This window comes from Amblyomma americanum, chromosome 1 (assembly GCF_052857255.1).
Source record: "Amblyomma americanum isolate KBUSLIRL-KWMA chromosome 1, ASM5285725v1, whole genome shotgun sequence".
In the NCBI taxonomy this organism is placed as follows: Eukaryota; Metazoa; Arthropoda; class Arachnida; order Ixodida; family Ixodidae; genus Amblyomma; species Amblyomma americanum.
In genome coordinates, this window is record NC_135497.1 from 314,545,395 (window position 1) to 314,617,483 (window position 72,089).

General features: G+C 48.2%; 1 protein-coding gene across 1 annotated transcript; it reads left to right on the forward strand.

The window, feature by feature from the left end:
• The first annotated feature begins 13,051 nt into the window (after positions 1–13,051).
• Positions 13,052–51,630, forward strand: LOC144120354 (uncharacterized). Its single transcript, XM_077652720.1, has 6 exons — positions 13,052–13,492; positions 36,034–36,257; positions 42,252–42,315; positions 43,265–43,368; positions 49,629–49,723; positions 51,554–51,630. The coding sequence occupies exons 1-6, from the start codon at positions 13,052–13,054 to the stop codon at positions 51,628–51,630; spliced, it is 1,005 nt and encodes a 334-aa protein (XP_077508846.1).
• The last annotated feature ends 20,459 nt before the right edge of the window (positions 51,631–72,089 follow it).

Consider the following 72,089-nt stretch of genomic DNA (forward strand, 5'->3'; position numbering starts at 1 on the left):
TGAGGGCCCGACCTTGCGAAGACGGGATCCGGGATCGCCTGATATGAAGACGACGCGGATCCTGCTGCCGCCGAACTACGCAAATGTTCAATAAAAGTTTTTCACTCACTCGGCATGTCCCGGAACTTGGTTTTTGACAGTGCACGAAATCGGACCTCAGCACGGGTTTTCAGCTTGAGTTTTCGTTTTCCACTTAGCATTTTCTCTTTTCGACGTTCTCGTCTTTTTTCATGACAATGCCTACCTGTTGCGCCGTCAATTCCATGAGGAGAGCAGCAAAGTCTTCGGGAGAGACGTTTGAAAAATAAGGGTTCATTGCATCGCAATTGGACGACACTAGCAGACGACTAGGACGTCGCTACACACAGCACGTACGGAGCCTCGTCTGCTCAGCTCTGTGTCGTCCCGTTGCGCTAGCTTCACCAGCTCTGCTCTTTGTTGTGATGCACATTGTCGCGCTCTAAGCCCAAGTTATACCATCAATGGGGGATAAACTTAAGAAAGAATAGGTGGAAACCTTCACCAGACAGCCGACTTCGCAGCGACCATCTTACGGAGCTATGTATAGACCAAAATCTGGTGAGGTGCCGACGGTGTTCTGCTGGTTTACATTAGCGCCTTCAAAAGGTATGGCACTGCAAGGTGTATCATGTACTATTTCCTAATGCATAAAATTATGCCTGAATGGGCTTTTATTCATGAAGCTTGGTGCAGTTGACTTCTATAACAGCGCTTGTCACGTGCGCTGCAGCACTCGTCTTTCTTGTCAGTCGTTTCTCTCGTGCTGTGCAGCGGAAACGTGGCTGTGCTATGGCGTTAGATTAAAAGCATGTCTGGAAGGTAAATGGCACCCTAAAGCGACAAACATCACCTGTCATCGATACACGAGAAGAGACATCGTCCGCCACCAACTAACCAAGCTGTATAACGAGTGGCTCTTCGAGTGTCAGGATTTCCGCGCCATCGTTCGCCTGTTCTTGCTACTCGAATATTCGGTTTTGATGTGGCGTAGACTAATCGTCCTTCCACTGCTTGTCCTAATTATGCTCTGAAGACAAGAACCAGATCAGAAAACAGTGTTTAATGCACGTACCCCTTTGCCGCGGCATGGTGCGTCCTGCATGCCTGTTTTCTTCGGTTTCTCTGAAATTACAGGGTTCCCCAAGCGATGCACACATTTCTCGCGTTGAGCTTGCTTATTCCTTTGGCATTACAGTAGACGTTACACGAAAACAACTCGAAAAACTGAGGACGGAAGGGCGAAAGACGCGACTTTTTGCATTGAAATACACAGCAGACACCGAACTTCCGGGACATGCCTCCGTACTTCCGGTGGCTTCACTTGCGCCCACTTTGGAAAGGGGGAATGCGGCATCCAGCCACCTAGAGGAGATCAGGGGGAGCGCTCCCTAGGCAATCTTGCCAGACGCCTCTTGAACGCGATCTGGAAGGATGCCGCCTAAACGCTCTTGTGTGTCTCCAGCAAGCAAGCGTACGTGCGCGCACTAATGAACAACAGTGAAAGTGTCCTGAAGCGAAAAATTGTGTAGTTTTTAATCAGCATCTTCACCACACATGAGCGACACAAACAGACACACGGCGCTAAAGGCTTTCGCCTCACCGCACTTTAGGTCAACAAAGTGCCCCCCTGAATCTTTTCCTTTCGTCCCCTTTCACTGCAGTCTGCAATATCAACCCCCCCCCTTCCCCCACTGTATTGTGATCTATGGCGCTGTGCGTAATATGATAAATAAATAAAAACCTGTTGCCTATCTTCTTCATGTTGTGAAATATTTGATGCAGATATGAAATGCCTTACGTACGCTTTTTTTATTGCAGAGATGAAACCTGTGTGTGGTTTTTTTTTTTATCTTCTGCAGGAGATTTCCAGTGGCCTGTATTCGCAAGGCGCTTCATCTGGTTTCGAAGGCTGTTTTTCATGAAGTGCGTGCGTAGCCGGCGGTGTTGCTGATTTGAGACAAGCACTTGTATTATTTTCCTTTTTGCTCTGTACTGTATTCACGTCGGCTTTTCGGCCTTTTTGTGATCTTTCTCGCCTTTATAAATTGCGCCCTAGCCAAAGCTGCATGCCAGCACGCTATATCAGCGGATGCGCAGCTAAGAGCCTGGGTGCGTCGACATATCTGCCTGACCCATCCCGATGATCTGATGCTGGCCTTACCGCCGGCATCAACGGAGCCGCGCCACTACCATCACCGTGCCATCAGGGCCCAGCAGGAAACGAAGCTCCAGACGCGGCGGCCCGAGCACTCATTCACCGGGCGTTCCCATTGGCTCCTGAGCACCTGGAACCTGAAGGTAGCTGCTTACTCTCCTTCAACACTATCACGTCCTATTATAAGGATAGGCATCGCCTCTACCCGGCCCCTGCAAAGGGACCGGGGAAAGCAAACGAACGCGTTCTACTCCGATTATTCTCGAACACAATGCTGTGCCCGGCAGTACTAAAACAATTCGATGCCGCGTTCACTGGCAGGTGCAAACACTGTGGCGAGGTGGCTGACACCTACCACATGGTTTGGGCTTGCCAGCGCAACTCAACTCTCTGCCCCCACCCCAACACTACCAGGGAGGCAATGGAGGCGGCCCTCCTTGGCTGTTCGGACCTTCAGGCCCAAAATGCTTTGGTCAGGAGGGCTAAGGTGGCGGTTTCGACAAATGGGGTCCCCGAATAAGGACTCCACCCATTGCGGGGCTTTTTAAAGAGCCTCACCTCTTTCATTCAATAAAGGCTTTTCACCACTACCCCCACCACTACCATCACTGCTCGCCAGGGGCGTTTTTAATGTTTCATGCGAGCATTTATTCACGAACCGCTCCATTCTAACACAGTGTGACCGCCGTAGTTCGCGCTTCACTGTGCAGCAAGTTTGTTGCGCTATGCAGTATAAACACTCGTGCATCGCTTTTTCAAGTACAGTCAAAATTTCGCTTTACTCCTGAAAACGCGCGGAAAAATAGCATGCAAATTTGTCGAATTTCAAGCGCCAGAAAGACAAGGACACAAAAAAACGATTTTATTGTGTCCTCGTTTTTTTGGTGCCAGATATTCGGGAAATATGTGCCAACTAGCCTGCAAGAATGTTACGCCGTCTATGTAGCCATTGGTCAATAAGTAAAGGAGAACCTCAAAAACAGTATTATTTACACCGACTCGCTAAGTTTACTTGCAGCTCACCACTCTAGAAATGCAGTCACTCCTATACTTGGTGATATCATACACAACATAGTAGCAGCCACAGCTGAAGGACATATCCTGAAACTCTGCTGGGTACCAAGCCATATTGGAACTGTAGGCAACGAGAGAGCAGACATAAGCGCTGCTCAAGCACGTGACAAGCAAATAAAGACAGTAAGTATTCCGTTAAAAGATTACATTAACTCAATACATCGTAACAAAAGACAGAAATGGCAGTCAGCGTGGAAAAATAAAGTAAAAAACAAACTACGCAATGTGAAACCAGTTATATGTGAATGGTAGTCCTTCACCCACCAGGAATGTTTTAAGGAAGTGATTATCTGCAGTATTCGTATCGAACACACGCACCTCACGCACAATTTTCTACTGACAAAACAAGACCAACCTGTTTGCGAAGAATGCTGAGGCGATGTTACGATTAACACCATTTTATTGTCTCATGCGAAACTAGAAAGACTAAGGAGAAAGTATTTTACTCAATTTTATTCCGAATGCATTCCTTTTCACCCTGCACTGTTTTTAGGAGATGATGCAGTCATCGGTGTATCATGTGTTTTAGCTTTCTCAAAGAAACCGGATTTCTCAAGAGTCTGAAAAATTTTTTACCCACTGGTCTGTTTGTATTTTAGTGCACCTCAACCACTTTCTCATTCCGGAGAAAAGGGCTGAGGTTGTTTTATTTGATTGACAAGGCGCCTCCAGTCCTTGCCCAGCCGAGGACGTGTGATGACGTTACCCGACCTCTTTTACAGCTTTTAATGTTATAAACTTATAAATCTTGTTTTCGCTCTGAATACTAGGTAGAATGAAATACCTTTTCAAGCTTTCTACACCGCCGTAATATTTTATCTTTGTGAAAATCTCCAGAAACAATTCCTTATACCTTGAGCCTGGCGCATGATAGGTTTAGTTCCTTATGCGCCATTAAGCCCGACACAACACAACACACTTCTCAAGCGCTGGCGTCACCAGCGACAGAATCGTAAATTGAGACACCACACAGCCGCTCTCACTACTAAGGCAGAAGAATACGCGAACACGCTAGCCCGCGCAAACTGGGCAACCTTTTGTAACGACCTCAAGGGTACATAAAGCCGTAAACACACATGGTCGCTCCTACGCGCTCTCTTAAATCCAAAAACAACTAAATCTCAGGCACAAGTAAACACACCACGTCTAATAAAACGAGAGCTCGAAAAGGGCGCAGACATAATTGGTCAACTACGGGACACTTATATACCCACACCCCTTCAGTCAGCTGATCCACCCAATCTACCTCAACCTAACCCGTAACTTGATGCCGACATCACCTTAGAAGAAGTCCGCCGGACAATCTTTAGTATTCACCGCTCTACGGCGCCGGGGCCGGATGGCATAACGTACAAGGCACTACTCAATCTGGACGAAGTCTCCCTCCAGGAACTCACGGAGGTCTTTCATAACCACTGGCACGCTGAGACGCGCCCATCAGCCTGGATCCATGCCAGCATGCGATTTATACACGAACCGGGCAAACCCATTACGCTTTGAAAATTTGCGCCCCATCTCCTTAACGAGCTGTGTCGGCAAGCTCTTCGAGCATGTCATTCTCAATCGCCTGCAACCGTTCCTAGAAACAACAGGCTTTGTCTCCAACGTTCAATTTGGCTAATAATAAAAATATTTGGTTTTGGGGGAAAGGAAATGGCGCAGTATCTCTCTCATATATCGTTCGACACCTGAACCGCGCCGTAAGGGAAGGGATAAGGAGGGAGTCAAAGAAGAAAGGAAGAATGAGGTGCCGTAATGGAGGGCTCCGGAATAATTTCGACCACCTGGGGATCATAAACGTGCACTGACATCGCACAGCATTTGGCTTCCGTCCAAACATCTCGGCGCAAGACGAACTTCTCGCCCTTAAAGTGTCTCTCTCTCACACTAAGCGCCGTACAGCCACTACGTGAGCCATACTGGGCCTGGGTATTCATAAGGCTTTCGACACAATAAGCCAGGACCATATCCTCACGACATTAGCCGCCACGGGCTGCGGCGCCCGCATATGGCAATATGTATGGCAGAACTCCACCTTGGTTGTTTCTATCTATCCATCTTGCGCACACTCATGAGCCATCCATTCGTAGTTAAAATGTATAACACTTGTGTCCTAAAAGGTGCAATGCAACTGAAACGGTCTATCATCATCATCATCATCATCATCATCATCAGCTTTACTACACCCACTGCAGGGCAAAGGCCTCTCCCATGTCTCTCCAATTAACCCTATCCTTTGCCAGCTGCATCCACCCTTTGCCTGCAAACTTCTTAATCTCATCCGCCCATCTAACCTTCTGCCGCCCCATGCTACGCTTACTTTCCCTTGGAACCCACTCCGTTACCCTTAAAGACCAGCGGTTATCTTGCCTTCGCATTACATGCCCTGCCCAAGCCCATTTCTTTCTCTTGATTTCGACTAGGATGTCATTAAACCGTGTTTGTTCCCTCACCCACTCTGCCCGCTTCCGATCTCTTAACGTTACACCTATCATTTTTCTTTCCATGGCTCGCTGCGTTGTCCTTAACTTAAGCTGAACTCTTTTCGTTAGCCTCCACGTTTCTGCCCCGTAGGTGAGTACCGGTAAGATTATGCTGTTGTACACTTTCTTCTTGAGGGAAATTGGTAAACTGCCACTCATGATCTGCGAGAATTTGCCATATGCGCTCCACCCCATTCTTATCCTTCTAGTTATCTCCCTCTCATGATCCGGATCAGCTGTCACTACCTGCCCTAAGTAGACGTATTCCGGCACCATTTCTAGGCTCTCGCTGCCAATTGTGAACTGTTGTTCCCTTGCTAGGCTGTTGAACATTACCTTGGTTTTCTGCATGTTAATTTTTAGACCCATCGATCTGCTCTGCCTGTCTAACTCGTTGATCATGATTTGCAGTTCACCTCCTGAGTGACTCAGCAAGGCAATGTCATCAGCAAATCTCAGATTATTTAGGTATTCTCCATTTATTCTTATTCCCAACTGTTCCCAATTCAGGCCTCGAAATACCTCCTGCAAACATGCGGTGAACAGCATTGGCGAGATCGTGCCTCCTTGCCTGACGCCCTTCCTTATTGGAATTTTATTGCTGACTTTATGGAGGACTATAGTAGCTGTGCAGTTGCTATATATATCTTCCAGTATTTTGACATAAGGCTCTTCTACCCCCTGATTACGCAATGCCTGTATGACTGCTGAGGTTTCCACTGAGTCGAATGCTTTCTCGTAATCAATAAAAGCTATATATAGAGGTTGGTTATATTCTGCGCATTTCTCTATCACCTGATTGATAGTGTGAATATGATCTATTGTGGAATATCCTTTACGAAAGCCTGCCTGATCAACGGTCTATATTGCATCGATATCCAGCGTTATGCTCCAACCGTTTCTACAGGCAGAGTCGCTCCTCTGTGGCCGCAACTACTCCTCAACTGCGCCATTTATTTGAATAGCACTTATAATCGCATACGCAAAATAGTCAGTTGATATTCTCAATGCCTTAGTTTGTAAATTTATCTGTAACGCAAAAACGCTGAAAACAAACCCGTAACACATGTTTATTTTCTTGAAAAAACAAAAACTAAAATTGGTTTTGAGGAGAAAAAAATGGCACAGCAACTGTCTCACATACCTCGGTGGTTCGGATGTCTACCGAGATATCTGAGACAGTTACTGCTTCATTTCCTTTCCTCAAAACCAATTTTCATTTTCATTTCTTCAGCAAAATAAATGTGTTATGTGTTTCCAGGTTTCTTAAAATGCGGCTTTGCTTGGTTTGCTTCACGCATTTCCTACCACCATCCACTGCGAGAGACCATAGTTTAATCAGGAAAACTGAATATTGGTTTTGATGGATTTTTTTCAGTTTTGATGGAACCCGCCATGGTGGCTCAGTGGTTAGCGCATTCGGCTACTGATCCGGAGAACCCGGGTTCTAACCCGACCGCGGCGGCCGCGTCTCGATGGAGACGAAATGCAAAGGCGCTTGTGTGCTGTGCGAGAGCAGTGCAGGTTAAAGATCCCCAGGCGGTCGAAAATATTCCAGAGCCCTCCACTACGGCACCACTTTCTCTCTTTCTTCTGGGCAGCAGAACGATATACCACCCCACATGGCGATGCATGCGGGACGCAAGAACGAATCGCGGGTCTTGCGTTGGAGGCAGGCCCCGCCCCGGTGGCTCAGTGGTTAGGGCGCTCGACTACTGATCCGGAGTTCCCGGGTTCGAACCCCACCGCGGCGGCTGCGTTTTTATGGAGGAAAAACGCTAAGGCGCCCGTGTGCTGTGCGATGTCAGTGCACGTTAAAGATCCCCAGGTGGTCGAAATTATTCCGGAGCCCTCCACTACGGCACCTCTTCTTCCTTTCTTCTTTCACTCCCTCCTTTATCCCTTCCCTTACGGCGCGGTTCAGGTGTCCAACGATATATGAGACAGATACTGCGCCATTTCCTTTCCCCCAGAACCAATTATTATTATTATTATTGGAGGCAGCCGCGTTTCGATGGAGGCGAAACTCAAAAGGCGCCCGTGTGCTGTACCCGCCGCGGTGGATCAGTGGTTAGAACTAGCGCTCGGCTACATATCTGAAGTACCCGGGTTCGAACCCGACCACGGTGGCAGCGTTTCGATGGAGGCGAAACGCAAAGGCGCCCGTGTGATTTGCGATGCCAGTGCACGACAAAGATCCCCAGGCGGTCAAAAATATTCCGGAGACCTCCACCACGGCACCTCTTCCTTCCTTTCTTCTTTCGCTCCCTCCTTTATCCCTTCCCTTAAGGCGACGTTCAAGTATCAGCCGAGGTCTGAGACAGATAATGCTCCATTTCTTTTCACCAAAAACCATTTACGTGTGCTGTACGATGCCAGTGCACGCTAAAGATCCGCAGGTGGTCGAATTTATTTCGGAGCCCTCCACTACAGCACGTCTTTCTGCATTTCTTCTTTCACTCCTCCCTTTATCCCTTTCCTTGCAGCGCGGTTCGTGTGTACTCCGATATGTGATAGAGACACTGCACCATTTCCTTACCCCGTGCTTCAGTATCGATGGCAGATGCCGGGGCTAGAAAAAATCTTTTCCTTCCTTTTTACTATTATTTTTAATAAAACCACTACCACCACCACCAAACCTCTTCAATGCGGAAATTCGTCCCCCACATGACCAAGAATAAAAAAAAAAGAAGCCGAGCGCGCAGGGGCGCGCGGACGCTTGAGCTTCGCGTGGTCCATCTTCACGTGACCTTTACGGCGGGTATATAAGGAGGCGACATACGGTCCTGCAGCCCGTAATTCGTGAAGAAGCGTGCAGGCTGCCCCTGCCACAGCCAGCACGCCAATATATATATAACAAAAAAAAGGTCCTAGCGGTTTGGCGGCTACACTGTCCGCCGCAGTCTCAAGACTTGGTCGATGTTTGTCCCAAGGCTGTCTTACAAGTGGTGCTCCAGGAGTGGCGTAGAAAGACCAATTGTGCATATTTTGATATGCTGATAAAACTGCTACGAACGCTTTATTTTCATCAGAACGCAAATTATAAACAGTTCGTTATAACGAATCGCGCTCTTGACAGGGCAACGCTGCGATTCATTGTTCATCATACACTGATACCACCGGGAAAGTGCGAGCGCCATTGTTTTTTAGGACTGGAGCGAAGGTGAAGGCAGCGACGGCGCTCGTGTCTTGCGGTTTCTTTCCTAGTGTCCTCGTCCTGTGTGCGCTGTTCGATCCTCCAAAGTAAGTTAATCTTCAGTACACACAGTACAGACTGCCAGAGCCGCTGTTTTGCAATCCATAGGCATACATAAATTACGAAACAAAAACCAAACATAAAAGCACTGTAAAAAATACAGTACATTAAAGCGTATGTAGCAGCACGGTAACGACTACCATTTCTCTCCAAATCGTTAATGCGTTCACTTCCTGGCACCATGCATGTCCAACATAGCACGCAAACTCTTACCGTTGTAAGACACCCATATGATGAACTTTGAGGCTAAATTTTACTTTTATTTGGCTCCGTCTTTTTTCCTTTGGCTCGCTTCTTTTGCTGTCCTAATTTGTGATTAGCAAAATTTCAAGTGACTAAATGGGCGAGGCACGTTTTCAAAGAATGCGCAAAGGATAATGAGGAATTAGGCTGCTCGATACTTTTTTCCAGCTTTCCTTCACTGCTTGCCTCTGTCATCGAAGTCGTTGTACATGCTGGCATAATTTAATTACAGATGCATTTAAAAATTTATTTGTGCTTCAACATTACAGACAGCGCCGCATAATCGCAAGGCCTGAGCATGTGCATGATTTGGCCGCAGAAATCGACAGTCACGAAAAGCAAGAGCTGAAGAACATTGAGGGTTCTATAATTGGTGGGCGTGCAGTTTTTCTCAAAAGTTTAGAGCCCGGGGGGGGGGGGGGGGGATAGAGGTGTTTTTAAGCTATCCGGTAGGTATTCAGCAGCATCCATGCAAGTCGTTGCCTTTACGGTCGTTACCAAACTGCCATTGCGAGTGTCGGACGCACTTTGCTCATTATGGCAACTACATTTCAATTGATTTATTTCTTCCTGATATGCTAGAAAAAAAAGTCAATAGTTACTGTCAGCGCACAATTCCCAGGCAGTGGAAGCAAAAAGTCGAACCGCTAAGCGCAGCTATATCGGCACTTTTTGTTGTACTGTTTTTTTTAAAACAAATACGAGGGTGAGTAAATGAAGTTAGCCAACCCACCTCGCGCAATAAAGGTTCGGTCCATTTTCTGTGGGGCATGCGGGTAGCACGCAGGCATCTCTCATTTTCGAAACTGACACTCAGATGTGAGGATCAATGCTCTTTAATGCTCACATACACAGGGTTGATCATGGTTGTGCGACATAATGGACGCTCCAAAAGTTGAACAGCATGGTGTCGTGAGGTTTTTGACAGCTGAAGGTGTTTCCCTACCAGTGATTAGTCGCCGTGGGGCTGCCGTGTACGGTGAACTTTGCATTTCATTGGCCACATTGAAGCGTTTGGTAAACGGTTCAAAATAGAACGTGAAAGTTGCAAAGACAATCAAAGACCGTGCAATCACCCCCGACACAATAATTGCAAAGGTAGATGAGCTGATAAGCCGTCGTTTCCGCGGAGAGGTTCTGTTCACTTTTTTATTTCGAGCGTCAGGGATCATTACTGCTCAAATTTTGTAAGCCTGCAGACTACCAATCTTTTCCGATATTGTGAAAAGCTGCACCGGCCGCTTATCGCATGTCTCATGTCGCATGTTGCATGTCGCAAAAACAAGCGTGTAGAAAATTGACGAATGGGGTCATCTTGCTCCACGACAATTCCCGTCCCCGCGTCGCTGATGTGGTTACCACAAAACTGGAAAACTCTAGTGGGAAACGCTGCCACATCCGCCATACGGCCCAGACCTGTCGCCTTGAGATTTCCACATTTTCGGGCGCTTGAAAAAACAGCTCAACGGAACCAGATTCATGTCGGACGATGACGTGAAAAAGTCAGTGACAGACTTTTTGAACAAGCAGCGAAATGAATTTTATGAGACGGTAATCACGTGACTCGTTAGTCTGTGGGACAAAAGTCTAAATGCTCGTCGAGACTAGTTTTAAATAATGTACCCCGTTTGACATATCTTCGCATTGCCTCAATTTATGACCCCCGTGCCCTCGTATTTTTAGCTCGTAAATAAATTATCAACCTGTACAAGCCATCGCGTTTTTTAAAACGAAAGCTTCACGGCGCTACCTCATAACGATTTCGTATTGCTTGTGGTTTTGACCTTCAAGCGAGCCAGAGGTAAAGCCTCTTATTGCGCGGTTCGGGTTGGTTGGTTGGTTGGTTTTTAGGGAAAGGAAATGGCGCAGTATCTGTCTGACATATCGGCTGACACCTGAACAGCGCCTTAAGGGAAGGGATAAAAGGAGGAACTGAAAGAAGAAAGGCAGAAAGAGGTGCCATTGTAGAGGCGTTCGGGTGTCCACCGAATCAATCTTCAATTTTTATCCAAAGCAAAGAAAAGGCGAATAGCTCGCCCCCTGGGACGGTTGACACCTCTGTCGCGCTTTAAGCTACGTGGCGGTAGTGACAGATGTTCGCTGCATACGTTGGCATTTACAACGTTGTATCAGAAACGCGACACTGAAGCTATAGATCGTCGGCCTTCTTTGTTCATTGGCGTTAGCGTTGACAACACTCTAGACTCCGATGATATTGAGGAAAGGAAGACGCATGCATAACTGTCACCCTGGGACAGTAGACGCCTCAATCGCGCTTTGAGGCACGTGGTGACGGGAAGAGAGAAATGTCGGCTTCATGAATTAGCGCTGAGAACGTTGCCGCGGTGGCTCAGCGATTAGGGCGCGCGGCTACTGATCCGGTGTAACCGGGTTCGAACCCGACCGCGGCGGCTGCGTGTTTATGGAGGAAAAACGCTAAGGCGCCCGTGTGCTGTGGGATGTCAGTGCACGTTAAAGATCCCCAGGTGGTAGAAATTATTCCGGAGCCCTCCACTACGGCACCTATTCCTTTCCTCTTTCGCTCCCTCCTTAATCGCTTCCCTTATGGCGCGGTTCGAGTATCCAACGATATACGAGACAGATACTGCTCCATTTCCTTTCCCCAAAAACCAATTATGATATAGACCTCTGATTCGGGTTGCGCTGCTCTGGTGTGTGCCTTGCGTCCATCCTCATCGCTTCTTGTTCACGCAGCCACCAGCCACTAAGCTAATGAAGTTCAGCGAGGACGGTCGTGTTCGCTTTCCGTCGGCTGAAAATCGCGTTGAAGAAACACAAGCGGCGTTCAGCACATGTCGCAGTGTGGGAGCAATACAAGCCGTGCTTACATATACTTATCCCGTAGCGTCTGAAGAAAATCGTAGACGACGAATTCGGCGGACGCCGATATCTCGGAGCGCTGCCGCTTCCATTCGGTGCCCAGTCTTGTGCGTCGGCGGTACCTGTGCGTTCGCCTATTGAACATGAGTTCGGCACAGAAAAGTGTCGCAACTAAGAGCCCGTCTTGTATTCGAATGAACGCTTGTGACGACGTCGAAGACGTCTTGCATAGCATCTGCCCGTCAACACCATCGGGAGATGACTACTTGGCCGAAAAGCGGCACCTAGAGGACCTTGCTCGCTATTTAGATGTTTCGACGGTTGCTGAACACTCAACGGCGGCGGCGGCGGTCCGTCTATGGCCTTTTATGAACGTCTATAAGCACCCATAGAGGTGCTTATTGCCAGCTATTGAAAAATCTATGCAACTAAAGCTATAGCTTTGGAACCATACAATTCTCTTAAGCTCTCTATAGAAAAATATATCAGCCTGTATAGACAGCTATAGACAGAAATAGACAGAAATAGGAAAGGTCTGTAGCTATTTGGGCCAAAATTCTAAAGCCGGCCATAGGACATTTTTGTATGGGGAAGAGGTGTCGTAGTGGAGGGCTCCGGAATATTTTTCGACCACCTGGGGATCTTTAACGTGCACTGACATCGCACAGCACACGGGCGCTTTAGCGTTTTTCCTCCAAAAAAACGCAGCCGCCGCGTTTGGGTTCGAACGCGGGAACTCCGGATCAGTAGTCGAGCGCCCTAACCACTGAGCCACCGCGGCGGGGCCCTCTTATTGCGCGGTTCGGGTTGGTTGGTTGGTTGGTTTTTAGGGAAAGGAAATGACGCAGTATTTCTCTGACATATCGGCTGACACCTGAACAGCGCCTTAAGGGAAGGGATAAAAGAAGGAACTGATATCGCTGCCGCTTTCATACGTTAGCCATTTTTGTGCGTCGTCGGTGCGTTCGCTTTTTGAACATGAGTTCGGCCGAAGACCGTGTCGCAGCTGAGAGCTCGGCCTGCAGTGGAGTGAATAGCGCTGAGAATCCTGCGCCAACATCGTGTCCTCCAAAGAAGAACGCCTGTGACGACGTCGAAGACGTCTTCCTGAGCATCGGCCCGTCAACACCATCGGGAGATGACTACTTGGCCGAAAAACGGCACCTACAGGACCTTGCTCGCTATTTAGATGCTTTTACGGTTGCCGAACACTCAACGGCGGCGGCGGCGGTCAGGCCGCACCAGACTCCTGGTGACGCGAGCACGGTTGAAGAATGGCTCGAGGGTTCTTCGCGCAAGGCTTTGTCGTGGCGCCCGACAGCTGTACCATGCACGCCGCAGGAGGCCGCTGCCAGAGACGACGCCGTAGCGACGCCCAGCACAGTGCGCGCCATCGACGACTCCGCTGTCAAAAGAGAGGTGAGGGCTCGACGCGAACCTTAGGCACTCAAAACTCATATTATTATTAACTGCTCGCAACAAATTGGCGACACCCCACGATGTTCTAAAGCGATAAGAGCGGCCTCGTGGAAGGGTTCTGAGGACAAATGGAAGATGGTCTATATCGATATATAGACCATCTCCCAACTGCGTTCCAACCACTAAGCAACCACGCTCATCGTAAACGGAGCTTGTATAAGCTAGAAAAGACTCAAATATGAAACGAGTTGCATGGGTCCATTGCGCCATTTTTGTTTTGTTTTGCGCTGGTCGCAGAAGCTACATCACACCCCCATTCACTGTGGCAAGCCGTCCACTTCGGTAAGGACGTTAAGAGTCTGAATAGACTGGCGGTAAGGTTTTTAGTTGCAATTTTTTCGGTAGTGAATTCGTGTTCTGCCGCCGGAAAACCGTCGACATGGCCAGAGAATAAATTTTTATTTGGAACAATAACAGGATGGAGCTAACCTCTTTGCCCCCACCAGCTCTTCCGATGCAATTTTTCGCACTTTCCGGGGAGAGTCGTGGATGCTGCCAGACGCGCTCTTTGATTTGTTTGCGGCGGGTTTCGCCCGCCTTTCTTATTGTGCCTCGGATACGCGTTCTGCCTTCGTCTCGCGACCGGGTACGTCGGCATAGCTTTGTAACTGCCGAGCGTTCGGGCGCTTCTCTCGCCTGGCTCCAAACCCGCGTCGCATTCGATATTCCGAAGACGCTCGCTGGCTCTCGAATCCTCCAGCTCCTCCCACAGATTGCAGCGCCACTGCCGCCGAGCACGAGGATGCAGTTCATCAATGCAAACAGAGGTGAACTGGTGTGACGCACCGTCCAGTGGTCTGAAGCGTCCGTCGAGCACGCTACTGGCGTGGGTTCAAATCCCGTTTCGCGGTTTTTACAGCAATAGCAGTAAGTGTCGTAACGCAACACGGGTTTTACACCGGAGCACAGAACCGCTCGGCTGATCGGCAACGTATGGCTGCCTGCGGTGATCTTTGTCCTACCGATCGTCGTCGTAACCAGCCGCAAGGGTTTTAGATATAATTGTCTTTGAGGAGGAAACTCAGAGGATGCATGTGTATTCTCATGGACAACACCCGGGGATTGGAAAGGGTAGAGACATGCATAGGCCAGATAATTGGTTATCAGGAAAGGCGCAGTAGCTGTAACTCGACTCCTAAGCCACGCCCCAAACAAAGGGAAGGGGCAATGACGTCGGATAGAGCACGGAAAATAAAAGTAAACATTTCGAAAGATTTGCCTGTCTGGTTGGGTTTGAAGACTTATAATAAACTGTACATCTCCAACAAAAATTTAACTTCAACCCAACGTTTCGAAGCAGACTCGGCTCCTTCATCAGGGGCGACTGAAGGCAGTAGCTAACGTCTTTTAAGTATGGGGGGAGAAGGGGGTCAAAGGAACGACAGCTGTGATTCGAAAGGCGTGGCGGAGGGTGTTTAGGCTGTTAGTCACGCTGGCGCACTGCAGGGAGGTGGTGAATGGCGACTTTTTTTCGTTGAGACGAAGATCGAAGTCCCTGGGCATATACCGGGGGCAGGTTTCCTTTTGTGCGGTTGATGTTGTTTGGGGTGGTTTGGATGTGCCAGGATTCCTGAAGGAGCCTTTTGTGGTAATTTGTTTCGGTTCCGAAGATGCGGGTTTCTTCAAAGTTGATTCTATGGTCGGAATCCTCGGAATGTTCGGCTACTGGATTGCGCTCTCTTGCGAATTTGCGAACGTCGTTTTTATGTTGCAGAATTATTTCTTTGAAATTTTTGGTTTCGCCGGTGTAGCTTCCGTCGCAGTCGGCACACTGAATTTTGTAGACAATGCCTTGGACTCTTTTTCTCCGCGGCCGGTCCTTGGGAACAAGTAGGCAAAGCGCAATAGTGTTTATGGGCTTGTGCACAACCTGGAGACCCGCTTTTTTTCAGGATTCGGGCGATGGTTTCGCTGACACCTCCGACATAAGGTAAAGTGAGGTATTTTGGTGGTGGCGTTGGTCTTTGTGCGTTGATTTCTTGGTGAATGTTGTGTTTTTGACGTCGAATGGCTTTTTGAATAAAGTCTTGGGTAGCCGTTCATGATGAGTTCTGTGAATGTCGTGCGTTGTTCTTTTTTCTGTCAGGTTCTGTGCTGCAGTGTGTCTCAACTCTTCTGAACAGCATCTTCACCACTGATGCTTTATAGGCTGTCGGGTGGTTCGAGGAGAAGTGGAGATACCGGCCTGAGTGGGTTGGGTTGCGGTATACGGAGAATTGAAGGGTATTGTTGTTTCGGGACGCGAGGACGTCCAAAAACGGCAGGAAGTTTTCTTGTTCCACCTCTAGCGTGAACTGAATGTCAGGTTCTACGGAGTTTAAATGACGAAGGAAATTTTGAGTCTCAGATTTTTTGATGATGGCGAAGCAGTTGTCGACATACCTGAGGAAAATATTTGGTTTCGGGTGGAATGAGTTCAGGGCTCGTTGTTCGATGTGTTCCATGGTTAAATTGGCCATGACGACCGAGATGAATGCTCCCATTGGTGTTCCTTTCACTTGTCGGTAAAATTCCCGGTGTGACGAGAAGTAGGTGTTTGATAGGCACAACACCAGGAGGCGGCACACATCATTTGCACTCATCGGGGTTCGTGCGCTGAGTGTGTCGTCGCGTTGTAGGGTGTCTCGGGTAGCGGTCACCGCAAGCTTCACGGGGATTTTTGTGAACAGGGACACCACGTCGAAGGATACAAGGCATTCGTCGGCCTCAAGGGTGGCTTGGGACATCATTTCGGTGAAGTGACTAAAATGATGGATATGGGTTGCTGTTTTTCCTGCGATTGCGGATATGAGTTTGTGAAGGTATTCTGACAACGAGCGAAGAGGGGAACGCCGGAAGTGCACAATCGGGCGCAATGGGATCCCCGTTTTGTGGACTTTGGGCAGGCCGTAGAATGCTGGAGCCGATCTGTTGGTGCTCAATAACTGAAGGTAGAGGTTTCGGAAGTTGGGGTAATTTTGGAATACTTCTTTCAATGTTTTGTTTTGCCTTGCTTGTGTAGTTGTGTTCGGGTCTTTCATCAGTTTTTCATATTCTTGAGTGCTGAGTGAGGTGGATATTTTCTCTTCGTAGTGCCACCTGTCCAGAACGACTGTTGTGTTGCCCTTGTCCGCTGGGAGGATCACTATGTTGGTGTCTGTCTTGAGGTCTTGAAACCCTGCAAGACCTCAAGACAGACGGCGGCGGTGTATTGTAGTCGTTATGGAGGGCGCGAGAGACTCAACAACGACAGAAGGAAGCGAGGAAGAGACAACGCGCTCAAGAGACGCCAGAAGAACGCACCGCACGACGCTGCTAGAAAAACTCGTGCCACGTCCCGGTCTGACTTTTCAACTGCGGAAGAGACCGGTTTCCCAAAAGCGTCGGAATGAGACGCTGCGTAGACAACGTGCCGAGGAAACGAGGCTTTCGCAGTTCAACTAGGGTTAGCCAGAGGCAAACCACAGCCATTTTTTTTTTGTAGCGGGAGCTACAAAAAATGTAGTCGAGCATTTCACGCCGCACGCAAAAGGCCAGTTGTGCGCATGCGCTGTTACCATAGCAACCGGGGAGGAGGAGTGGGTGCGCCGCGCACTTCTTCGCCGCCGTCGCCGCTCTTTTTTCCCCGAGTCCCTCCTTTATCCCTTCCCTTATGGCACGGTACACGTATCCGCCAATATGTGAGACAGATACTGCGCCATTTCCTTTCCCCAAAAACCAATTTAACCTTACGGCTGCGGTCCGTGGTGTCGGTCTCCACGGCAGGCGCCTTATGGATAACACCTACCGTTCCGCTGAACGCATCAAAGTGCACCGGCGTTTTTGAAAGTTTGGCTCTGGGGGGAAGGAAATGGTGCAGTATCTGTCTAATTTTATCGGCGGACACCTGAACCGCGCCTTAAGGAAAGGGATAAAGGAGGGACTGAGAGAAGAAAGAAAGAAGTGCCGTAGTGCAGGGCTCCGGAATAATTTCGACCACCTGGGGACCTTTACCGTGCACTGACATCGCACAGCACACGGGCGCCTTAGCGTTTCCCCTACATCGAAACCCAGCCGCCGCGGTCGGGTTCGAACCTGGGTACTCCGGATCCTGGACCGGAAGGATTGACTTTGTGTATCAGAGAGAAAGCAACAAGTCTAAATACTGTGTAGGCACCATTGGGACAACTGCGCGTTACTTTACCGATCATCGGGCAGTGTTTATCTCTGCCAAAACAATTGTGTAAATAAACAATGTGTCTCACCGAACACTTCTTCAATGCTTAACATTTTAGTCTCAACAACAAACTCGACAACATGCGTGACCAGCGTAAAACTAAAGCTCTCGCTACGTATATCCTGGCATAGCTGGGCTAAGCCACTGCCAATTATTTTTTCCTCTTGAGCATGTACCAATTCGCCCAGCAATTCACGCTTCTTTCTGGACACCGGGCTTCCTTCAGTTTTATTGAAATGAGCGGCAGCGCAGCAAGGACACGAACAAGAAAGCGACACCACATGCGCACACATGTTAGTGTCCTTGATGCGCCACCGTTCATTTCATCATGCTCCAATGCCCCTCAGGCCGTTATTTCCTTCAGTTTTGTTGTCACAGATAGGGCCCCATTTTTGCACTGTCTAGCGAAGAGAGCCTTCGGTAGGTAAAACTACGCGCTAGCACATCTCAATTTGTCTGAAAAAGTGAAGTATGCCGGGTTGCAAAAGTGAGGCCTAACAGAGTCCCGAACCTGTTCGGCACGGTTCCTTTGAATCGTTCCTGTTCGGGTTCAGTTCCAAGGGGGCGAAAAAAAATGAGTTCGGTTTAGTTCCGGTTCCGGGCAAAAAAAAGGTTTCGGTTCCGGTTCGACACCATGGAGCCTGTGGAGGAGGTAAACTTTTTTAAAGAGGAGGTCTTAGGCGCGGGTTGGGGGGACGTTCCCCTCCCCGCGGTGGGCTCCTCTTCTAGGCCGGACGCCAGGTGGCTGTGCGACGATGTCGTTCGGCGACCTCTTCGGCCCGTTCTGTGACTCGGTGTTGAACCTCCGGGCCGAAGCTGAGCAGTGCGGCCTCCCACAGCGATTGGGTAGAGAGCTGCATACTGTTCTCCGGCTTGTCTTGATTACATGAGTACAGGATGTGTGGTGTGTCTGCCTTATGGTGTTCACAGAGAAAACAGACGGGGCTAAACTCCTCTGGGAACCATATAGAGTACATGTACGGATTAAAGTGTCTGTTTGGAGCTGCCACCAGCTTACTTGTGTTATACATATACATAGAGTTCTACGTTGTTCTGGGAAGAATTGTCTTTCTTTGTAGGCAGTAATTTCTTTGTAGGTCGTCACTCGATCCTTTGCCGCCCGGAGCTTGGTGTAGCGCACCTCCCGGTTAACTACGAATCCTCGGGCAAATTGGTGTGCCGCCCCGTTTCCAGGATGGCACGAATGGGCGGGGAACCAGATCGATGTGATCTGGATGGTATTGGAGATTTGTTGTATTAATTTGATGGCTGCGGAGTGGTCCCTTCCTTTGGCAAATTTTTGAATTGCTGTTTTAGAGTCGCTGATCATGTATTTGGCAGTGGTGGAGGTAATGGCTAAAGCTATGGCAGTTTCTTCGGCCCCCTCCGGAAATTTTCGTTTATCGATTGTCGCCTATGCGAGCGGAGAACCTCGATGATCGACAACTGCCAGAGAAAAGGCGTCTCTGTCAGCATCTTCTGTCACGTCCAGATGCGCCGTGTCTTTCTGAACTGAAAATCTTTCGTGAAGTTTTTCTGCCCTAGCCTTTCTTCTGTCCGTATCATAGTGTGAATGCATGTTTTTGGGCAGAGGATAGACTATTAAGTGTTCCTGTATGTGTCTTGGAATTAGGAAGGTGTGTGAACGGATTCCTTCATGTTGTATTTCTGCCTTTTTTGAGATACAACGTCCCGTTTCAGTGCCTGATAGTCTATCGTATTGTGCGGTGAGGGTGCTTCCATCATTTCCGCTAAGGTGTTGTAATTTCCTAACTATAACAGTTTTTCATTAGGCGTATGACGGGGGAGGTTGAGCGGGAGGAGGTTGAGGGGGAGGTTGATTCACACAGATTCATCATATATTTTGCGCCGAGCCATGGCGGACTCCCTCGGCGCTGCGTGGAACTCGTTTTTTAACTGTGAGGGTGGGGCACATTGCCGGCGGGCTCGCGCATTACGAAAAGAGGCACACTGCTCAGACCACAAGCTCCAGGTGCAGGTTTTCAACCACGCAGCGCCGAGGAATGCCGCCACGGCTCAGCGCAAGATAGGGTGAATCTGTATTCGATGTCCGCCCGGCCTCTGCGGCGCTTGTCCACCGAGGCGCCCTAGCACGAGAGGTTGCATGGCACTCGCCGCCTGAGCGACGCTGAGGTAGAGTTGTGTTCGGCCGAGACGGGACCTTGTCTTGCAACGAGGTTTAGTCTCTAGAGTGTGCTACGCCGGTACTGCAAAGCATTTCGTGCTTACGTCTATTCTCGACCGCGAGTTTGGAGCACTGAATCTTAGTTTTTTTGCCGCCTACAGGTGAGGCCTGACATTGAGGGGTGCACTGTACGGACACGGCAAGGCAGCGCAGAGACTGCCAGGCACATACGCTTTTTCCTGCTTCCGTGTTTCGAAATCTTTTGTGGGCATAAGCACATAACTTGGCCGAGACCCATTCAAAGAGTGAGGCTAGCAGCACTTAAAGGGGCCCCGAAACACATAATCAGTGCATTTTTTAGCCTCTTGGTTCCATACAATGAGTTATAGTGATGATATTAGCATCGGTCGTGCTGCGTATACTCCGGTTTTTAATATTTTATTTAGCTCGCAAAAACATATTAGTGGCGCTGACGGTGTCACCATGCAGTGGCGGTTTTTAACAGCGGCTATGACATCACTTAGCGGGAGCTGGATGATTGGACAAAGAGTAAATGTACTGCAAATTGTGTTAATAACCAGAGATACGTTTTGTCGTTTTTGTGTTTTATATTGCATTAACAAAACCAACTTGTTCGCCCTAAATAAAGCACTGTAAAGCAAGTAAAACAAAAATACACCACCAGAGGCTCTGGCTACTTTTTGCGTCAGAGGACTTTGCGCCTCTCTGTAAACATCCTGCGACCTATCACCCAACACTTATGGCTATTCTCTATGTATCTGAGAGCGGCTTTGCGGACGATCCGATCGAGCCATTGCACTCTATAAGTGCTCGTTTAGGTCCCAAGGAAGGATGCGTTCATTTCACATTTAGCAGGCATTGCGCACTGTCAGCTTGTGGAGGATCACTGGGCGGCGGTGACAGATGGCGCGACGTTCCTGTCAACTGCGCGCGCTCCTTGCTCGCCGTGACCAACCAGCGCGCTAGGAGCGACGGGTGATGGTAGGCGGCAAGCAGTAGCGATACGCGCCATGTTAAATGTGTCTCATATCTTGAGCAGGCTGTCACACCGTCGCAGTATTTCGCGCTCGAGTTCGGATCCACAAGTAAGGGAACGTCACTTATCAGTGTTCCCTTCTGAGCCGTCAACGTGACCTACCTGGAGATCTTAAACGTGGACTGACATCGCACAACACACGGACGCCCTTAGTGTTTCGCCTCCATCGAAACGCGGCCGCTGTGGTCGGGTTCGAACCCGGGTACTCCGGATCAGTAGCCGAATGTCCTAACCACTGAGCCACCGCGGCGGGTCTCGTTGTTGTTCCGTTGTGCGGTTTTGCGCTGGTTTGCTCGCTTCTTGGGGTCATTTCATGTTTTTGTTCACGTATGAAGACATTTTTAATATTCCTTGACAATTGTGAGAGGCTTGTAAAAAGTGGTCGTGGTTTTCAGAGCGCCTCCACAGCCGCTATTCTTTGAATATTTTCAGAACACTTCAACTGTTGGCATACCTGACAGAAAAGCTGAAGTACAGATATCTGACTTCAAAGCTTAGCCAAGATCCTCTAGAGAATCTGTTCGGAATCGTAAGGCAGTTTCCAGGATGCAATGAACACGTACCGTACACTGAACCAATATTTAATCCTAGGCAATCGCCTTTCATTTGATGGGCTATAGCTCATAAAATCAGTATCGAAGGTAATCATCCTGAGACAGTGATATATTTTCTGCTAGACTTTGAAGACAGATGTGATGGAGCATGCCCAGATAAGCAGCCTTCAAATGCAGTGTCAAGACATTAATTCCACTGATGATCAGAATTCAGCTTGTATGCCAGCGCATGACCACAATGAGCACGCAGCTAAAAGTGACCGTAGACTTTTTTTCTACCGAGCAGGGTATGTTCCACGGAAGTGGGTATTGAAGACAAATTACCAAATGTGCATAACCTTGCTTACAAGGCAGTCTCCGGATGAAAACTTTTTCTCTGCGAGGCTGACAAAATACCGCGACCACGGAGGACTGCAATACCCATTGGCGCAACTTAATGGCTTTGTGTTGAAATTTTAAAACTTCTTCACAGAATGGTTTAGCTGGAAGAAATTGCATTCCGAAAGAATTATTGATGTGTTGGAAGTGGTTAGAAGTAGGCTGCAGCTGGAAGTTGGTTGCCCCGTTCACGCAGAAGACCTCCCTGAATAAGTCATAAGGTTTCATTTGGTAACTAGACTGCATTTATGTGGAAGGAGTTAATTATATATATATATATATATATATATATATATATATATATATATATATATATATATATATATATATATATATATATATAGTGACAAATCTGCAGTGGTGACAAATCTGCCTCATTTGTTTCAAACAGCAGTGGCTGCATGGCTGCCCAAATATATAAGAAGTCACTGTTGCTGTTGTGTTACTGGCTTGCGGATATGTCTACGTGCCGAATTCCTTCTACCTATCGTTTTCCTAGCTACCCCTGTGTTTTCTGTGCGTCTCGGCTCCTTGTGAAAGAAAATAATTATTGCCGCTGTCACTCTTTTAATTCCGCGTTTGTCCCTGGCATGAATCAAATGCCGCTACACCACATTCTACTACAATTGACGTTAAGTACTAATATAAAAAGCTGTACAACCCCTCTGTGTGCAGTGCTTTATAATCTCCCTCATGCAAAGTGCCTTGTGAACTTTTGAGGAATGAATATCTGCACAGGCCAGAAATAACGTTCAATTCAAGGTCCGCTTAGCCATTTTGCTGACACCCACGTGAATTTCACGATAATAATTCAATTCATCGGCGTGGCTGCTTTGCTTACTGCGACGCCAGCCGAATTTGCCACTCGTTGTTACCAGTGAAGACGCGTGCAGCGCCACCACACGTCGCCGCGCCCTGTCGACCCCAGTGGTGCCAACCCGAGCCGCAGCTGTGAGCACCACGGATCACCTCCGTGGTGACCACACTACCCAATATTCTATTTCACTGGGTGCGTTCCAATACCGCCGAGTACAAGGTAACTTAGACGTCTAGCCGGACAGCCGCCATCTTGGGACGCGTTCCATTTCTCACGACGCCGTATAAGATGACTGCTTCGCCGAAGTCTACATCGATGCAGGCTAACTTGCTGTCTAAAGATGGCGGAGCTTATGTACGTGGATAGGTGAGTCGTGCTCTTGCGGGCGTCGGACTGTACCCGGAGTATAGGAAAGGAAAAATGTGAGTCGTTCCATTTTTATTTGGTACGCAAACTAGTGGCTAATTAATCTTCGTGGACGTGCGATTCCTAGGAGTGAATCACGCATGAGAGAATCGTGCGGTTGAGAGCTTTGCTACAGTAGCGGACGCTGGAGGACTGTTTACGTGGTCTGTTTACGTGATCCGGCATCTGACGATGCAGGATCTTAATTAGCACTTTGATTTTAGGGATTAATACTCGTCGCTGTCGTTGGGTTCCTCGACGGGCGTTAAGACGGCTGGCGTGACGGTTAACAAATGTGTTTTTCTGTTGCTGTATTAGTTGCATCAAACCTTTCGCGTACATTCTTTTATCTCTACAGTCTGAGAACAAACACACCGACATGTTGCGAATTGATTTTAGTCTTTGCAGGATTAAAGCTCGCTGCTGTCTAGGTTTCTGGCATTCGCCGAGTACACATGTACGGAAGACAGCAGGTTTAATGGTACGCCTCTGTTTTCCTGCGTTTTCCCATTGCAGTGTATATTAGCCGTATCGCATTTCGCGCATATTGAGTTGTCTTTCGTGTTCTTTCGTATGGATACAGAACCGTCTGGAGGAGCACGTGCGAGGAACATGTACAGTTTAGCGTCAATAATAAAGGAATAATCGCCTGTCTTCAGCGTCGTCTTCGGAGAGCGGCCCCGTCTGCTACAAGCAGACTAACTGATAGGCGCAGCCACCAGTCTGATTTACGCGCAAAGTTATTGCAGAAAAATTGTGCAAAGTGTTGAAAACACGTTTTTAATGACCGTTATTTCTTAGTTTCAGAAAAATTATTGTATAAGTGTTCATAAGCTTTAGTTCGATTTATATGCCGCGAGGCGGCGTTAGCAGTAGACAAGTTTCAAAATATGAACATGTACACGGCTTAATAGACATTTCACTAGATGTCTTGTCGGACGTCTAGAGAATTGGAATGCACCGAGTGACTATAGCCGCGCAGAGGAAGGGTCGAGGAGCCATTTTCTGCGGCTTGCCGCGTGCCGCGGAGCGGGGAGACCAATCAGGAGCGCCCGGCTTGGTCACGTGAGGAGCGTCTGTGCTGCCCCCTCTTGGCTTCTACCAAAGTTGCGTTCCAGCGGCAGCAGCGGAGCCTCGCGCGCACCTTAAAGCAGAGACCTTGACCGGTTTGGCCTGAAAAGACGCTTTTCCCGCGCACTCTTGCCGCAGCATGGCCGTTCCTTTCGCGCCGCGAACGGTGCCGCTAGCCGCTTGACGCGCGTTTTTCAGCTTGTGTGTTCCTACCTTTACTTGTCCTGGAATGTGCTACTCTATCTCTGGAAAGCATATTACGTTTGCGCCTATACTCGGCGACGCCATGGACCAGGAATCGCTCTTTTTCTGCGTCTTTTTCGAGCGGTTCACAATGGGAAGGACAGGCGTTGTTAACTTACAAACTAAAGTTACTTGAGTGATCGTCCCACCGGCTTTATGTCAAAATGGGCTGATACTTGAGTAGCAGATAGCTGCTCGTTCTTCTTGTACCCTTCCATGCTGTTGGCCTGAAAGAAGCAAGCCGGGGTGCTGTAGAGAGGGTCAGGAAGGCTGCTTCAAGTCCCAAGGTGCAGCGCACCAAGGAGACGGACGAAGACCGCTCATGAAAATAAGGGGCACATAATCAATGAATGAGGTTGCAGTTATACGTATGCACATAATCTTAATAAATTTTGCGCCGACGGCAGAGATGTATCCCGTGCTTTAGCTTCACTGGAAATGTAGCGACGCCCTACCGTATTTATTCGAATCTAGGCCTATATTTTTTTATACACGAGATGAAACTCTTAGGTCGGCTTAAATTTAAGAATTTTGTTGTTGTATTCGAGATAAACTTTTTGCTTGCGCTGCAACGAGGAGGGCTTTCACGGGCCTTAAGAAAGGCCGCCATCCCGATGGGGAATCAGCACTGGCAGAGTTCATAAAATTTCGGAGGTTAGTGGCACTACCAGTGACCACAGAGGTGCTGCAGGCCAGAGCGGGCGAGCTGGTAAGATAGCGAGGCATTCCACGGGACCAGTAACTAACTCGCTAACTCCAACAGGCCTCATCAAGAGCTCGTCGCTAGGAGTTATAGCTATAAGCCGGATCGCTACAGCTTGGGATGACATCCCAGACAGCTTGGTTGCCCGCTTGTTCCGAAAGTGCAGCATTTCCAATGCGCTTGATGGCACAGAAGATTGTGCACTGTAAGAATAAGGTCTGGGATAAGGAGGTTCGCGATGGCCAGGGCGAGTGAGCGGGAGCAGGTTCCTATGCAATAAATGTCGCTCGCCTGCTGTCCCTGCTGTCCTTCTCAATTACTTTTTTCGGCCGACTTACATTCGAGGGAATTTTTTTTTTATTTGGCCTTCAACTTTCATGCGTCAGTTTAGAATCGAGGCCGAGCTAGATTGGAATAAATACGGTATTTACCTCACTAGGTTGACCGAATGGACTGCAAGTTGTTTATAAACGAAAGGACGCTGCCTATACAGGCAGAACCGCAAACATCGGCGTTTGGTTGGAACTCCACTGACAACTCGACCTTAGTTTGCACTCCTGAATATTGAGGCGCATATTTTCCCCACGTTTTTGGTGAAGTCAAATTACCAACCGTGCCTCAACCTCCCAAGTTTAAACCCAGTCGTCATTATTCAAGGATTTCAACATTTCTTTTCGTACTACTGCAGGATTCGGCGGCGACAGTACTTGTGACGCCCCTCTCTTCATTGCCTGGAACGTCTCAATCCTCACTCAACGAGGATACCGTGACATTCACCCCCGTGACTGCGCCTGCATTGGGGACTCATGGGATTGTGCCGCAGATACAGTTGAGTGTGTTTCTTTTCTCCTGCCTGAATTTCTTGCTCGAAAACAAGGCAACAAAGAACGTTAGACAATAGAGCCGGTCAAAGCGATGCAAATTAGCCAATGTTGCAGATGAAACAGCGGCGCTCATTCAAATTACTATGCGTGAGCGGCTACCACACCGGCGGCCCCGTCATGGCGTACATTTGAGGCTCGATTTTCGACGCGCGGTTTGTTACCAGCAAATAGCGTCGTTTTATCTGAGCATAGCCTCGCGTTGTTAGAAAAGTTCCTCTTCAGGGGGGTTGCCAGCCGTTACTATCAGTCTAATACCTCTGTAACATTGGCGCATTTAGTGTCACTTTCAACAAGTGGGATTCGCCTAAAGTGACATTCGCGCAGTGTCACACGATGAGCTTTAGTGACACTTGCTGCAGAACGCACTTTTCCCGTAGTGAGTTTGGCGAACTGGCACCTCTTGGTCTGGTATGGCGAGTGTGTATTTCCAACAGCAGTGCTCCGATGTTAAACAAATGCTTTGAGAATTTAAAAGGTCTTAAAATCTCCGTCTCATTTTCATGATTGTGGCTTTTAAACAAAACTTGTTTTAAATCATCAGCAACTAAAAAATAATGCGCACATGAGAACAACCACTCTCACTTTTCAAGTGACATGCATGCTCTGGGAGGAATGGCGCGGCAGGGAAAGTCGTGGACGAATGAAAGAAAGCACACGCACACAAGCGCCAACTTTCAACTTTAATGCCTGGCTGTCGATACACCGAATTTGTACATGGACGTGCAACACACCCCTCGAAAACTGCTAAACTGCAAATCTTCATTCGCCCATGAATTTCCTTGCCGCGCCATTCAAGTGACGACGACCTCCTTCCACGATAGGCTTAATGCGTCCGCAGGGTTCGTGTGGAATTTTGGCCATTGTGGACAGCGAATTCCCGCGTTTTATCAAACACAAATAAACAAAGAGTGTAGTTTAGAAAACGGTGACCTGAAATCGACTCGCTTACATTACAGGACACGCATACAATGAGCGGGAAGCGCCGGTGGGACCTATAGAGTGTCGCGCATTGATACATATATATAGGCAGCCAGCAGCAGTCGTCGGCATCGCTTGTGGGTAACAAATAAGGCGGCTTCAATGAATGAGAACTGTCAGCGAACATGCTTCTGGATAAACTGATTCAAAATGAAATATTCGTCTCATCAGAGGAAGCCTGGACGATTAGCGAGAATCGCCAGTCCTACACGATATCAGCAGCCCGGCTACCAAGTGTTTCCCAGGCGCGCGGTCGCATATCAGCTCTTCCCACAGAGTTGTCGCATTGTGTACAGGAGCAAAGGTGCAGCTCGACCAAAAATGCGATTGTTTAAGATAACGAATGCGCAGCATGCATTTTATGTCATGCACACTAGCCCTCGCAGTTTTAACCAGCGATGTGAAAAAGAGTACTGGAGTGGAGTCGTGCTCATCGGTGCATTCGTGGGCTAATTTCGCGCTTAAGCGGTAAATGTTCAGTGCCGTACTATGATCTTCAAGCACTCATTTAGTGAGTACACGAGATATTTGCTAAAAATGAAGCAGAAAAAAAATGAGCTGCGGTTCAACTACAGCTGAATCAAGTTAGAGAGCGAAAGCTGGGGTGTATATCGGGTAAGTAGACGCGGCTTGGCGTCTGTATACCGTTGAGTGCGTTCCGCACACTGGATAGGCAGTGCGCCTGCCCCGAGTGGTGGCGGTTATATAAATGGTTCATGGCGAGAGGGTGGTCACATAAATGAAAGCTGATGCATATTGGTGGAGTGTCGCGTGTCTGCCACTACGTTGTCAGCGCTAATGCGTGCAGCCCACATCTCTCTCTCCCCACCGCCACGTACAGAGACAGAGCCCCGATAGCGGGCCCAGAAAAAAATGAAATCGATCCCTTCCCTTCCAATCCTACCCAAAAGCACAAATATAGTTTTTATGGTTCAATCGAACTGCTGACGAATTACAGTCACTTAACACATATTCAAGGGCCAATGTTTCCTGTTGCTTTGACATTGGGAGACCAATCTTGGTTCGCCACATGTGAATATCTTAAAACACTATAATACTTTTCGGCACAATTGCGAGCAGGCAATTGACTCCCGGGAGGCGGAGCAATTGTCATTCAAAGCTGCGTCCCTGAGCAAGAAATCAACCTTAACTGAAAACTTCAGGTGGTTGCTGTAGGTGTCGTCAGCTACAAAGCAATAACAATATGTTCTGTATTTCTTCTCCCAGATATCAAATTAACAATCCAAGGCATAGAAGTCCTTATCGATGAACTGCCGGAACCATATCTGGTAGTTGGCGATTTTTTGGTTTTGTGGAAGCAAACGTTTTGGGGAAGCAAACTGTTTCTATGGGCCAGATAATCGAGGGTTTCATCGTCGCAAATAATGTATCTTTTAAATACGGGAAAAGCCACGTATTATTTCCCAAGCTCAGTAAAAATGAGCTTCCTCGATGTAGCTTTCGCATCACCATCTCTTTTTAACGATTTAAATGGGATGTTTTAAATGACCCGTAGGAAGTGATCATCTACCTACTGTCATCAGGCTCTCATCGTCTACTGCAATCATTCCGAGAAGACTACCGCGCTGGAAAATCCACCTCACCGATTGTTCAGTTTTTACAAATGCCTCGCTGGGAAAGGAATATTGTGAAGACCTCACCATAGACGGAATAATCAAAGGGTTGCTACATGCATAACATCGGCCGCAACATTATGCGAATCGTGTAGTTTGTGGGATGGCTATAGCCATCCCACAAACTACAGGATTCGCACAGCAGAAATACAAAGTATGATGACATAAGAATGCACATTGGCAAAAAAAACCGCAAAACCAAGCCTGGGGCGCTCTCCGTCGGTATCCCACTGCAGAGAACTCGCTTACCTTTAAGAGGGACAAGGCCAGAGCGTGGTGTGTTTGAAGAAATGCAGAGAAAAGTCCCTGCCAGAAACATGTGTCCTTTATCAGCAGTTCAATGCCCTTAAAGAAGCGGGAACACGTTCTTTCTTCCTTCTTTCGGTCCCTCCTTTATCCCTTCGCTTACGGCGCGGTTCAGGTGACGAACGATATATGAGAAAGATACTGCGCCATTTCTTTTCCCCGAAAACTAAGTATCAATTATTAACACGTTCGGAAATTTACAGGAGACCATGCCAATTTCACATTTCCGCTGTCGACAACACCCGCTACACAAACATCATTAGAAGAACAGGCCATTGTATTGGACGAACATATATTGCTGATATCTCGAGTTCGTCTAACTAAACAAACACATTGCAAAAGCACAAAGCAAAAGCAGAAAAACAAAAACTTCCCTCTGGAGCAGGCGTGAATGAGGACTACAGCGAGGTTATCAAAGTGCAGGAATTGAGTAGAATACTATCATCTTGCAAAAAGACTGCACCAGGCCCAGACAAGTGCATTACGCTCTCCTTGCCCAACTCACAGAGGCTGCCGTGGAGGCACTGTTGAAATTCTTTAACAAAATATGGGTAACTGGGAAAGTACCTGAGGCGTGGAAAAAAACGGTTATAGTAGCTTTTCTTAAGTCCGGAAAACCACCAGCAAGTCCTAGCAGTTACAGGCCGATAGCCCTCATCAGCTGTTTCGGGAAATCTTTCGAAAGTGTTATAAACTTTAGACTCACCTTCGTGCTTGATCCAGAATAAAACAAATAACAACATCCAGAAAACGTAAATAGTATAGAAACAATGTATACAATATAGTAGAAGGAGATATAACACACAATCAACTTTCTTCAGAATAAACAATATTAGCTACAGCGTCATGAAAGATTTTATTATCAGCAATGGCTGCAATATCGGGGTGAAGGCGGTTTCATTCCACAAATGTGCGGGGAAGATATGAATAGAAAGAAGATTTGGTGCGGCATGTTGGGATGCCAACCTTGTGGCGGTGATCAATGCGACGTGAAATGTATTCGGGGGGTGACATGAAATAGTTGTGAAGCACAACGTGATGATATAGCTTGTGAATTAGCGTTAGGCGACCAATTTTGCGGCGAGATTATAACGGTGGGAGTGAGACGTTACATTTCTTGGCTGTGATGCTTGCCGTACGGTTGTAATTTGAAAGAATGAAGCGAACGGAATTATTTTGAACTAATTCTAAGGAATATGTGAGGTTTTCATGCGTAGGGTCTCATATTGATGGTGCATATTCTAGTTTAGGACGTATGAGTGTTTTATAGAGTAGAAGTTTAAGGCATGAGGTAGCGGCAGAGAAATTGCGACGTAAGTATCCTAACATGCGGTTTGCTTTATTAATCACGTAGTCAATATGAATAGACCATGTTAAGTTTTGAGTGATATGAGTTCCTAAGTACTTATATGTTTTTACCCAATCAAGAGGACTGCCATCAAGATAATATGAAGTAAGAGCGTTAGATGTCCGGGAAACACGCAAAGCTATATATTTATTTGTGTTTAGTTTCATATTCCATGTAGTGCACCAGTTTGACACCAAATTAAGGTATGACTGGAGAGTGTCAGTATCGTTGACGTTATTTATTTCCCGAAATATTACACAATCGTCAGCAAAAAGCTGAAAGTTAGAAGATATGGCAGAAGGAAGGTCATTAATATAGATTAAGAATAGGAGTGGTCCAAAGACCGATCCCTGTGGAACACCAGATAGCACGTTAGCAATTGGTGAATTAGTGTTATCATCATGCAGAAATTGCCAATGGTTTTGAAGGAAAGATTTAATCCATTGCAGGACGCTAGGATCGAGATTAAGATGGCTCAGTTTATGTAGTAGCAATTTATGCCATACTTCATCAAACGCTTTGGAAAAGTCCAAAAAAATGCAGTCAGCGCAAGGTGAGTTGTCAAATATGCGGTATAGTTTATCAGTAAAGGCAAGTAATTGAGTTTCACCGGAGTATATTTGACGGAAACCATCTTGCGCACGCGTGAAAAATGAATTCTCATCGAGGAAGGTAACGACAATTTTGAAAATGATATCTTCTACTACTTTGCAGCATGTGCTGGTGAGCGAAATGGGACAAAAGATTTGAGGGCAGTGCTTACAACCGGACTTGTGAAGTGGAACCACCTTCACAATTTTCTAGTCGTTAGGAAGGCTTGCTGTGTCGAGTGACTGTTGAAAAAGTTTGGTTAGTATAACTGAACTATAAGCACAAGTATTTTTTAGGAATTTAGCGCTAATCGCATCGGAACTAGGTAAAGAATCATTTTTTAAAGATTTAATTAATTTGGCTACACCAGATGGATCGACAGTCATGGGTGGCATTGTCGAGAACCTGTGGTGCGGTATGATTGGATGGTTAACGCTTGAAATGGAGGAAAAGGTTTCAACGAATGTGTCATCCAGCACGGAAGCACAAAGATCATTGGAGATAAGTTTACCGGAGGAGTCTTGTAGTCTAATTAATGGGTCGTTATCAGGGTGTATAACTCGCCAAAATCTTTAACATTCGTTTTCAAAATATTTGGTAATGTGGCAGACAAAAAGTTATTCTTTGTAAGTTTAATCGCGTTGACGTAAGCGTTGGAAGCAGACTTGTACTTCACCCATCGCGCATTACATGGTGAAAGCTTCGCGCGGCGGTATAGACGTTTCTTTTTGTTAGATAATCGTCTGGGGTGAGAGTTGTGCCATGGTGCTTGTGGATTAGAGGTGACGATGCGCTTCGGGATATATTTATCAGTTGGTGCGTGAACCTTTGTTTTGAATGATATCCAGTTATCCTCGACAGAGCAGTAGTCGGAGTTTGCAATAAAGTTTGATTTATATGGTTTGGTTTATATAGGTTTAACGTCCCAAAGCGGCTCAGGCTATGAGAGACGCCGTAGTGAAGGTCTCCGGAAATTTCGACCACATGGGGTTCTTTAACGTGCACTGACATCGCACAGTACACGGGCCTCTAGAATTTCGCCTTCATCGAAATTGAACCGCCGTGGCCGGGATCGAACCCGCGTCTTTTGGGCCAGCAGCCGAGCGCCATAACCACTCTGCCACCGCGGCGGCGTAGAGTTTGCAATAAAGTAACCAACATATGTGCCCAGTTCATTGTTAATAGCGGTAAAGTTTGCGCGTTTGTAATCTAGAATGATTTTTTTTTATTTTATTCACTTTTGGACGTGGTATACTGATGCAAAAATTGAGCAGAACGTGATAGTTTATGCGTGGAATATATGTTATGTCAGTAGCTAACTCTGGATTAGTTGTTAGAATTAGATCGAGAGTGTTCGAAGCGTTATTTACCGTCCTAGTGGCTTTTGTAACTGAGTTAGCGAAAATGTGGCGCATAGTTCTAAGAATTCTTTAGCTTGATGCGAAGGGGGAGATGAAGAAGGCGGCTGAGCAGTTCATAAAATAGTTTGGAAATTAAAGTCCGTAGGTAGAAAAAGCGGTGACGAAGGAAATTGTGCGAGAACAAGATTTATAGCGCCGTGAAGTTCGTTAGTGAATGTAGACGAATAAGAAGGAGAACGGTAACACACGCCAATAACCAATTTGAGATGACCTCTGGCTATTGACGCAAAAATTAGTTCTAGTTCGCTGAAGACTTGAATAAATGAAGATGTCTTTGGAAATGGCAAGTAAAGCACCGCCGCCACGCTTAGCTGTTCTATCGCAACGATATACCGAATAGCAATGAGCGTTATGGAAGATTTCGGAATCTGACACATGCGTTGGGAGCCAGGTTTCCGTTAGCGCTATAATGTCAGCTGAGCATGTGTCTATGGCAGAAGATAAAGAAGTATGCTTGTTAAGTAGGCTCCTGAGGTTAGTATAAAGAACTGATATCGACGATGACAACTGTCCACTACTCCTCGCGATACACTACGGTGCAGCGGAAGATGCAGCTATGGAATCCAATGCAGACGATTCCAATGCAGAGGATTCGCCACGTGCCACGATTTCTTCAAACGTGTCCTTGGTAGGGTTATACATGAAGCATTTTTTATTGATGTGCAGCTTGTTATATCTTATATTAAAAGAGCGGGGGCCAGCGTGATTAGATCCGAATTCAAGAAGTTTTTTTTCGAGCCAGGCGCGTAGCAGGTGAGAAATCTTCACTGATAGTGATGTTATCTGTTTTAAATTCGTTACAAAGGGTTAATATCTTGTCTTTCGTTTTAGCGGCCGGAAATGTAGCTATGATTGGTCGACATTTCTTTTCTGAAAGAATGCCGAGGCGATGTGCACGTTGAATTGAACTCGAGGAGCATACTTCGACAACCTTAGTCAAGACTTCCAGGAGTTTAGATTCAGTATCTTCCCAAGTCTCTTCCCGCATCGGGTATACCCCTAAATATTAAATTTTCACGTCGCGATCTCTCTTCTGCTTCATCAAGGCGAGACTGCAGCAAATCATTTCGAATACGTTTGTCTTCTACAGATTTATTTAAAGATGACAGCTCTTGACACATGTCGTTGAATTTCTTTGCCTTTTCGTCGACTTCATCAAGCCTCTTGCACATGCCAGCTAATTTTGATTCAATGTTCTTCTGACTACTCCTAATGTTGTTTATATCGGCTGCTAATTCGACCTGATCTTTTGAGCTTTGCAACGTACGGGAATGCACATCCTTGAGCAGCTTATACAGAACTTTCATTTGTTCAGACGGATTGTCTGGCAGGTTGTCTATGTCAAGGGAGCGAGTCGTAGGACCCGGGTTAGATTCAATGTCGCCAGAGCGCAAAAGCAGGAAAATCATTGAAAAACATTCACAAGCCACATCAAAGCACACCCGTGGGCACGGGAACAGAAGTAAACAGCGATCGTTGCATTTCCTAGCGTGCAAAGAATTGTGCGCACAAACCTGCACATTGAATAAACGAAGCATTGGAGGCATGCCGATGTCACTGTTCCCGTGCCCACTCATGAGCCCACTCCAGAGGATCGAAGAGTCGCTCTTACATGCACAGATGTCCTAAATGTCCCTTCTCTCCCGAAACATCTCAGCCATCGCGTTGTCACCAAGTGTCCCTCCAAAAAACTATTCAACAACAAACCACAAGACAAATGCGAAGAATTAGCTGTACTAATGCTCAGCCTAACATTGCACCAAGACGTGACCATTTGCTGCCATGGTACAGCCTCCTTGCAGTACGTGACATCACATTTACACTAAAAAGCAAAAGCCAAAGGAGTACATGCTACAAGAATTCTTGTCACTGCAAGAAAAGTATGACAAAAAACAATATTATACGGATGGCTCAAAAACAAGAATGCATTTCGGAAGTGCAGTAGGTCAAGGCAAAAGTGAAAAAATGATGCGACTGGCACTGTGTGAATCTGTTTTTACTACCGAGTGTTATGCCATCTTTGTGGTTGTACAGCGAATAGAAAGAGAGGATCAAAAATAGCATAATCTAAACTGATTCCCTGGGTATGCTGAGAGCACTGCACTCTATAAATGGGGCCGAACCCTTAATAATAAACATTATACATAATATAGTTATCAACCGCTGTGGTTCAGTGGTTATGGCGCTCGGCTGCTGACCCGAAAGACGCGAGCTCGGCGGTTGAGTTTCAATGAAGGCGAAATTTTCGGAGCCCTTTACTATAGCGTTCCTCATAGCCTGAGTCGCTTTGACACGTTAAACCGCCATAAAGAAATATAGTTAGTAACAACACAAAAACATAAATTATGCCGCGTCCATAGCCATGTCGGAATTGTGGGTAACCAGAAAGCAGTTGCATGCTCTGTACAAACACGATTTGGCCAAATAAAACAAGATCTCGCACAGGGATTGTTCAAAGTTAATTCAGAGTAAACTGAGAAATAAGTGACAGGTTACATGGGAAGAGCAGGTAAAGAACTACATTCTGTGAAGCCCATTTTAGGAGAATGTAAATCATGCAGACATAAAGAACGCTTTACAAAAGTTTTTACGTCGTCTACGCATTGGACACACACTATAAACGCACCTTTTTGCTGAAAAAACAAGACAAACCTTCCTGCGAAATATGCTCTGCGAAACATGCAGTGCTCGACCGCGTACTGCGCGATGTTGATGCACGCTAAAATAGCGCCGATGGTCGACATTGATCGCAGGCCCCTAACGTGCACCTTCGAGACGTTGAAATCCACAAGCCAAAGGGCCCGCCAAACCATCGTATAGGTGTCCTTGTGAACTCTTGTAGCAAGACCGCTGAAGAAAATTGCTGCGGTTTAGCTCAGCTAGGCGTGGTTTAGCGAAGTCGTCCCGACGACATAGACGGCTCCGGCCGACTCACTCCGTCCATAGCGAGAACTGCAATGCGAATGCTACGAGAGCGGCGCCGGCTCCTTTTTCCAGCAAACGGCGAGTCACGTGGTTTGTCACGTGGCCAAACTGCCAAGGCGGCGGTCGGCACGGCAGCGGCGAGTGACACGTGGTATGTCACGTGGATGCCACACCTCCACCGTTCCTCCACTGCAAGGTCAAATTGCGGCGCCGATGACCTTTGCTTGAATAGGCCAGAAATGCTTTCGCTTTAAAAAACCAACGCTCTCGCTTGAATCCTTGAAGAGATTAAGTTGATATGCGGCACCACAACATCCAGGGGTATTCGTTGACCTACGAAAGGAAATGGAACCGGGTTCGATGAAGCCATCACCTCTAAGGTGTAGTAACGCAATCTGTTGTCACTTAGTGGCGGCGGCACTCAAAAAGGGCGCTGACAGTGTGAAAAACAAACTTATTTGTTCGAACTCGGCATGTGCCCCAAACGAGCGCTTAGCAAGCAAATAGATAAGGCCACGTGCCGCCGCCTATGAAAAATTTCGCTGCAACAGTACCCTTGGTTGTCCCGTTCAAAAACAAGCGGCGTGTCTCTCCCGAAATGCGGCCGAACACGTCCATACCAAAGGGTGCTCGCCAAGCCAGCTCATGAATGCTTCCGCCGTGTACCTTGCAACACTGAACGGCTAGGTTCGTGAAAATTTGTGGACTCAGGGGCTGGGTAGCCGTAGGACTAAAAGAAGCTAAACAGTCATTAATAGCAGGGAGGACCAAAACGAAGTCTACGCGTAGTGCAAAAATTTATGTGCGGTGCAACGTTCGTTACAGGCCGTCGGCGAGCTACAGCTGCTTCTTTTTGCCCACCGCAGGAATGTCGTGGCCACGGTGAACCTGTGCTGCCAGCTTGACCTTCGCGACATCGCTCTGCGCGCACACAACGCCGAGTACAACCCAGAGCACTGTATCGCAGCCGTCATCATGCGTATCCGAGAACCCCGAACCACGGCGCTGCTGTTCCGATCCGGGAAGATCGTCTGCACGGGGGCTCGCAGGTGCGCTCTATTCCACCGCCGTTCTCTCCTTTTTTTGTTTTTTGTTTTGCTGGGCGGAATACTTTTTATCCTCCTTCGTCGGTTCAGGTAAGGAAGTCAGAGGTAATCTTCCTGTGACTGCCGCGCTCTCCGGGCAAGTGGCTTCTGACACTCTTCGATGAAACGTGTATTGTGAGAAAAAGATGGAAGGTCGTACTCTCGTATTACGGACAATGACACTAACCGAAGTTGATCTGCATCGATTCTACGACATGGACACTACTTTAACTTGAAACGAAGCTTTCATAAGATAGAAATAGAGAGAAAATGAACTACAGGTGTCGCCATCATCGCCCAATTTCTCAAGAAAAGTGTGGTATGTCGCCGAGTGGTTTTGTGCAGATCCCAAAGGCTAGGCTACATCGCCATGCACTTCGAAATAAGTGCAGACCACGAGTTTGATAAGAGTGGCGGGTAAATTTTTGATTGGAATTTTCTCAGCAACAAATACGTCTTTTGCTGTAGGACAATCATTAACTTGACCCAGAAAGAGCCGTAGAGTCAATTTTTAATTAGAGCGCAGATTGGTTGGAGTTGTCCTCAGTCTCATGGAGTTTGCCTTGATAAGGAGTGCAAATATGAATATATTTTACTTATGCACATCTCCACTATCGCTTCGCTCGTAAAGCTTTAGAGCGGAATTTGTGCTCAGGGAAACGAATAGATTATAATGGGAACGAATTACCGCGAAGGGCACAGGAATGCGGCAGAGGACACAAAGGCCCTGCGGTGGTAGCAACCGAAATTTCTTGAAGCGATCAAGCGCGCGTGTGCACCAGAAAACATTCTCAAAGAAAGTGTGAAAAAAAGGTTAATGAATGGGGAAAAAAATCACCAGAAAACATGAATGACAACGACCTACACGAAGAGGGTATGAAAGGAAAAGAGAGACTATTTTTCACGAAGAACGAACAATTATATTTTGCAGTTTGCCAACGGAAGGAGTGGTGATACAGCTACCCGGTTGCGAACACAGAACGGCGACTGTCACGAGCATTTCATAATCAAGTTGTGCATTCCTTCTTCCAATAATTTCCTACGTTCGCAACCGGGAGAATGCAGTTAAACCGTTTATGTCATGTATTTCAGGCATTCCATTGTGGAAAGGCTGGAATGCCTTTTCGCTGCGCGCTGTCGGCATGCCGCCTCCCAACGAATGACGGGAAAAAGTTATTGCGCATCCCACGCGGGATGCACAAGCAGAGAACAATAATAAAAAGGTCACTGACGAACTTTCAGCCTTAAAAACGCGCACTACGATGCGAGACAACTACCGTGCATACATTTGAGGAAAGAGAAAGATATCACGTACGGCTGCCGATGGTATTTCACTCATGTGCCAAAGTGTTTCAGAGCGGTTCCGCTTGCATAACCAGCATGCAGCTTATTTATTTTGAGAAACTACCTATGTATTCGAGAATGTTTAGGACACCACAAAAGCACATCGAACCGCTCATAGGAATCTGCTGCTAATTGTGCGCATTCCCAGAAATTAGCCCGAAAAGCCCTGTCGTGTCCTCAGCCCGTTTCTCCCAGTCTTGCAAAGAAGTCGTAGAAATTTTTAGCAGTTACAGAAAAAAAATTTTTTTTTTCAGTGTACGACCAAGTACACTATGGGCGCCAGCCCTCGCTATGTCTGCGCTGGCACCACCCTTCCTAGTATTTTACTGAGGAAAAAATGGGCATTTTTTATGGGTTAATATTGTTTATGGTGGAAAATATGCGGCAGTTGCACTAACGAACAGCACATAAAAATGTAACATATGAATGCGCTCTTTTATAATATGCACCTAATATAGAAATATTTAGCAGAAATGTAGAATTTTTTCGTCTAATGCAGAAATTTCATGATGAATACTCAACATTATGTCTATAACACAAAAAAAATACTTTAAATGTTTGAGATACGCAAAACGTTGTTTGTTTTATAGCATAAAGCACCTAGAAGTCTCAGAGCTTTGACTTATCAGGACTTCGAGCTATACAAAACATTTGCTGCCCCAGAGAATGTATTTCTTGGATGTGTTACAAAAGGGGATTTTTTTTCTCGAAATTCATTTCTTGAAAGATGCTAAACAGTATAATTACATAAGCAAGCTTATTTATTTATTTCACATACTTTTCGAGCCCGAATGCATTACAGAACGGAGAGGTAAGTACAGAAAACAGCACATAATTATACAATAATTGGTTAATAAAAGCTAAAAAATGCCTTCTTCTCAATGACAGTATTTGAAGAGTTAATGTTGAATTTTAGCACAAGAAAAAATGTAACAAAAATTGAGTGACTGCTACTGCAAAATTTCAACATACATACGAATATCATGAAAGAAAAAAATGACATATACAGGGTGTCCAGGCTAACTTCAGCCAGGGGTTAAAAAAAATAAGATATTTGAGGTAGGCCAGGGAAACCACTTATATACAGCTACCAGCCGGCTCGTGCATCTAGGCAATTTTTCTCTTGCTATTAAGTAGTAATTAAGATAATTTTTCTAAATGCGTATATATTGACTTTAGACAGCAGATGTGAATATCAAAGTTGGAGAGCATTTTCAGAAATCCATATTCGATTTATTTGCGACAACGAAAGACACGTGTTTTCCCGAGCTCCAAAGAAAGCCTGCGAAAAGCACAAAAACAAAATCACGCGACTAGCGCATTCGCGAGCCACGATTGTGCTCCTCTAAATCCTGGCTTGAGTGAACGAAATCAGCTGCTGGCATTGCGCGACGACCCCATAGCTCAGGCAGGCCGATACGTCGACGGTGGTTGCGAAGCCGGAGCAAGGGGGTCATCGCGTCATGCCAGCAGCTGATTTCGTTCACTCAAGCCAGGATTGAGAGCAGCACAGTCGTGGCGCGCGAACGCGCTAGTCGAGTGATTTATTTCTATTTCCCGGGTTTTCTTTGGAGCTCGGGAAAAAGATACACGTGAGGCTTTCGTTATCGCAAATAAATCGAATGGGGATTTCCGAAGGTGCTATCCAACTTTGCTGTTTGCATCTGCTGTCTAATCTCAATATTTACGCACGTAGGAAATTATCCTAATTACTACTTAATGAAGAGCAAGAGAAAAATTGCCTGGATGCGCAAGCCGGTTAGTAGCTGTATATAAGTGGTTTCCCTGGCCTGCCTCAAATATCTTGTTTTTTAAGCCTTGGCTAAAGTTGGCCTGGAGACCCTGTATATCAGGTGGACAAAATGTTTCCAAACATAGTAACCAAAGGCAGTGCACAAGAACTGTTTCACTTTAACAATGGTTTAAGCTACAAAAATAAACTTTACTGCCCAAGACTCACGAGCTTCAGGGCAAAACAGATTCTTAATGTTGAAAGGCACATACAGTCACCAAACATGCCTAGAAGAGCTGTGAAATGCCTGAGAATCAGAAGACCAGAACAGAAGCTGGCATCATTGCGATAGATGTTCTTACAAGTGAGCAAGGCCTCCAATGACGCAGCCATGCTCAACAATCCTGGACAAAAGTATTTTTGAATGGGAAAAAGTTTATAAACGCATTCTTTTCATGTATTGTAAGATGTCACTATAACAATGAATTAGGGGTGTGCGAATATTCGAAATTTCGAATACGAATCGAATATGTTTGATGTTCGATTCGCATTCGTATTCGAATATTGATATTCGTGAATTCTAGAGGCCCATTTACTGTGCGATGTCAGTGCACGTTAAAGAATCCCACGCGGTCGGAATTTTCGGGGCCCTTCACTGCGGCGTCCCTCATAGCCTGAGTCGCTTTGGGACGTTAAACCCCCATAAACCAAACCAGCAGCCACTTGCCGCAGCGCGCGGAGCAGAAAGGGTGCAGCGGCGCCGCAGCGGCGACTTCGAACAGCCATGTAGAGGTAGAACGTTGCTAGCTGCGCGGCAGCGCGATGATTCCCCCTCTGGTGCGTCAGTTCACCGCAGGTAGACATGGTGGCCGGTTGTGCGCGGTCGTGTGCTGCGTTCACGCGTGGTGAGCGGGAGGGCTGTCGCCTTCCCACGAGTAAGCAGCCTGAAGTGTCTCTGCCGAATTATTTGCTATTAACGTTTCTGCTCTCGTCAGAAGCGTTGCCCACTGGTTTTCTACTGAAGTCTTGCGAGCGATGGGAAAAGTTAAAACAAAAATTGCTGCACATCGGAAGAAAGGACCATTGCCTTCAATATTTCCGTCACAGTACCTTACAATTTTCCAATATTCAAAATTTTTGTCTGAGATTGCTGGATATGTCTGCACTTGCGAACTTTTTTTGTGTGTGGGTCAGCGGCTTTGGCTCAAAGTTGCTTGCTCAGGATGAGCATCGAGACACACTTAATTGGGTTGTCTGAAGTCTCATTGCCTCTCCTCTGTTTGCCTTCGTTGCACAGCGCCATCCCGGAAGGGAGTATCTTTTCTCAGGCTGTCTCTGAAGAGATGGCTAGAGGAAACCTTGGACACGTAATGTAGACATATGGCAAATCACGGCCTTAATGCTGCGAACATCATTATATATTGCATCTTATAGGTGGCACAAAATCAGTAAATTGGCAGCGGTTAGAAAACAATGCTTTCAGGTGGCTTGTTTCAGGAGGTCTTCGTGGTAAAATCTAAAACATGACTATCTGATGTCATCATGAGGCTCAATGTTGCTACTAGGAGGAGGAGGAGGAGGAAGAAGAAGAGGAAAGGCAGGGAGGTTAACCGGAAGAATAATCGGTTTGCTACCCTGCAAGGGGGGAAAGGGGTGAGGGGATAAAAAGAAAGAGAAAGGAGGGTAGCACGAAATTAAGCCAATTATGAAAAGTGAGCATTAAAAAAATTATGTGGGGCCGATAATCTGAGCTCGAGGTAACTTACAGACAGATGGCGCGGCTGTCCGGGGGTCTGGCATGCTTGGTAAGAAACATCACCGATAATCTGTGCTAATTGCGCGCAGCAAGTCTGGTCCCAGCTGCGAGTCATTTTTATTAGCAGAATTCGCCCGTATGTGTGACTCACACCAAACTGGTAGCACTTTCAGATCGGTTCGCATATGATAATTATTGCTGTTCGGAACCGCAATGAACTGCCTGCTTTTCAACTGCTTGTTACAGGTCGTTCAAACTGTTTGCAATACTAAACTACGGGCACCAGGAGCGTTCTTTGTCGCTGCCAACGTAATAAGCGAGCCACACAGCAAATAAGTACCTGGCGGGAAATGTGCTATAGTTACCAGTATTGTTTCCATAGACTTTCAGTGCCTACAGAATGACCACATCACATGCGATATTTATCCGTGAACTTCAGGTGCTGCTTAACTTAAGACCAATACGATCGATATTGTCAGAATAACGTCCAAAAAGAAAGAGCGAAGTTAAGCCATATATTCAACTCCTGGTAAAGCTTATAAAAACGCATCTTTCCCCACATTGGAAGCGTAATTAATCGCACTCAGTGTCGAGGCTCGCACTACGAAATGACATTTCTCGCGTGTTCGACTACCGCGCCCTGGTGTACGTTGACGACCGCCAAAGCCGATTTCAATTTCAAACACCAGCAGATGCGGACTGTTCTCTAATTAGCTAGTTTAATCAGTAAGGAATAAATAATTAGTTTTTGCCGTGAACAATCTGGAGAGGCACGCTCGTCCTGACCCCGTGATCTTGGTTTGTCTTCATAAAAAATTTCAAAAATTGTTCCTTAGTTTTTTTCTTCTTTTGACATCATTTGCTATGAATACGCGTCTGCAACTTGTATGGCCGAGCATATGTTGCCGCAGTCGCCGTGGGCGTCGTCTGTTCCGGGCGCGCAAGGTCGCTCTAGGTGGCGCGCGCTGCAGTTGTCGCTGCCTTCGATGGAAGGACTCTGCAGGAGTTAGAGCTTGACTAGTTATATATCTCCCATAGTTTTTGAGCCACGTGACAGCGAGAAGTTGTTTTTACCCGGACATATGAGCGTTCGCACAATGTGCTAAATTTGTTTTCATTTTTACAGCGAACTACAGGCCAGGATCGCAGCAAGAAAGTTTGCACGAATCACGCAGAAGTTGGGATACAACGTAAGCTATGCTCTTTGAACGATGTCCTACTAAATAAACTGGTGGGTTTGAAAAAGAATCTGCATTTGTTCGCATACAGTGGCTCGCTCTGTGAAGCTGCACATGCTTCCATTGTGTTCTATAAAGTGGCAGTTAGTGCTGCGTTCATAAAAGCTTTCGATCTGCTAGCCAGATCCCTGTAAGACGAAATGAAAGGCGAAAAAATTTCTTGGCTGGTCACGTGGTCACTTTGTCCTGGAACAAGGTTACTGTTTTTCTTTCGTGCCGGAGATGAAAAGGCAGTTAATGTTATTGTCTCATCTACCAACGAATCAGCCCACGTCGAATTCAATACGGCGCATATACAGCCGTGCCAACATTTTTCACCTGTGATATATATTCAGCTAACGCATCTTCGTTTTTTTATATTGTTAAGTTTACGCTTCTGAGGCACATTACATCGTCGCATGAAAAGCTGTTTATTTCTGTTCCAATGTTATTTGAGCTACTAAAAAGAAATAACGAAAGTAGGCAAGGAGCAATAATACCCGTTAAGAAGACAGGCAGCACTTTCGCCTTACGCTTTATGAAATGCACATGGGCACCGAAAGTAGCAGGGGCAAGCTGTATATTTTGTGTCATCATTATGCTTCCTTTCGGCTTCTTTAGTGCTCAATTTTTCTACTTCCGCAGCAGATAACATAAGTATGCAGAACCTGTGCCTTTGGCATGATGATTTTCGGGAGCGAACTTTCCAGCTCACCTCACAGCCGGTCTCTAGGGGAACGCGCCGTTCTGATTTACGCGTGGTGCATGGCGCCGCCGCCGAGGGTATTGCAGCCATTGGGCGCAAATGCGGGCAACGCGCGCGGCCCCTGTGCTTGTAACAACGGCTGTGTATACGGCTAGTCTGTTTATTATTCATGTGTTGCCCAAATGCCACAAGCGTCCTCCCACAACTCTCTCGCAGGCAAGGTTTACCGACTTCAAGGTACAGAACATAGTGGCCAGCTGCGACGTTGGCTTCCGCATCAAGCTGGAGAGCCTGGCTCTCATCGAGTCGCAATTTTCATGGTGCGTATACCCCCGAAAGGCGTTGGTTGCAGTGATGCAAGACTATCAATAGTACTATCGATAGTATCGATAGTTGAGTCACTGTCGAACTATTGATGGTAAAACGTTTTGGATATGACCAAGGCAAAATTTGGAGGTTGCAATCTTGTTGTGCACGATCAGTTATAGTTGGCCATCTGACGTTTAACTTGAAGCTGTTGCTAAGCGGCTTATCAACGTCAGTCAAGTCAAGGATCGGACCGACTGGGCATCTAGTCGAGCTATCGCTCTAAATAAAATCGACAGTACTATCAAAAGTATAAGATCATGTAACTTGCCGCTCGTAAACACTGAAGCATAAACTCGGCGACGCTTTCCCGCGTGTCCCGAGCACGCGGAATGGGTGGTACAGACGATGGGCTCTCCGTCCACGCGTCACCAAGCGCTGCATATGTACCCTCCGTAGAGTCACTGGATAAGGTATTGGTACCGCGGTAGTACCGCGAAGCTCCTAGTCGTGCTGGCAACAACCACCGGCGCCGTCCATAATTTAAGGGTACCAGTGGCGAGAGACGCACCACTGGTCGTGATTGCTCTTAGTATAGTTTACCTGCTGCTTACCAAACAGTAGAAGCTGCCGGTAGTGTCAGGTAAGCTTCTACGGAACGCTCAGCGTGACGAAGCAGAAGATGTCGATTACAACAGCTCAAGGATTGCAAACACTTCAGAACCCGTAAGCGCAGCATTGTTAATATGACTTGCGCTTTTCTACCTTGCATTTTAACCTGCGTTAAGTTCTTTGTGTGTTGCACCACTCCAAGATTCCAGAAATTGGACGAATTGATGTTCCGGATGCCGCATCTATTAACTTTTGTATGGCGCGACTGGCGGCGAGCTGTCGCACTCTGCTTCGACCCGGGCTTGTAGGGAAAGAGAAAAAATTGGCCATAGGAAAATTTTCGCGATGGTTTTGAGGTCGTTTTCTTTGACCTCAGCGTTATCTATGATGCCATATCCACGTGATAAGCCGCCCCGCAGTCGCTTTCTATGAGCTTGGTTTCAAACTTTGTTGGTATGGGTTAGTACTGGGCATGACTATAAGGATGACCATATTTGGAACATTCACAGCTTCGTCTAATAATTTATTTGATTCACGAAAAAAGCTGCAGGGAAACTTCATGAAATGTGTGTAACTAATAATTAGTTATTGCAAATTTTTTCGTGCTATCGTAAGCCAAAATTTGCAAAAGTATCGAGAGAACCATCGTTAGAAAACGTTAGCGAACTATTGTAATACTATTGACTGCATTTTTACAATGTTCCTGGTGTAAAGAAAACATTGAGGCCTAATCCGTGAAACCCCTGGATTAACCTACTGCAGGAATACATGTGTGCTGTGTCGTGTTTTGTCAGGTTTACATAGCGAATATTGCGGCCAAGATGATGGAGCGCTGACGTAAGGTCTGCTTAAGTCACTTCCTGTTCCCAGCATCTCGAGGGGAAGATGTGTTAATGTTAAAAACCTTCTTTTTCAGCCATGTTACGTGTTCCAGGAGAAGCCGGTCAGGGGGAACTAAGGAACGAGGACGCCAGCATTGGCACAAGCACATACGTTTAATGCACACGGCGAGACCACTAAACACGCAAAAACGACACGAAGAGAACCAACGCACACCACGAGCACGTGCGAGTTCAGGCAAGCGCAGGTGCGATGAAGGCCACAGATGCGGGATCGAACGCCAAAGAGAGCGCATACCAATGAAAGGCACTTTGCGCGTTCGAAGACGATAAATAGGCATTTTTTAAATTAAATTTAAAGACGCAATGTTAGATTCCTGGTACATCACCTCCAAAAGAGCGAAATCAAAACAAGTGCGAATACCACTTTGCTCACTGAGCGGTTGGCCCGCCGGAGCACGGGCTTTTGGCGCGAAAGCACGATTCCGGATGTACCAACAATCTTGAGTATTGTGCTCCAAATTAACCCGGGTAAGTTTGGAGGAGGGTCGCGCCAGCTGTAGCCAATGGGAGGTGGGCGCGCGTCGCCTAGGTTATGTAACCTAGTGCATTCATCACAACCTGCCCTGGTAGGTGGCAGCTAAATTAACGATTAATCACGAAGGGTTGCTCAAGAAGACCAACACGGGTCGCACGATCCCTACCGGTGGCTATGATAGAAACGGCCACCTGCCAGCGAAGTAGTGGTGCGGGGACTCGGCGAGATCTATGAATGTCAAGTACAGAATGACCAATTCTGCATGTATGGTCATTAAGCCTGTAAAGCCCTTACGGCGGAGCTTAAGTGTCATAGCTCTCGCATGTGTAGTCGGTTCAACTACGTTAAACCCCTACCGCTGCTTTACATCAGCTGCCTCGCCTTCTCTCGCGTAATTTTCTTCTTGATCTAGTGACCTCCTGCCCTCTTTGTTTTTCTTTATCTCTTTTTTTTCGTCGACTTCTTTGCCTTTTTCACTTAAGGCGAGTGACCGTTTGTAAAGCGTCCGTCGCCAGTTCCTTATGAGGTAGGCAGAAATACCGTACAGAAATATCAACTGCAGCTCTGCGGCAGTAGCCGAGTGGCTTCTGTGTCAGCCTATCACCGAAGGGCGTGTGTTCGAATACTACTGAAGCATGTATTTTATTTTCGCGAGCTTTCCGGTGCTGTGGACGGACAAAAATTTGCTGACAAGGGAGGCGTAAATGTGGCCGTTAAATTCATTCCAGTATTGAAAACTATCGATATTATCAATATTCAATTTACGATAGTCTTGCGTCACTAGTTGCTCGAAGCTATCATTGGTGGCCAATCGATAGATGCCACGGTCGAGGACATTCCAGATGTGACGAGGGTGCTGAAGTATTGTTAGTTTCGCAGCTTTTGCTGGCTTCCTTCAGGTTAATGAACGGAAAGGCTGGTTGCCAAGGGTTTTTACATTCATTTTACGCTGTGCGTAAAGGAAAAATATAACCGCAAAACTAGGAATTGTCTGGCGGCGGATTTCTGACGAACCACACGTGTCAGGGGAAAAGGTCGACAAGACCGCTCGGCCAGGTATGGTCAGTGACCGCGTATCACCTGGCTTCAGTGCAACCGCGATTTGGCACCAGTACCTCCTGTTTGAGACGTGGAGTGAGCCACCGCTGCCGTGGTTCTCTCTGTATGCGATGAACAGGACACTGTGCCCGCCGTGCTCCAAGACTGGCACTTCTTAGCTGTTTGGTCTTTGGTTGGGGAGGAGCACGATGTTTTTTTTGTTGTTTTTTTGCGAGAGTTCGACTTTGATGGCGCAAAGGCAGCTTGGCCATGGGTAACGAGTGCTTGCTCTGCCCAAGATGGGATCAAAAAATCATTTTCTCAAACATTTCACCGCAGAGAAGCTGTGTACCAGGCCGAGCTATCGACGAAGGCCGGCGTATTTTTTTTTTATCACGTGTTGCTCCAATACGTTATAACGTCCTTCCAGCCATCTTCTCTGAATGTTGGTCAGTAAAGATCGATGGCGCAAAGGCAGAGAAAGTAAAACTTTCTGGGCCCTACCTCGCGCCTTCAACGGCCGCTTTAAAGTCAATGGCCTTCATGTAAGCTATGAAAATGCTTCTGTTGGTATTTATCGTCCACGTTTTACTTCAGACGGGGCCGTCTGCACCACAGGGGGAACCACAGAAGACTTTGCAGCATTTACATAAAACTCGGCATAGTTGAACTACAACTGCATGAACACGAAGTGCTGTCGATAGCCTCGAGGGGCACTATCTCGCCTACTTTAAGAAAGGATAACTTAATGAAAGGACTCGAAAGGATAGGATACATGAGCTGCTCTTCGAAACACCGTATAAAACACGTGTCATTTCAGACTTCAGATACGAAGAAAACTTATCTTGAAATGGCCGGATGAGTAGCATAAGCTTAAAGATAATTAACTGCATACTACCAAATAGCACATAGGTAGAAAGACAATCGAAAAGAAACGTTTCAAGTGTGAGGTCTGCTTGTCTGTGCTCCACGCCCCGCTGAAGTGTCCTGCATTAGAAAACACCAGAAAGCGATGTTTCCCTGTATTGAACACAAACCGGATTCCAGCGCCCCCCACATTCTTAGGTGATCATCCAGTGCTTAGCTTAATCGCGTTTTAACCTTCTTTAGCTGAGTCTGCGGCTGTGGCTAGTGGTTATGGCGTTGGGCTGCTGGCCCGAAAGACGCGGGTTAGATTCCGGCCGCGGTGGTCGAATTTCGATGGAGGCGAAATTCTAGAGGCCCGCGTACTGTCCGATGTCAGTGCACGTTAAAGAACTCCAAGTAGTCGAACTTTGCGAAGCCCTTCACTACGGCGTCCCTCATAACTTTATTTGCTTTGGGACGTTAAACCCATATAAACCATATAAACCAAACCTTTTCAGCTGAGGCAAAGATTTAAAATAGTACCGTTATCAGCAGTGACCATTTTTATTCTCATATAACACACATATCTTACCATACAATAACATAAATGTGTCCCTCAGTGGTGGGGGCATTATTGAGCCCAGGTGGCTACTGAGCCTTCTTGCGAAAATAAGGGGTATGCAGAGAAGCCTCCCGGAAAAGTGTCACGAACCGTTTTCACCGCTTTTTGCACCAGTCTTCGCTAATTAGCAGTATTTATGACCATTGTTACCCTCATCACCCTGTGAATAGTCTTGCAGGAAACATAGTCACTGTGTTCAGAATGGACCCTAGACGCGCGATTTTCAGCACACTTTGGCCTCACCTTCGTTTTGCATTTTCAGAGACATGAGCTCACCATTTAACCTCGCTCTTTGGCCTGTGTTACCCTTGTGCCACTAAAATCGAACGTCATCATTAGCTTCATGTCCTCCTGGTCAGAGCAAGCTTGAGAGGGACGAGTGGCGGGTGCCTTCAAGCCTTGTGCGTGATGAGCGAAAGGCAAGGCCGGTATTCCAACTTAACCATTTCGCGCTTCTAGAGTTTGGTCATTAAAACGACCGAATAATATATGAAGGGGAAGGTAGCGAGCGCATCTGCGGCAGATGCCACGAATAAAGGCGTGGCTGCTTCTCGCGCATCTTCATCAAGCCTAGCCCCACCACATGCGATGAACGTTTCCAATAAGTTCTCCCTGGTCACTGGGTGAAGGCAGATCGGCATATGTGAACCATTGCCACTGACATGCCCAGACAACCAATGTGCTGGATTGAAGTGTGAGTTGCCAGTATTTAGTTGTTGCCAGTGCATGGTTTGCAGAAATGTGAGAAGTTTGTAGGTTTACTGATGAATATATTAACAGCGTGCAACCGAGACTAGTCAGTAAAGCTAGTTTCGAGAAGGATAGACCAGAACAATAAATAGAAGCGATAAAGTGTTCGCGTATATTAGGATATATACAACAAAACAGCAGTAAAACTCCTCATTTAGTAGTTCGACCGTTGAAATTTAATTTTTCGAGCAAGGGTTAGCTTTGAGTGTCCTTACATGCAGAATGCCTGCCGCAACCCTGGAAGCTCAGTTTGATTCTGTTTTGAAAAATGTGGTTGGCAGTGTCTAATTCAGCACCGCCGCGGTGGCTCAGTGGTTAGGGCGCTCGACTACTGATCCGGAGTTCCCGGGTTCGAACCCGACCGCGGCGGCTGCGTTTTGATGGAGGAAAAATGCTAAGGCGCCCGTGTGCTGTGCGATGTCAGTGCACGTTAATCCCCAGGTGGTCGAAATTATTCCGGAGCCCTCCACTACGACACCCCTTCTTCCTTCTTTCACTCCCTCCTTTATCCTTTCCCTTAAGGCGCGGTTCAGGTGTCTAACGATATATGAGACAGACACTGCGCCATTTCCTTTCCCACAAAAACCAATTATTATTTTTATTATTGTCTAATTCAATATTCTGTTTCGAGCAGGAACGAGAACGGGATATTATGCGGCAATTGGAGAAGTATCAAAGCGGCTTTAGGACATAAGAAATGTGCCATGAATCATAACGGTCAAGTGCCGCTACAGCGGAATACTTTCCGGCAGTGTAATATTAGGCTAATCCCTCCAGTAGCCCGCAGAAGCCCAACTCTTCCCTCTATCAAAATACAGTGGCTTGCGAAAGAGGCCCCCGGAGATGAACGGAGGCAAGAGCACGGAGTACCGTCGGACGAGGCTCGGAACTAATCTCGTGCTAATTTTCAGAATTTCACTGTTGCATGATCGGGGATAATGTGTCGAATATACGGCGGGGTTTCAAGATGATTCAGCAGTAATGTGGCGGTCAAGCGAAGAGCTCTCACCATCCCCCGGAATGTTTCAGCTACGAGCCGGAGCTGTTCCCGGGCCTGGTGTACCGGATGGAGCAGCCCAGTGTCTTGCTGCTTGTCTTCGTCTCTGGAAAGGTGGTGCTCACTGGTGAGGACTCTGCAGCCCGCAGGGGGCGTCGCACGTGTGCCGATAGCGCTCGAAAGCGTGTGAAGGCTCTGTGATGATGTTGCACGGGTCCGCACTGATGAATTGGAGTGGGTGGTTGCCTTCGCAAGGCACCTGTTTTTATTGTAATGATAACGCAGTGCAGAGAGGCAACAGAGAAAGCGAAGAAAACGACGGCAAATAGCTGGCACCGCGTCGTTGTCATCGCATAATATGTTGTCCCTTGGAACTTTGATTTCACCATCCACCTGAGCCAATTCTTGCCCTGCTATCCGCTGTGCTTTGTTACATCGAGCCGCCAAAAAAAAAGAAGTTTGCTCTAATGCTGAGCTCAAGGCCACATGCCATCACCATCAGCCTCCCAACAACGTCCGCCGGGAGGCCTCTCCCATATCCCCCAGCTAACCCTGTCCTGCGCCACAACATGCAAATGAATTTAAACGGATTAGAAATATTTTATGAGGTGCAAAGAAGTAACAACAGCAGCTCTAAGCGAGGGCGCATCCAGACCACATGTTCGGGTCATTCGATCGCGTGACCACAGACGGCAGTCAGTCTCATTGGTCATCTCATCTGCTCAACAGGATCGCGTGATTCCGAAATGGTGAGGTTTTCTGTGGCATGCTTACACTGCTGCTACCACTATGATGACGACCTACCAGGATCCAGCGGTCGCTGTAAACAAAAAATTGATGCTTGGAAACTCGGGCTACAAAACTGCACGTAATACATCTACAGTTGAACGGCAAACAGTTACGAGGAATTTCACAAATTTAAAGAGAAACGTTATTACAAAATAGGCTGCTTTCTTGCCCTCGTGGATCACTTCGTGGCCCAAGCACTTTTTTCTAAGAATGAAGACAATGATTAAGATTCACTGTGGTCAACAGTGCTGCCCTTTGCGACTGTCCTCATTAGCCGAGGCAACTACGCGGTGCTGGTTGGTAGCGTCCTGAAATACGACTTGAAGCAACCCCTTCATTCAGGAGCATTCCGACTTGATATTTTGGAAACCAAAATTTTAACAAGCCTCACGTTGTTGTATAACTGCGCTGACTGCAGAGATTCATTCGTTTGAAACAGAATTTCACAAACTGGACAATTATTCATTAGCGACGCTTGTTGTCCTAATTGGTGCATAGCTCATGAAAAAGACTAGCGCAATATAATACTAAAGACAATGTGAGAGACGCCAACAGCACGAGCGTTAGCGAAAGTAATTTTATTTATTTATTTAATTAGTAATGCGGAGTCGCTTGAATCCAACTTTATCGCAGACCGGTTCATTTGCAACACATAAAAACGAACAGATAGTGTAACAGCTATGATCAATTCTATTGGCCTAGAATCTCTCCAAACAAGGCGCACTGAAGCTAGGTTGTAATTTCTGTGCCTGATATATAATAATCTGATTAAAATAGACACTCTCGATTATATTGCACTTGTTTCGTGAGCAAGTACGCGTTATAATCATGGAAAAATGCTGCAAGAGTTTCGTGCATATTCAAATATAGTTAAACACTCATTTTTTGTCAAATTGATAACAGAGGGGAATACATTGCCGAAGTGTGTAGTGAAAAGCCCGAATCTAGAAGTGTCGATAATTTGAGAGCCTTTTGTATGTGAAACCGTTGTTTTTTGCTTCTTTTTTTCGCATTATCTGTTTGCTTTTGAATGACGCTCGTCTATATCTAGTTTATTTTTTACTTGAATCTGTGCTCACCCATACGAGCATGAGCTGGTTCCCGCGTTTAGGAGGTTTTTGCTCATAATTTCTCACTCATTGCCTTCAATGGTTTGACACTCCCGCAGGAGCCAAGGTCAAGGAGCACATCTACCAGGCTTTCGACAAAATCTATCCCAAATTGCAAAACCACCGGAAGGTGTGAAACGACCTGCACAGCCAAGCTGCGTCGGAATAAGCGCCCGTGGAGAGAGCAGAAGTGTCGCTGTATCCTCTGACATGTCAAGGAATTTTGGACATCAACACTATACGTGGCACAAACTCGAGGATTCCGATACGGGATGGGCCCATCACAATGGGCACTGTGCACAATCCACCTGCAGGACTCGACTCTGGCACAAGGGATGGTGGCGCCCTGAACACACCGCACACCTCTCTCCATGGCACTGAACGCGTTAATGCGACAGCCGGAGAGATCGCCAACCGAGCGCCAACACAAACCCTGAACTGAATCTCGCTTGGATATGAGAGAAATAGCAAGAGATACTCCACCCCCCCCCCCCCCCGACCCAACTCCCCTCCTTGACCTCTTCTCTCATACCGAGAAGCGAAGAGGGTGACGGATCGGGCTAACTGGTGCATATATGTCATATTAAGAAGCGCTGCCAAAACACGGACACAGAGATAGACAGATTCAACTGATTTAATTGGAGAAAAACGCCATGTGCTTTACGCGCCTCCTGAAGCACTGGAATGACAGCAGCAGCAATCATACATGTAAATGATTACTTAGAAAGGCAATCTCTTTTCTTTGTAATGAAAATGACTGTGAACTGAGTCAGGTACTTCGAAGTGAAGCTATTTCTTTTGTGTGATTCGGTGACATCTCGAGTTAGTCGACGTCGACTTCTTCGAATGATGCGGCACTGATTTATGAACAGGGCACAGTCGCGGAACTTTCTGCAGCGAATTCCCGAGAATGCACCGGACGAATTTCTTATATTGTTGTTGAGCTCGCGCAGCCAGTCGTTGAGACCGCGCCCAGACTGTCCCACATTCTTCTTGCCAGAAGACAGCGGGAAGCAATAACTCAATCTTCGCACTCAAAGTATGCTGTTTGATGTTTTATACCACATTGGTGTTTAAAAGAAGCGTAGGGCTTCTTGAGCTTGCAGAGTTTAAGCTTGTGGGGAACAGTGAAAATAATTTTCACGTCAGCTTTTTTTACAATTTTCTTTAGGTTGTCTAAAACGCTGCGAACATAAGGAAGCACCGCCACTCTCTTCTTTTCACTGCTCGTCTGGGGAGCCTTTTCTTAATGAGCGCGAAGGCTCGTCAGAATGCGTTCTGCTACCGAAACTGGTAGTGAAAAAATTGGTGATGGCTTACCTCTGGTTAAACCTGGAGTGACGCGATAGCTACAGCTGGCCGAGTGGAACTTGCTCAGTTGAATAGCAAAGTCAGTCTTTCGCCGCTCCGTTTCGCTGTGCCATCTTTCTTCATCTGATGAGAAATCATAATGTTTATGAAACACGTCACCATGAAATATAACATATTCCTTCAGTGCGCACCAGCTACGGCACTCAGTCATTACGCGTGAGATTACCGTCCCTACTAAATATTCGTAATCTATGAAAAAAAAATGTGTAAGCTAAAAGGAAACGTAGAAGAAAAACTGCGCCTTTTCCTACAGGTTTTATAAATTTCATCAACGTGTCATTTTCTGTTGTTTTTCTAACGTTCAAGTTGTTGGCTTTGTTATCCTGTATCCACCTGTGCTTCTTTGCTGTCGTCCTTTGTTATACTCAGCCATTATCCTTGTATCTACCTTGTATCATTTCCTCTATGTTTTTTACTTGTATATTGTGAATTGTTTGTCCACAGATATTAATAAGAGACTTGTTCATTTAGTTTGCAGTCGTGACTCTTTATGGTCTGAATTATAAATTTGCAACTGACGTTGCCAACTATCATTTATACATGTCTGTACGAACATGAATTGTTAAGGGGCACAGACCCCGTCAAGCTGGCTTCTTCAGCTTTTTGTCTGTGCTCCATACCTCTGTAAAAATGTCGAATAAAGATGAATGAATGAATGAATGAATGAATGAATGAATGAATGAATGAATGAATGAATGAATGAATCTTCGTCCCACTTGACACAGCGCATGCGCAGAGCTGTGGAAGCTCGGATTCGCCGGCGCGCCGCGCAGCCGGCATCAGCAGCTGCTCTGTACCACGTGGCTTATCACGTGACCAACCAAGTGATGAAGCACGTGATCAGCCACGGCACCGCGCAGCCGGCTGCTGCTCCGCACCACGTGACAGCGTGGCAGCGCAGCCACGGCGTGGCGGCGCCGCCATCGCCACGGCGCCGCCACGCTGAAGGCTCGAAATGCTACTGTAATGTAGCTACGCTACCAAAAAGTATGCCCTGCTTGCACGGCCATTTTATCTGGTTGGAAAAAGTTTGGAGCATGCAGATGTAGCAAGATTTTGCTAGATCATTTTGAAGCAAAGTGCGTCTATTCATCCGCTTTACTAACCTGGAGTGGGTGGAGCGAAAGCTAAGAGGGGCTTATTATTTATTTATTTGAAATACCTTACAGGCCTGTATATGATTTTGTAAGGGGGGCAGCAAAACATCAAGATCAAACTTAAAAGGGGACAAGCAAAAACAGGGAAACAAGGCACAATACATGATCAGTAAAAATTTGAAACTCCTCAATTTAATACAGAACAGTTGGAATAGAAGCACAGAAATAAATCCAAAAAAGGGACACTGGGTACATCACACAAAAAATAAAATTAAAAGCACATGGTGCGTTTACTAGTGTCAACAAAATTTGGAAAACAGAAATACAAACAAAAAGAGGGAAAAAGTAATCGAAATGCTTAACAAGAAACTTAAAAGAAATTGCATCAACATGTTAAGATGGCTTCAGGGAAATGTGATTCCCGAGGATCATAACACCAGTACACATTGTTTTGAGAGAAAACTGCATGTTCAGAAACCGGAACTTCTACGCTACAAGCGAAACTTTAAAACTTCCACAATTTCATCGAGAAAACACCTTTATAACCTGAAATGACAAGCCCTTACTGCGAAAGAAAGTGATGTACATTGCAAAATGGCATTTTTCTGGGCCAGTTGGTATGAATCCATGATTTGGGCCAGCATGAACTTTGGGACACAAACGAAGAGAGACAGCAGTGTGTTCCGTGTTCCATGTGTCTCTCTTCGATTGTGTCCCAAAGTTCATGCTGGCCCAAATCATTGATGTACATTGGTTTGCTTTTTAGCGCCTGTTCTTAGTGGCCTTTTTTAAGCCGCCCAGAGAAGCCTTCTGCGTCACTTTGTACGGTTCAAAGATTTTACGATTTTATATTTGTTCATTTTTAATCGGAAAGCATTATATTGCTTATCGGCAAAGAACCCGGCTTCGGCGTTGACCAGCCGCAGTGGTTCCAGAAATCCAAGATTATGTCAGCGTGCTATAAAAGGAAAATAAAATTACTTGCGAATTTGTGAGGAATTGAACCCAGGACTTTCCAGGCGAGCACTGAACCCATAGGCCACAAAACTTTTTTCTTTATTACCTCTTCAGGGTAAAAAAATAAACATCAGCAGTAGAGCAAAATAACAATAACAATACAATAATATTCAATGAGGCAGCCGCAAATGAAGCTGCAAAACAGCATTGATTCTTGGCAAAGAAAGGTGAACTTAGTATATGCATTGTCTTACGACTGTGTGCTAGAGAGTAGGTGCGTAATTAGAAAGGACGGGGAGAAAAATAAAATTAAGAATAAAAAGGAAAAAATGCTCTCGCATTTAAAGTGCGTAAGTAGTCAAGTTCCCTGCGGTATTCATAGACTCTGGCCCGAACGCTCTTCAACACGAAGCTAGCAAGACTTTAGCTGCGTTTCACGATCACCTCAGTCCATTAATACTAACCATGCAGAGTCGTAAGCAACGGGTCACAAGTAACTGATTACTTGCTTGTACTAAAATACATTTCCTTGTAATTTCGCGATTAAACTATTACTTCATTCAAACGGTAACGTTGCATTTAATTCAATAAGTTTTTTTATGCTTTATTACTGATAATCGGTTACTTTTCCCCATAAGAATGTTGTGATAGACTGTACAGCTACGAGAACCAGAAATGACGGCCAACAGTGATGCCGTAGCGAGGACGTTTCCTTCGTGAAAGAGCGACAACGGACCGGCTGCGGACAAGCATCGCTCGATTCTGTCCAGACCACAGTCAGGTCACCGCCGTCTTCTACGGCAGTTCTCGTACAGGACCCCCCCCCCCCCCCCCCAAACCTGTCAGATGGCGCCGCAACTTGCCTCCCACTACCCCAACTCGGGGGCTTCCACACAACAGACACACGTTTTTAGAGCAAATATTCTTCCCAAAATTTCTGACGCTTAAAAAGTACACTTCAGGAGCTTCCGTTTTGCTATTGTGAAAAAGAAACGTTTCATTGGTGCCGTCTGCTATTGCGGGTTCGCGCCTTATATTCATGCCATGAGAAATTTGTCCGAACTCTCACCCTTCTACGAAATATAAAGGAAGCCAACAGTCATCGAAACCAAGTAGCATTGGGGAGTGTTTGCATCTTTTTTCATTTGTGGTATTGATCAATCGGAAATAAATGTAAGTATTCTATCACTGTAAGATAATGGATTAGAAAGAAGTAGAAAGAAAAACCGACCACATGCCACCGGTGCGATCCGAACCGCGACCTCTGTGGGTTCGGAACCCAGAGGGTCCATTAATTTGCTGCCTTCAACGAGAAAGTTGTTTGCGCGCGCAGAACACCACCTCTCACCGTGTCCTGGCGCTGCACTAACGTTTCTTAGAAAGAAAAAATTAGACGGGACACTGAAGCCTACAATGTCGGAACTCCTACTCTACCGCCCTATACGCAGAGGGGCAGACCACCCGGGTGTGGTCGGAATGCGGCAACGACCAGACGAGAATACGAAGAGATCAGACTACGCACGAGCAACGGAGCAACCATTCCGATAGTGCACAGAATGAGGGTCCTCGCCGTGATAATCGAAGCCAATGGCGTCAACGGCGAAACGATCACTAAATTACAGCACAAGACGGCTAACGCCTTGCGAATCCTCAAGAGGGTCACCAGCAGAAGAAACGGAACCAGGGCGGCGAGTCTCACACGACTTATACACTCAATCGTCATGAGCCATATTACGTGCGTCGCGGCATTCCACAACTGGTACAAGGGAGAAGAAGCCAAGATCAACGTCCTCATCCGCAGGATGTACAAGATAGCACTGGGTCTACCAGAGTCCACCAGCACGCAACGCTTGCTTCACCTTGGGCTTCACAACACGCTTACCAAAATCGCCGAGGCGCAGCGCATTTCACAACTAGAAAGATTAGCGGGCACGACAGCAGGACGCCAGATCATGGAAAGTGTCGGCATCCGTTACCATGCACAACAAGGCCAGGAAGTCGCTGTTACGGACGCCTAAGAGTCGAACCCTAAGAGTCGACTCGATTTCATGGAACGTCAACCCAGAACACAACCAGGGATGAAGAGTGGCCAGGGCCAGAGCTCTCCTACACAGCCACGGAGACGAAACGGGGACAAGGTACGTTGACGCAGCGGAATACGCAGAACGCTCGCGATTCGCGGTTGCGGTCGTCGATTCGAGTGGCGAAACGCGCATACCGGCAAGTGTAGCGTGCGAGCGCGCAGAAGAAGCGGAGGAAGCGGTGGCGGCACTCGCCCTCACGGATCCGACGTGCACCACAGTTCTCTGCGACTCGCTACAAACGGTCAAAAACTTCGCCAAAGGATAGATCTCACAGACAGCGGCCCGAATCCTGAGCAATTAAAAAGTCAAGTGGGAGGAAGTTTTTCAAACCAGAATCCAGTAGTTACCGGCGAACATGGGAGCAGTATCGAACACATACCGCAACCGAAACGAGACGGCACACGCCAAGGTGCGCGAGCTCACGAACCGCGCCGGCGTCGTCCGTGGGACAGCACCTAAGACTGTTTGACCACATACAACGAAATTACCAACGCCCTCTAACTGGCCTGCCGAACCTTCCCTCCATCCAACGACAAGCTGAACAGGGAGCACGCGGTGGTCCTCAGACAACTGCAGACGCTCACGTACCCCAACCTGGCACAATACCACAGACTCTACCACGGAACATACCCGACGAATATATGCAAGGTCTGCCAAACTGCTAAAGCAACTTCACCCCACATGCTCTGGGAATGTAGCAAAAACCCTGACGGTGATAACTCCGGAACCCTCCCGCCGCGGTGGGCCCTCTGCCTTGCGCAGCCCCAGTCACGGTGACCAAATCTGGGCCGTCCAGCAGGCCCGCGAGGCAACGGCAAGGCAACACCTCGACTTCCCCACGTGGGAGACCTAAGGCCCCGTTGGCGAAAGCTCTGCAGGACTATTGAATAAAGTTGTTACCAACCAACCAACTGAAGCTCCTCTTTGAGGGTATAACGCGATAACTTTAATGGGTTAATGTTCATATATCGAGAATTGGTCATTCTCTCTTAGCCTTTATAGATCGCTGCGAGTCCTTATACCACTCAGGGCGCAGTGGTGCAGCGGTTAAGCAATGCGCGACTGCCTTGCGATGGCAGGTAAAGTTGCTTCCACCGATGGGGCTTCTGCGACTCAAGTTGCTCTTCCCGAGCAACCTCTCGTGACCAGTCCTTAATTTCACTGCCACCTGCCACTGTGTGCAATTTGCTCACAATCAGGTGGGCAGGTTGTGATGACGCCACAAGTGTTACGTGACCTAGGAAGCCTACTTGCCTCGTAAGTTGCTTCTTTGGGGATTTGTCGTGGATTTTTCGCTGACGGTCGACGACGCCGGATTTTCTACGACACGAGCTCCTTGACGTCATCGTGTTGAAAATCGACCGCCGATTATGCTTATTGGTAATGCGAAATCTGATGAGCACAACTGACGCGTTACTTGAACCGCAGGCCACTCCGTACGGAACACGCAGTACCGAGCGGAGGCAGATCTGGCGTTCGGCGTTGGCAGAGCGCACAGCAATCTGCCGCCGCTGAGCCTCACGGATGGTGGTGCGCACAACTTGGCGCCTCGGGTCGAAGCTGAGGAACCTGTTTTACAGTCTAGCTCACATATAACGGCCGCAGTTATATTGAACACTTGATTATTACGAAAGAGGTCGGCGGAAATATCAAAAACTGTATTGGGGCACAGACATCATCATCATCATCATCAGCCTGACAACGCCCACTACAGGACAAAGGCGTCTCCGTATCTGTGCAGTTAAAGAGGCACTGGCACTACCTCTCAGATTCAAGGAACAACTGTGGCCCCGCGACTAGAGCAAACTCGTCCCCTCAGTTGAAAACTCCGGCTTCTTGCAGGTGCGCAGTCTGACGTGCGTTTCCCAGACCCGCAAGACCATCGACAGCTGCTCTAGTGGGCCTGCAGGATCGCGGAGCCCTGCACTCAGGACTCCGCTCAGGAAGACAAACAAGCACACTATACTTAAATGTGTTTCTTTCTCCTCCTCCGTGACACCGCCTTCCCCCTTTCATACTGAAAGAACACGGCGACCCAGGAAAGCAATAGAATATACGGTATGGTTGAAATCCCGACGAAACATTGTATCAGATGCGGCCGTCCAGAACGCATGCCTTGAAAGGCGACGCTTAGCTTTGGTGAAAGGTGCAGTAAGCTTCACGTTACCATACTTTTGCGCTCGAGCATGGTTGGCAGCGGCCGCTAGCTGCGATTTCTGCTTGGCAAGACTCGCTGCGCACAGTTCTTTAGACTACGGTTTCTTACGCTACAGGCACGGCAAAAAGGTCTGGATGATGAGCAAATTTTTTTATTTTAAATGCGACTATTGTGCCTCTAATCATAAGTTTAAAGGGTGTTTGGGGATAACAACAGACTTGTTCGCTTAGTGGCCTGTTGATCCCGACCATAACATGGCGAAAAGAAAAAAAAGCAAGGTCCCGCTCACGCTCGACAACCGCGTGGCGCACCATGTGCTGCCTGCCCTGAATGCGCTGCTGACCGTGCTCCTCTGCCACCGAACACGACGAGCAAGACCAGCCACTTGATCATTGGCTTAATTCGCGCGCACAAAGTGTCCTATCGGGGTCTCGCGACCATTGTTGGCGTCTTGTGATTGCGCAAATAAAGCTGGGGATTGCGTTGGTCAACCATCCAAACCGATGGGTGATGCTTGGATCGCGAGCGCTCGTCGCTTCCACTGCTGTGCGAACAAGTTGCGAGAAGTCCCTTCCCTTCTCTTTAAGGTTTGTGCATTGCTCAGTATTTTCGCTTTGTTGGCGAGTTTTGTGTGTGTCACAGGTTCAACGCCCACTTGGCTGCGCACGGTTCCTGTGATAAGTGGGAGTACATATGAAACATGCTCTCCCCAAGGACGCGGTGCGATGGTTCCACTGAATGTCGCCTTTTGTAGTTCCTTCAGACTTTTACTACCGATTGAAGTTGACGTCTTCGGCATTTAATTCTGGAGCTTCTTGCTCGCACCGTGCTGCGCAACCTGACTGTATCGGCTTTGTACTTCAATCCTCAAAAAGTCGGTTAACATCGAGAATAGATTGACTGCCCCGGTGCGTCGTCACTATACACAGCGGAGATTCAGTTTGTTCCGTGCTCCATGTCGCCGCTTCCACGGCTTGCTCCTTCGCCACGGCTCTGTGAAACTCCAACAATGCTTCTTTCAGCAGCGAGGTACGATCAAGAAGCACCAGATATGAATGCCGAAGACGTCAAGCAATGGCACTCAACAGCCAATAACAACATCAATAACAACTGTCGGACATTAAAATGCTTGAAACGAATGCATACAATTAGGGAGTTGGATTCTTTGTCTTAAAAGTTTGTATACGCGCGCAAAGGAGACAAAGACGAACGAGGAACGCAAATGACGTGTACAGAGCACAACTTCCAACTGTTTTATTTCTCAGGAAGCAGCTAAAATTTGTAACAGCGAGAGCGGTCACAGAAGGCCGAGAAGACGATATCAAAACAAAAAAGAGTTAAAAGAAAAACAATACACGCTCTGGATTCAAATCATCAACACCGCCGCCAAGCATGATGGGCAGCCAAGATTCACCATTAAAGCAAAACAGCAGCAGCCTTCCTATGAATACAAAGAGTAAGAGTAGTAATAAGTGCGTGACAATGGATGGCGATAACGTCTGGTCGTAGCAAAAGCATTGTAAAGTAGTCAGAATCGAAACAATAGAAAAACATTTTAACAAACGGCCGGTCAACAGGATAAAAAACGTCTTATGAAAGCAGAGTCAAAGATCAAAACTACACGGGGAGAAAGCAGCTTCAGTAATGTACGCTGAGGTAATCCAAGCAAGTTGTACAATGAAGTCGTACGTGTCTGTTTGAGAAGGCTAATTCTTTGTCCAGAACTAAAACTGAAGAAGTGTTCACACATTTGCCACCGGACTCTGTGACATGAAACGCCTTGATTATTACTCTCTGAGCCTTTGTTTTGGCACGTGCCAGGATTGTAGCCCCTGTATACGAAGGCTTTCATTTACGACTCGCAGCGTGCTCTGGAAGGCGGCCTCTTCCGCTGTAGGTCGCTGACGTCTTGTGTTCGCGCAGTCTGTCATTTACGTACATCCCCGTTTGTCCAATGTGTAGGCGAACGCATGTAAGAGGCAGATGTACGTAGACAACGTTGACATAGCTGTCGGTGCTTGGACGGGACTTCTCTTATGCTAGACAGCCTTCTAGGTGCTGAGAAACGCGCATTCGCATGATATTTTCCTGCGCCGTAATACTAAGCGGTTTCCTTCAGGAGTTGAAACGGTATTGTAAAAAACATATATTATGTCCATACTTGATTGCGCCTGTAACGGGATCCTTGGCTCAAAAATGGCATTCAATGAATAGAACGAGTGCACAATTTAGCGCTTCGATAGATCTCGGAAATTACACAAGACATTTCAGTGTGACATGTGCTAAGGAGAGCCTTGGCTGGATTTCGTTACAGAAACGCAAGAAGAAACTAAGACTGAAATTTCTTCATAATCTTTTTCGTTCTCGAACAGCCACACGGCGTGTTAAGTACTTACTTCCTCTCGATTATATGTAGTTACGACGAGACCCTGTCAACAAAATTAGAGAACTATAAGGTGTAAAACTGTAATGTTTAACATGTATTTTTTTTCCCTGCACAATCTCGGACTGGAATCAGACCGTGGTGCGACCACAGCTACTGGAAACAACTTTTATTCATTGATGCTGTAGTGTTTTTTTTTTCTGCGGTGGAATGTAGTTAGACAAAAAATGAAATATTTTTTTTTTTTTTTGGGGGGGGGAATGCAAGAAAATTTATTCTGTAATTGCTAGGCCCGTTGATGTCTTTTTATGGTAAAATTATTGCTCTGTATTCTTATGGTTCTTAGTTCCTCGCGTGCTTTAAGTGTTATCACAGATAATTTGTTCACATGACATATCACAGCTGTTTTCATGCGTAAGCATTACTAGTCCCATTACGAGAAAAGCCGGCGGCGTGTTAGTGTGTGCGCTCGCAGATGGTACACAGAACAAGGTAGATGTACACTGGTAGCGAAGGCTCCATAGACGCCCATTGGTCCAAAAAATGGCGGCTCGTGGGCACTCCAGTGCCCCCTGGATTTTGGGGGGCAAACTACGCAAACGTGACGTAGAATGACGTCACACATACGTATGCTTATGGCGCGAATTATAAAGCGGTCTTTCTGTACAATCCGCGTTTTCGAGCCCGTACCTCTCGAAGGTTGCTGCCTTTCAGCGCGCCCCAACCTTTGCCAGTCAAATGTGCTCGAGTTCCTGCTAGTTATGGCCTTGTTAATGTGCAATTGGGAACGCAATGAAAGTGACTGGTAAAGGAGGGGCAGCATAGAAAGGCAGCAACACTTCCAGACACTGGCGAAGCATGCATGATTCGTAGTGCAAATACTGGTGCTAGTACTTTTGAGAGCTTTTGAGTACAGCAAGGTATGATGCAAGGTATGATGCACAAAGCACTGGCTCAACTGCACAGTTCGCAATAGAGTGTACGGCAAGTATGGTTTTCATAGTTTCATATTCGTTGTTTATTGCAGCAACCAAACACAGTCACAAAGCACACCCTTGGCACACAAACAAAAAATACATGTCACAGGCAGCACAAGCAGTATTGTTTAAGTTGGCTAATCATCTCAATAGTCACAGTGCAGATAGGAAAAAGCCCTGAAGTGCCACGAACGTTGTCAGTTAGGAAATTGAAAAGTATAGAAAACAATGCTACGACAGCTTCAATTGAAGCAAACATAACATGACATAAGTAGGCGCATCAACACAGACCATAGAGCACACTAGGATTATTCTTCACATTTAATTTCTTCAGCTGAAAGAATATAGCAGGTGCGTTTACATCTGCAAGGCAATGTTAAAGCCAGCTTTAGCACCCTGAAACGTGCTCAACGTAGGAGCAAATACCATACATTGAGCCGGCGTACCATCTCTAGAGTACTTCTAGTCAATTTGAAGTAATTTTACGTCAACAAAAGTACACATGAAGTACAGCGTGACACCAATGGTACTATCCACGCTGTCGCAGTGTACCTCCTTGGTGTACCACGGAGCATCGTTTCTTCACATGCCGCAAGCTCATCTTGAAATGAAGCGCTAAGCGCTTCAAAAGAAGAGCGCCAAGCGTGCAAAGACGGAAAAAGACTTCGCACTGGTCGCACGCCGAAGGAAACGACAAAACCGAGAAAACTGCCGCAGCGGTGCAGCGGGGTGCAAATGGTGCAAATCTTACCGAACGGTGACAAAGAAGCGACGTGCAAGGACGGCGAAAACTTCGCAAAAGGAGCATTTTGAGACCGGCGAGCTAAATTTATACGCTTTACCAGGCGCGCCATCGCAGACAGCTGGCGATAAGAAATCGCTTCGTAAGCTCCCGCCACTGTGGCTTGACTGTGGCCGGGTTAGCCGGGTATCGAAACAAGGCCTGCAAAGACGCGCTGTAATGCACCGCACACTCATGAATAGGGGGCAGGTCAAGAGTGTTGCAAAAATACAAAATTTGCCAGGTTTTAATAAAATGACTTACCTCTTTCATAAAACAAGGTGCTAATATATTTTTTCTTTTCTATTGGCAGATTACATTCCAATTTTGTAGCTTTATCATTTCTTTATAGGAGTGTTTTGCCCCCATCCTCTGGTTGTGCTGCAGTCGCGCTAAACCACTTTTCGGCCCAGCCTTCGCCACCAATTTAAATCCGCCTTGCACAGAATCCCAGCGATGGCAGCTAAAATAGGGTGACGTCATCAAGCGGCCGTAGGATTCAGGGAGCAAGCCGAGCACCACTATTTCAGACAGTCATATACATGTCGTTCTTCTGTAAATACCCACCAATGGCTGAGCTGAATGTGGCTCCAGTTTTCTCGACTACATTCGCACCAAAACTGTGAGGCAACCGTTTGTCATACAGCGTTCCTGGTGGTGTCATGCTATTTCTCTTTGCATATAGCTCACATGTGGTGGTCAATTTGGAGGCTAGCTTGCGAAAGAGATTCGAACCGACGACATATGCACCTTTAGTTGTGTGCCTACCCAGACTCTTGATCTCTTCTCTGAAGGCGCGGTTGAGGTGTCCACCGAGATGTGAGACAGTTACTAAGTCATTTCCTTTCCTCAAAAACCAATTTTCGAATCAAAATTCGACTCAACCGTTCGTCGTACACCGTTGCGGGTGGTGTCATACGATTTCTCGTTGCACACGTCTCTTAACCAGGTTGAAGCGTAGCTCACGACAGGTATTCGTACCGAGTGTCCGACTGTTTCACTCGGAATTTCCCACTGCGCAACCTGCGTTGAGGTCGAACTCTCACGTTGACACACTAATGCTTTAGTCTTCACAGCACGTAGGCGGTCTTAAGTGCCCTCTGAATGTTAAGTCGAAAGCCTTTGTAAACTCCTGACTCGCCAGCGGGGATGTTCGCAGAAAACAACCAAGCGTGGTTGAGGTGTCCACCGAGGTTTCGAGATATGAGTCAGTGCGTCCTTTCCTCGAAAACCTTTCCTTTCCTCACACACATGCTTTCGCATTCGTCCACGTAAGAAGACAAGTGCCCTCACAGCAAAATATTAATCAGCATTTAATGAAACAGCAAACAAGTAATTAGTTAATTAAAAAATAGTAAGTAGGTAATTAGTAATTAGTTGGTTGGTAAGTGTTTGATTTGCGCTTTGTTAATTTGTAAATCAGTAATTAGTAAATTAGTAATACTAGTGGTTGGTGCAGTATGACGTAAATGGGAACTCAGTATACGATAAGGCACTGCGCATGCGCAAGGCGCCAGCAGACAATGCACCTGCGCTTCAGCCTACTACGCTTGCGTGTGACGTCACTCAGTGACGCCACCATCGTTCGAGAGGAGCGCTCACTGATCTCCACTAGCGGGCTGGATGCCGCCTCAGACGACCGAAGGCGCAGCCACTGGAATTTGGGTGGATTGTCTCGGAAGTGAGCCTTTGGAAATGCACGAAATCTGACCTCAGCACGGTTTTTCAGTTTTAGTTTCCGTTTTCCACTTAGCATTTTGTGTTTTCGACGTTCCCGTCTTTTTTCATGACAATGCCTACCTGTTGCGCCGTCAGCTGCACGAGGAGAGCAGCAATAATTGGTTTTGGGGGGGAAAGGAAATTGCGCAGTATCTGTCTCATATATCGTTGGACACCTGAACCGCGCCGTAAGGGAAGGGTAAAGGAGGGAGTGAAAGAAGAAAGGAAGAGAGAGGTGCCGTAGTGGAGGGCTCCGGAATAATTTCGACCACCTGGGGATCTTTACCGTGCACTGACATCGCACAGCACACGGGCGCCTTAGCGTTTTTCCTCCATAAAAACGCAGCCGCAATGTGTTCGGGAAAGACATTTGAAAAATAAGGGTCCGTTGCATCGCAACTGGACGACACTAGCAGACGACTAGGACGTCGCTACACACAGCACGTACGGAGCCTCGTCTGCTCAGCTCTGTGTCGTCCCGTTGCGCTAGCTTCGCCAGCTCTGCTCTTTGTTGTGAGCACATTGTCGCGCTCTAAGGCCAAGTTATATCATCAATGGGGGATAAACTTAAGAAAGAATAGGTGGAAACCTTCACCAGACAGCCGACTTCGCAGTGACCATCTTACGGAGCTATGTATAGACCAAAATCTGGTGAGGTGCCGACGGTGTTCTGCTGGTTTACATTAGCGCCTTCAAAAGGTATGGCACTGCAAGGTGTATCATGCACTATTTCCTAATGCATAAAATTATGCCTGAATGGGCTTTTATTCATGAAGCTTGGTGCAGTTGAATTCTATAACAGCGCTTGTCACGTGCGCTGCAGCACTCGTCTTTCTTGTCAGTCGTTTCTCTCGTGCTGTGCAGCGGAAACGTGGCTGTGCTATTGCGTTAGATTAAAAGCATGTCTGGAAGGTAAATGGCACCCTAAAGCGACAAACATCACCTGTCATCGACACACTAGAAGAGACATCGTCCGCCACCAACTAACCAAGCTGTATAACGAGTGGCTCTTCGAGTGTCAGGATTTCCGCGCCATCGTTCGCCTGTTCTTGCTACTCGAATATTCGGTTTTGAGGTGGCGTAGACTAATCGTCCTTCCACTGCTTGTGGTGGTAGTGGTTTTATTAAAATAATAGTAAAAAGGAAGGAAAAGATTTTTGCTAGCCCCGGCATCTGCCATCGATACTGAAGCACCTGAGCTGGGGCAGCGGAAATAAAGGACAGCAGGCAGAATGGAGAAATGAAATGAAAGAGGTGAGGGGACAGGAATAGAGGACAGGGGGAGAAGTAATATGTACAAACTATTTACACAATAAGTAATGTGTCCAGGTTGTGCGCGTGATTAGTTCAGTTTAGAGGAATTAAATCACACACGCGCACAGCACTGTGTAGGTTACAACTGGAGTGGGGCGTCCAGTTATTAATCGTTCAAGGTAGAACTCGCGGAGCGTTCGGTCACTGCGTGTAACTACCTGACGGAGAACAGACGGGACGTCAAGCCCGTGTGTTCGAGGAATGCACAGAGGCTCACCAAAGTTCGCTCACGAGTGCGCGCACTGCCCTGCGGCCACAATAGCGTCTTGATGGAGTCTGGTAGTATGCCCTGCGCCCTATAGGCCGCGAGCATATCGCGACGAGCATCGGCGAACGCGGAGCAGCGAAGGAGCAGATGTTCTAGTGTTTCCACTGCACCGCATCCGTCACACACATCACTCATCGCGATTCCGTGCCGCACCCGTCGTTCCCCGGGCCACACGCAGCCAATGCGCGCGCGGAGGATCATTGCACGTTGCGACCGTGTAAGTGCGCGACAGCCGGTGACACTGTCGATGCGCTCACCTCCCGCGATGCGTGGGTCGGGGTGCTGCTTTCGGAGATGGTTGTGAATGGCCGCACGCACGTCCTCCAGCGCAAGGGGCAGATCGCTGGCAGGTAGTTGGTGTGCAGCGGTCGCGAGGTCGTCAGCTTCTTCGTTGCCGGCGATGCCGCAGTGACCGGGCACCCACTGTGCACGCACGGCACAACCTCTCTGCGCGAGGCGCTCGATGCGCGAGCGAATTTCCCGCACTAGTGGGGTACCGCGGCCGTTAGATTGCAGGCGGCTGAGTGCGGCGCGGGAGTCGCACAGCAGAGCACTCCTGGGCGGCGGAGGGCCGAGGGTGAGCAGCAGGTCCAGCCCGAGCCGGATCCCCATCAACTCCGCCGTGGTGGAGGAGCCCAGGAAGGTTGCGTGTTGCTGGCTGTGCAGTCGCAGGGCGGGGATGGTGGCCGCCGCAGCAAGGGAGCAGCTGTCGCGGGCCACTGAGCCGTCGGTGTACACGAGGAGATGGTCCTGGAGCACCTCGTGTATGACGGCTCTGGCCAGCTGCTGCACAGCGCAGAGGGGTGTGCTCCGCTTTCCCGCGATGCCGACGATCTCTCGCTGTACCTCCGAGGCAGCAGGCCAGGGCGCGCAGGGGCCGTAGGGGGGTGGGCCTTGGGTCAATTGCTCATACTCGAGCAGCGCCGCGCCCATTCGTGAGCGCGGGTGCGAGCGCATACGCTGCAGCAGCGAGCCGCCGTCCGGTGCGCGGTGAAGCCGGTCGATGTGATTCAGTGCCCTGCGCGCTGCTTGGAGCTCAAGGGGCCACGCTCCTGCCTCGGCCAACGTTGCGGCGCACTGCGAGTTTTTGGGCAGGCCTAGGCACACGCGCAGGGACTTGCGGTGCTGAAGCTCGAGCTTCTTCCAGCACGGCTTGCGCACCGTGACGAGCGGCAGCGCATAGAGCACCGCCCCCAAAGCTGCGGCATTGTATAGACGCAGCGCGGCTTGCTGGGAGATGCCCTGGCCTCGAGCGGTGAGCTTGTGCACGGCGGCGGTGATCCTCTTCATCTGCAGACAGGCCTTGGTCGCCGCGGGGCGGAAGGAAAGGCGCCAGTCGATGTCCAGGCCAAGGTACCGCACCGATTTACGCCAAGGAATCGGAGTCCCGTCCAGTGACAGTGGCGCAAGGTGCGCGCGCGAGCGCGAAACGCAGGCCATGGCCACCGATTTGTCCGCGCTCAGTGACAGACCAAGGCCGCGCAATCTGGCATCGATTGCGGTCAGGGCTCCCTGAAGGCACCCCCGCACGCGGAACGCCTCGCCCGGTGGTCCCCGGCACCACAGAGCTATGTCGTCTGCATATATGGACATGTACACATGGTGTCGCCCGCTCGTGGGGAGGGAGGCCGGCACCACCGACATGGCCACATTAAACAGAAATGGTGATAGGACAGAGCCCTGCGGCACGCCCATGTCGACCGGGCGAGGCTTGGAGAGCTTACCGCCTACTCGTACGCGCATGGTGCGCCCGCTCAGGAAGCCATGAACGTATCGCAAAAGGCGCCCGCTCACACCGGCCCCCTCAAGCACCGCGAGAATTGGTGCGCGGTGAACGTTGTCGAAAGCGCCCGAGACGTCCAGCAGCAGCAGCAGCGCAACCTGGCCTGCTGCCCTGGCATGCTCCAGCGCTGTAACAACGTCCGATATAGAATCAGCCGTGCACCGCATCCCACGGAAACCCGTCTGCCGCTCGTCAAACAAATCAGCCTCCGCAGCCCGCTCGTTCAGACGCTGCAACGCCATATGCTCCATGAGCTTGCCTGCCGCCGATGTTAATGCCACTGGCCGGTATCCGCTCAGCTCCGTAGGTGGGCGTCCTGCCTTTCGGATGGGACAAACGACCGCGGTTCGCCAATCCTCCGGAAGCTCCCCGCGTTCCCACACCAGGTTGATCTGCTGCAGGAGGATCTGTCGTTGCTGCGCATCCAGGTTTCGCAGCATTTGGTATGTCACCCCGTCCGGTCCGGGCGCCGAGCGGCGGCGGCAGCGCTGCAGCGCATTGTTCAATTCCGCCGCGGTGAACGGCGCATCACATGGACCTTCCGAGCGACGGGCGAGGGACTGGCGTCGCTTCTGGGGCTCTCAGGAGCAGCTATGTTAGCGGCGTTTGCGGGGCTGGGCGGCGCGAACCGATCGGCAAACCGCCGAGCCAACGATAGTGTGCTGGACGTCCTGCCGCACGTATATCGCGCACCTTGATTTCCCGGGGCGATGAGATGTGACACAACAGGGCACTGCAGCACAGGTGGGTTCCTCGCACGTGGTGGCTGAGTGGTAGCCAATGTAGCCAGGTAGCCGCATCTGGGGCTCCCCGTCATGTGAACGTACGTACGTCTCCTGCAGCGCGATAACTTCCGGCGAATCCTGTGCGATGCGAACTCGCATTTCGGCGTACCGCGCCGCAAGTGAGCGCACGTTCCACTGCAGGATGGATGGTATGCGGGGGGGAGTCCGGCGGCTAGCCATCATGCTGGCTTATCTGTGCGGGAGCACCCGCTGCTTCTAAGCAAGCCCGGTGTCCATCGGTGCCCTCCGGGAAAGGTGCGCTGAGGGCGCGCAACGCCAGCTTTAGGCGCGCGATCTCCGCGTCCCGTGCGTCAGGGGGCTGGCCGTGAGAAGCGGCCGCAGGCTCGGGCCGCGCTGTACGGGACGCCGGGCAACCGGATCGCCGCTGCCGCTGCCGGCGCTGCCGTTGCTTCTGTGTCTGCTGCTGCTGCTGCTGGGGTGTTCCCCTGACGACCTGCGCATAAGAAAGAGCGCGCGGCGTCTGCTGATGTTGCTGGGCTGGGGCCGTTGTCTCAGCCTGGACGACGGCTCGGACAACCCGCCTGGACATCGGGGCCATGGATGTGGCCATTAAAGTGGCCACGTGACGCTCTCGCTGCCAGTGCGGGCACGCTGGGTCAATGGCTGCGTGCCGCCCCCCGCAATTAATGCAGCGGGGCTTGCTCGCGCAGGTACCAGGCTCGTGTGGCCCGCCGCAGCGCGTGCATCGGGCAGGAGCACGACACACCTCAGTGGCATGCCCCAGGCTGGCGCACTTGGCACACTGGAGTGGCCGGGGACGGCAGGGGCGGACCGCGAGCCTGCGCTTGAATATGGTGATGAACGCCGGGGGTGTCGGCGCCGCAAAACGGAGAGCGAGTGTGCTGCCCAACAGAGACGCCGACACCATCGGTACCGTTGACTCCGCCGCCGCTAGCAGCTCCTCCGCCGTCCTGCGCCCATCCACACCGAAGACCAGGCCGGAGCTTTGATTCCGAGGAGGAGGCTCCTTGGCGCAGACCGGCACGCCGCGGATGACGGCCGTGGCTAGCAGGGCCTGGAGAGCATCGCTGCTCCCCGCGTCCACTGCCACCACATTCCGCCGCATGTTTACCCGGACGGTGAGGACGCCCGGGCGGGATCCGATCTCCTCGGCCAACTCCCAGCCCTGTTCCCTGGTGAAGGCGGTGCCCCGGTTCGCCGGCCGAAACAGCACCGTCCCCACCAGGCTGGACGGGACCTCCACGGCAGCCGCGGCTCGCTCCAGGGCAGCTCTCCGACGCCGCTGCGCCTTGGTAGTGATAATGCGCCACGGGACCAGGCTGGCCCCAGCATCAGCGTCGCCGCTGCCTGCGGGGCATTGCTGCGGCGCGCCGCGGAGTTGGGCGCGCTCGGTGCCAGCAGACGAAGCCCCAGCCGCAGCCTGGTCTTGTGCGGCGGGATTTGGTGAGGTCGCACCCGTTTTTCTTCCGGACGCCGTCGCCCCACCAGCAACAGCAGCAGCATCAACAGCAGGCTGGAGGTGGGCTCCATGGGGCTCCTGCTGGGAAGGCCCTGCTCCTTCGAGTGTGGAGGGAGAGGGAGCAGTGAGGGTTGGGGGCCTTCGAGCTTCCCGCTTGGCCACCGCGATGTCCCTTTTGGTTTCCGAGTCCCTCTCCTCCTCGGACCCCGTTGAGCGTCGCCGTTTCCGGAGAGCAGACTCGTCCATTGGGGTGCACATGCTCTCCTCGGCTGCAGGTGTCTGCGGTGAGCCCGCAGCAGCAGCATCAGGGGGAGAGGGCATCACAGCCGGTTCCCCAGGAGCAGCAGTGGCGGCAGGAAGCGCAGGGGTGGCCAGAAATGGCGGGGAGGGAGCCGCCATGGAGTTCTGCGTCTGGTGAGCGAGCGCCATGGCGTCCCGCAAGGCTAGAACGCGTGGGTCCGCCGGCGACACGTCAAAGGTCCCGATGACGGGCTCAAGGTTCTCCGAGGTGGTGATGAGCGCCGCCGTCAGGCACCTCACCGTGTCCCGCAGATCAGCGATCTCGGCCTGCATTCGCCGAATGGTGCTGGACGACCTTCCTCTGGACGGCGTTCGTCTCCGTGATCGTGAGCGAGAGCGGCCTGCCCTGCGTTGCTGATTGTCACAGCCAAACACAGGCCTTCGCTCGTTCACGGTGTCTGTGGCCTCCATGGGGAGACCCCGCAACGCCGCGAAGCCTTAGGCCCAGCGTCCGAAGGAGCAGAGAGCTAAAAAACACGTCCGCTCGCTTCGAACGCCCACCGAAGAATCCCCACTGCTTGTCCTAATTATGCTCTCAAGACAAGAACCAGATCAGAAAATAGTGTTTAATGCACGTGCCCCTTTTCCGCGGCATGATGAGATCTGCATGCCTAATTTCTTCGGTTTCTCTGAAATTAGATGGTTCCCCAAACAATTCTCACATTTATCGCGTTGATCTTGCCTATTCCTTTGTTATTACAGTAGAAGTTACATGAAAAAGACGCGAAAAACTGAGGACGGAAGGGCGAAAGATGCGACTTTTTGCATTGAAATACACAGCAGGCACCGAACTTCCGGGACATGCCTCCGAACTTCTGGTGGCTTCACTTGCGCTCACTTTGGAAAGCGGGAATGCGGCATCCAGGCACCCAGAGGAGATCAGTGGGAGCGCTCCCTAGGCAATCTTGTCAGACGCCTCTTGAACACCAACCCGGAAGGATGCCGCCTAAACGCTCTCGTGTGTCTCCAGCAAGCAAGCAAGCAAGCAAACGCTAATGAACGACCGAGATAGTGTCGTGAAGCGAACAATTGTGTATTGTGTAGTCTTTAATCAACATCTTGACCACACATGAGCGCCACAAGCATCAACACGGTGCTAAAGGCTTTCGCCTCACCGCACTTTAGGCCAACAAAGTGCCCCCCCTCAATATTTTCCTTTTGCCTCTTTCACTACAGT

Coding starts and splice junctions, on each gene's coding strand:
- LOC144120354 (XM_077652720.1), top strand. CDS start 13,052: ATGAGTTCGGCCGAAGACCGTGTCGCAGCTGAGAGCTCGGCCTGCAGT. Junction 36,258..42,251: donor GTCTGCACGGGGGCTCGCAG/GTGCGCTCTATT, acceptor TCATTTTTACAG/CGAACTACAGGCCAGGATCG. Junction 43,369..49,628: donor ATCGAGTCGCAATTTTCATG/GTGCGTATACCC, acceptor GGAATGTTTCAG/CTACGAGCCGGAGCTGTTCC.